The following is a 71135-nucleotide window of genomic DNA, read 5'->3' on the forward strand; positions in this document are numbered from 1 at the left end:
GGCGCGGTCTAGCAGAGGCAAGGAATACACGTTTTGACAGCTTGAGAACGGAGAGCCCACTGGCTTCATAAAGTAAAATCAGGTTTTCAGGGTAGCTATGCTGCCACCACAGTCGGGTAGCCGGTTCGGTTCCAAGAAAGAAAGAGCAGGAAGAATGACCCACGCAGGCGAGGCAAACCCGACCCCCATGGCGATGCACGGTTAAGTGACGGATGGTCGCTACAAGGACTTCCCCCGTAGTATGCTGACGACTTAGGTGTGAATGGCGGAAGGAATGAAGAGTTAATGTTAAAGATAGGCTGGTTTCACGCGGTCGGACAACAATGTCTCTTCATTGGCATGAACATTATTCTTCAAGATTTTCTCTGAACGTGAACGTGACACAACATGAATAGGGACATTGATAGCAAAGTGCCAATGGTGACTTGATAGAGTCGTGCCGCAGAAAGACGTGCATTGTTGTGTGCATTGTCGGTAAACTAAATATAGGATGCCCGCGGGCGTTACGTGGCAGTGTAGTTCGAGGCTGGTCGAGTCAGGAATGTAGTGCTGCGCGGCCGCTGATGGAGTGCCTTTCTGGGTGCCGAAAAACCGGCTTGGAATGCTGATTGCTGACCCATAGAGCATTTCGGTTGCGCTGACTACGAGGTGTTCCTTGACTGTTGTTCTCAACCCCAGTAATACTAGGGGTAGGCTTTTCACCAAGTGCTGCCTGTCGAGCGTGGTGGTCAATGACGCCTTCAGTAGTCGGTGGACCCACTCGACCATGCCGTTGCTCTGTGGGTGGTAAGCCATGATGTTATGAAGACGACTGCCGAGCAGTATCACCAGAGGAGAAAAAAGCGAGCTTTGGATTGTTCGGGCTAAGTTACTAGTAAGGGCGACCGTACCGCGACACATACGTAGCAACAAATGCTTCCGCCACTGTTTCAGCACCGCTGAACGCGTGTGCCGCGTCATTTCCACGTCTTGACAGCCTTGACAGCTTCTTGCCCAGCTTCGAACCTCATTGTTGATCCTCGCCCAGACTAAGCGTTATGTGATAGGTATCTGTGTCGCTCTGATGCCGGGATGGCTTAGACCGTGTAGTGAATCGAATATTGGCTGCCGAAACTGATGGCGTACGAACGCGCGAGGAGTTGCCTGCGATGTATCACACGCGACCGATGTTGTGTAGAGAAGCGGCTCCTCCGCAAGCTGGAACAACGAGTCTCTTTCGTGCAATTGGTACAGTTAGGGGTCGTTTTGCTAAGCGGAGCCTAGAGGTTTCAAATCCGCCGAGCGAGCAGGCACAGTGCCGAACCATTACACTGCGTCAACTGCCTAATTTTCGGTCCCCGAGATATGGCGGATGTCAGTGGGAAATTCGGAGATCAGGAAAGTTACCAATGCTCACGTTCTGAGCACAAGGAACTGTTGTTCTTGTGACTGGAGGTTAATGGCTTGTGCTCGGCCAGAATGTAAAACCTACAACCTTCGAGGAAAACACAGCAATGCTTGACAGTACAATAGATCGCCAATAGCTCCCTTCCCTCCGACTTTTCGGAGCCGTACAACCAGACTCGAAACTCCACCTCTCGTAAAGACTCCAGTCCACCGTTTCAGTCGGCGCCTATTCGGCCTCAGCCCGCAGTTCCCTCCCTTTGCGATTCGTCACCGACATGGATAAATCGTCGGCGCCTCTCCCTCCTTCACAGACGGCACCTAGCCTTTCCCACGTGACTCTTAAACACCCTCGCGTCCCCGACATCTTCCACGGTGATGCTTTTGAAGATGTTGAGGACCGGCTTGACCCGTACGAAAGCGTCGCTCTGGTCAATCACTGGAAAGACCAACAAATATTCGCCCATGAAAACAGCGCTTGAATACAGCGCTAGTACATGGTACGCGAATCAGGAAGCGAGCTTCCAAACATGGGGCAATTTTCGCCGTCAGCTCCTCGATACATACTCGAGCTCGGACCGGCGCGATTACACGCAGCAACTTATTGAGGCTCGGGCACAGAATGTCAACGAAACCGTCCCCATGTATGCGTAAGATATGCCCTGTCTGTTTCGCCGAGCTGACCCCGATATGACCGAGGCAAAGAAGGTGCGTCACCTTATGCGTGGAATTAAGCAACCGCTGTTTGCCGGTCTTATACAAAACCCGCCAACAACGGTCGACGAGTTCATCAAGGAAGCGACTGTCATCGAGCGAGCACTTCAGCAGCGTTGCCGCCACTTCGACCGCCAGCCAAACAACACACCAATCAGCTCCACAGCTCAGATTGTTGACCACACTTCCTTACGGGACATGATTCGTGACATCTTGCGTGAAGAGCTGCGAGCCCTCAGAATTAATCCTACAAAGACGCCGGTCGTTTCTGTTGACGAAGTCGTGCGCCAGAAGTTGTGGCAAGCCCTCTCCTCGCCAGCCCCATGTCCAGAAACACGTCCGCCGACCTATGCCGACATGGTCCGATGTCCTTCCCCTTTACCTCCGGTAGCACCATTTCAGCCACGGCCCGCTCCCATGCTGTGGTGGAAACGGGAGTCTGCGAGACGAGCTTCAGTTCGCCAAACCGACTTGTGGCGCGTTGCCGACCGTCGGCCATTCTGCTTCGACCGCGGCGAACCAGGCCACATTGCCCGCTACTGCCCCCATGCAGACACTGGAGTCGGCTCCTTTTCGCCTGCCGCTTCTGTGTACTTCGACGACCATCGCGATCCGTGCAGTGATCAGATGTAAACGAGCCAGGCAGCTTCACCACGTCGTCGCTGGCAGTCCCCGTCAACTGTGCGTTACACTTCCCCAAACCGTCAGAGTTTCACCACTGACGTCGGCAAGGGCGGTCGCTCCCCTAGTCCGCTCCAGGAAACGAACGGCAGCAACCTTCGGGGGAAGGTTGCCCTGTGTCGAGACAACAAAAATACCCCCACGCTCCCCACGAAGACGGCCTGACGACGACAACTAATTACGCAAACGAAGACGTATGGCGACGACGAATACTTCCGAAAACGACGTGGCCCGTGCCGATCTCAGCATTCTGGTGGAAGGACATCGCTGCACCGCACTTGTTGAAACTGGAGCAGACTTCTCGATTATGCGGCAAAACCTGGCCGACCGCATTAGGAAAGTGAAGAGGCCGTGCACAAGGTCTCACATCAGAAGTGCCGGGGGCCAGCTAATGACACAAACGGGAACATGCACCACCCAAATCCACATCGACAATTCCAGCTGCGTTATCACTTTCGTCATTCTCCCCCACTGCTGCAATGACCTGATCTTGGGAATGGATTTTCTGAGAGATCACGGCGCAGTCATTAAGCTTCTGGAACGTATGGTAACATTTTCTGCCAGCCCATACGGCTACACGATGAATAGCGGGCAACATGAACGTTTGCGAATCGGCGACGATGTGACCATTCAACCACGGTCCTCCCGTCTTGAAATCTGTATCATGCAAGAAGCCCTACAATGGGGATGTGATCACGGTGCAAATTGTTGCCCAATTGGTCACGCAAGGCGTTTCCGTTGCTAGAGGCGTACTCGACATGATTCAAGGTCATGCAGAAGTCAAAAACGGAAAGAAAAAGCCCCGAGGAGTAAACTCGAATTTCTACTTAACGTAGAAAGCACAGAACCTGGCCAAGTCATGAAGGAAATCAGAAAAGTTAAAAGCCCGTTAGAAATCATTGACACAGAGAAGTATCGCGGTGCCACGATAAAATCCCGTACAGAAAGATTGTGGCAAGGGCAAACACCGAATAAACGCGCGCTTAGTGAGGAGAAAGCTTACGCTCGCTGCAGGGATATAAAGCAGATAAGCTACAACGACGAAGTGACGACTGACCGTAGGATCATTGAACACGCCTTTTTTGAACACTATGCAGACCTGTTCAGCAAGAAGAAAACTGATAAGCCACTTCCTACACTTAATGCCAAGATTGGAAGATAACGTTTAAAAAGGCCTCGAAGCGTCTATAACTGTGCGTGAAGTTGAAGCTGCTATAGAAGAACTAGGCTCAGGAAAGGCACCTGGGCCGGATAGTTTAAGCGCAGCTTTCTACAAAACTTTTAAAGCAGAAATAGCAATAATTATGAGGAAATTTTTAGTGCAGTCCTTCAAGAACAAGCGCATACCCGCGTCTTTCCGAACAGCTCAGATGGTCCTGATACCGAAATTTGACGATCCAGTAAAGCGCTTGTCTATTGCATCGTACCGTCCCATTAGCCTTGCGAACACTGTCCATAAAATTTTTATGAATATACTGGCAAAAACGCTACAGAGCATCATTAAACTTTTAGTTGGAGCCCACCAAACATGTGGGATCAAAGGGCGCACGTTAACGACCAACGTACACGTCGCCAGGAGCATTCTGGAATGCGTCGATGCTTTCGAGGGTAAAGTTGCAATCTTGCAGCTAGACCTGGAGAAGGCATTTGACCGTGTGTCTCATGATATTCTCTTCGAGATTTTAGAATACACGAACATAGGAACAGTGATTATAGATGGTTTGAAAATGGTCTACACAAACTGCAGCACACGGTTGATTATCAACAAGAGTCTCACGAGAAGTGTCAATGTTTGCTCATCTCTGAAATAAGGGTGCCCAATTTCGTCATTGCTTTTCACATTATACCTGGAGCCCTTTTGCCTAGCCATTAGGGAGAACGAGAAAATAAGAGGATTCAAATTACAGCAGAGTGAGGGGAAAGTGCTTTCCTACGCATACGATCTAGCAGTGTTTTGTGATAACTATGACAGTGTCAGCGAAGTAGTCAATTTGGCGAAAAGCTATTGGGAAAAAACAGGTAGTGCCATAAACTGGGACAAGAGCATCGAGTTTCGGCATGGTGCGTGGCAACGCACACCGCGCTCTTTCGCAAACATACAGTGGCTAACCATGTCTGTGAAATATCTTGGCGTGCCGCTTGAGCATTACAAAGACAGTAATCAGTTCTGGGAACAGGAAACAGACGGCGAAGGAAAAAGCGCTGGCACGGCAAGGCCGCAATCTGTCAATGATCGCGCGCTCCACTGTGTGCAACATTTTTCTGGTTGCTAAAATATGGTATATACTACAAGCGCTATTCATGTCGAGAGTGAATGTACAGAAGGTGCATCGAGTGTTCGCTGTGTTCATTTGGAACTCAACTTGGGAACGCTTCAGCCGCTCTTATCTGTTCAGATCGGTTCGCAGCGGTGGTCTTGGACTGTCACACCTATTTGTACGCCAGATTGTATCGCGGTTTATTTTCTTGCGGAACCAGAGTGATCCATTTTTGCGCACCATGATACAAGTGCGATTAAGTAATCTTTTACCTGACTTCCTTGTTTCATGTACGAATGTTGAATCCCGTACCGTTAGAGGTTTCCTTCGGGAAGTCGTGTCATCTTTCCGTATGCTTAGTGTTCGTTTCTCTCTAGAATATTTAAGTTCCGTCAAAAGAAAGAAATTGTATCATGATATGATAGACTCATTAATGCCAGTTCCAATGTATAGGATGGCATACTATGGAGGCTCAGGCGATGATGTCCTCAAAAGGGTCAAAAGAATGCCAGTGAAACCATCGGTAAAATCATTCTTCTTTAAATTCCACACAAATACCTTGCCCGTAAATAATTGGCTGGCCGGCAAGGGAATATTTGTGCCATGGACCACGAATTGTATAATGTGTAAAAAACCAGAGACTGTTGATCACGTCTTCATCGATTGTTGGGATCCCTTTCTTCATTGGGACATCTTACAACGGACATTAAAGAAAGCATTACCAATAACTCCACGGGGTATCAGATACATAGATACAGGCCATAACGATGTTCCATATGACCTTATTAGGCTGCTAAGCCTCCATAGTATATCGTCAACAAGAATGTCGGTATGTCATGCTGATGTGAATGTCCGTTCTGTCCGAGAACAATTTATTGAAAGTGTCGTCTACATGCGTGAAGTCTACAAAGTGCAGAAAGAACCGCCCGAGTGGTTGCCGCTGTTCGATGACTTGGCTAAATTCAAGCGATTTTAATGTCAGCGAGTCGGCATAAGCTATGCTGACTCTCATTTAACAATGTATTGCGCATGGCATTTCAGTTACGAGGAAATAAAGAAAAATATCCCCCTTGGCGCAATTGGTTAGCTCATGGTACTTATACAACAGTTCTCGTGAGCCATGCCGGGGTGGTGAGTTCGAGCCTCACCTGCGGAATGTTCTTTTACAGTCGAGAAAAAAGTCCTCATACGCACACCAATTTATCACTCCACTGTAAACTGATATATGCTCCCTTAGGTTTCTGCTACACTCAATTCCCAGTATAGCGCAATTGGTTAGCGCACAGTAGTTTACGACAGTTCTGGTCAGCCATGCCGCGGTTGTGATTTCGAGCCTCACCTGAAGAATATTCTTTTATATTCGACATTCGAGACAAAAGTCCTCATACGCACGCCAATTTATCATTCCATTGTAACCAGATTTATGCTCCCTTAAGTTTCTGCGTCACTCAATCCCCAGTGGCGCAATTGGTTAGCGCACGGTACTTATACGACAGTTCTCGTGAGCCATGCCGGGGTTGTGAGTTCGAGCCTCACCTGGGGAATATTCTTTTATATCCGACATTCAAGAAAAAAGTCCTCATACGTACATCTATTTATCATTCCATTGTTACCCGATATATGCTCACTTAGGTTTCTGCTGCACTCAATCCCCAGTGGCGCAATTGGTAATTCTGCTTCCGGCAGCCGAGCTGATCGGATCGTTGAATCATGGCCTCAAGCGGGGCGGCGACAGCGGTCACTTTGGGCCGCGGAAACAGGTTCAGCGACGACGACGAAAGGGACTACCAGTTTATTTTGCCCCAACTGCCAAAAGGACGAATTGTTCTCAACACAGTCTTTTTACACGGTGATGTAAGAGCGAGGCCGTACAAGTTCGAGGATTTTCGGGATGCGCTTACGCCCACAAGCCTGCTGCCGGAAGTTGTGTGCCTCGATGCCTACCAGGTCAATCACGTCTGGGCCGTGACCCTCAGTGACGCAGCTGCAACAAAACGCCTGCTGGCCCTGAAAGAGCTTAAGGTGAAAGGGCGTCGATGTGTCATCGTCGACCCGCAGGACCAGCAGGTGAAACTCCGGCTTCACTGGCTGCTGTACGGTGTTTCCGACGAGGACGTCCGGGCGGCATTCACAACCTTCGGCAAGGTAGTAGAGGTGAGCAGGGAGCGTTGGCGCGTCCAAGGCATGGGAGACAAGACCTCGACCACCCGGACCGTGCTACTGAAGCTGAGAAGCGGCATTAAAGTGGAAGACCTGCCTCACCAGGTCCGAGTCGGCGAAGAGCTGGCATTGGTGGTCGTACCTGGGCGGCCCATGCAGTGCCTGCGCTGCCAAGGGACAGGACGCGTACGCCGTGATTGCAAAGTCCCCCGCTGTTCGAGATGCAGACAGTTCGGCCACGTCGACGCTGACTGCGTTAAATCTTACGCGGCCGTGACAGGACCAGCAGCGAGTGATGTTGCTGCAGAGCACGTCATGGACGCAGTCGAGACAGAAGAAGCTGCTAAGGGAGCCGGTGTGCAAGTGCCTTCATTGACAAAAAATGCCACGACGGTACCGGAGGTCGTTCAAGCCAAGGTAGTCGAGGGTGCTGAGCAGGTGACTGGGCCTGCACGTGTCGAGAGGGACGAAGACCCTGTGAAGGCAGGTGCTAATGAAGGCGAACGCGAGGAGACTGAGTCAGCGATGCAACAGGGCGAGGATGCAAAAGACGGGGACCGGGCGGCTAGTCTCGGTGCCACCTCCAAGCGCCCCCGTGACGAGGGCGGAGACAAGGACAGCGCGGCATCCAGCACAAGTGACGGGCCACCAGCGAAGACGCCTCTTGGGAGGCGGTCGGTCTTCAAGCCGAAGCCAAATGTTCCACCCGAGAGAAAGCCTGGTGACAAAGCACAGCAAAAGAATAACGCCGGGAAGACGGGTGGTCCCGGAGGCGGCTAGCCGAGGGCTGGTCGTGAAAGGTAAGCACCATGCTCCGGGTCTATCTCATACTTTAGTTCATAATGGCTCCTAATCCGTCGCTCACTATTGACACACTAAACGTGAGAGGGTTGGCGGCCAAGCGTAGGCAAAGCCAAGTCCTACGGTTGGCCGCTGACCAAGACCTAGACGTTCTAGCTGTCCAGGAGACAAAGGTTGACGGAGGGGAGGAGACCGGGAGCAAGGTGCGGTGTTTCATGACTAGATATTATGCGGTCGTGAGCCATGCGGTAGGGACGTCCGCCGGTTGTGTCCTGTTTGTTAAGAAGTTGCCTGGCCTTGTTGTTAAAAATGTATTTTCATGTCAAACCGGAAGGAACGTTTTTTGTGACTTTGTTTTTCGTGAATTGGAATTCAGAGTCATGTGCATATATGCACCGAATGCTGTGGAAGAGCGCGCTTCATTTTTTGCGAACCTTTTTCAGTATATTAGCACTGATAAGTGCATGGTTTTGTTGGGGGATTTCAATTGTGTTTTGAGGGCTCGGGATAGAGTCAATAATGCTGGTATTCGCGATAAAAGCACTAGTGTGTTGACTAAGCTAATTAGTGATAATGAACTGGACGATGTCTGTGAGTGCCTGGAGGGGGAGCGGGAAGTCATGTACACACGATTCCAAGGTAGCAGTCATGCGCGGTTAGACCGCATATACGTATCGCAAGACATAATTCCAAAGTGCCATTGTTATTCGGTAGCACCAGTATCGTTTTCAGATCACTGCATTGTGAAATGTCATATAGGCACGGAGAGGAAGAAACAAGATTTTAATTGGGAACTATGGAAAATGAATGCCTTACTACTAAAAGACGAGCCATTTGTAGAGGCAGTACGTGAGGCCGTCAGGAAAGTAAGTGAAGAAAACAGTGAAACAATATCAGAGAAATGGGAATACTTCAAACAAAACGTAAAAATGAAAGCTTTAGAAAGATCGAGCTGCTTACGATTTGCGAAGGAAATGAAAGAAAGGGGCTTACGAAAGACACTTAAGCAGCTGATAGCGCTTGAGTGCGAAGAGCCTGGGACGTATAAGCAAGATGTAGGAGCCATTAAAGAAAAAATCGAGCAGCTTGACAAGGAACGCTATCAAGGTGCGATTGTGCGGGCAAGAGCAAATGCATTAGTAGCTGGAGAGACGCCCACTAAACGGGCGCTGGGACTCGAAAAAGCGCAAAGACGACGGAATCATGTCGACAGAATTTTATGGAACGGCACAGTTGCCGACGATAGTAAGAGCATAGGCCGAGCGTTTCTAGAGTATTATCAGTCACTCTTTGCGTTTCAAGAAGTGAATATAGACGAGTTCAGAAGGGCCTTTCTATCTCGGATGCCGCGAGTGAGTGACGATACTAAACAACGATTGGAATGGAAAATAACAGAACGTGAAGTTGAAAAAGTGATTGATGATTTGAACCAAGGCAAATCACCTGGACCGGACGCTCTGGGCGCGTGTTTATATAAAGCTTTTAAGAAAGAACTGTCGCCGTTACTAACAGAGCTGTTTAATGATGCGTATGATAACAAAACTTTGCCGCCTTCTTTTGGAAAAGCTCATACCATACTCATCCCTAAGAGTGACCAAGTGGAGAAACTTAGGCTAGTAACATCTTACAGGCCAATATCTTTAACCAATGTTGATTATAAGGTTTTTATGAAAGTTTTGGCTGCCAGACTTCAAAGCGTCATAAATGACATAGTCGCAGATCACCAAACGTGTGGTATCAAAGGAAGGTCCATTTTTTCGAATATTCACACGATGCGGTGCGTGCTGGAGTGCTGTGACGCCACCTCGGGTGGAGTCGCGGTGCTCCAGCTGGACCTCGAGAAAACGTTTGATTGTGTCTCTCATGATATTTTGTTTGCCATTTTGGATTAGGTTAATGTTTGTTCCATCATCACTGAGGGAATGGCGTTGGCGTACCAGAACTGCACAACACGCTTAATTGTGAATAAATCATTGGGGGCCCCCATTAACGTCATGCGTTCTGTGCGTCAGGGCTTCCCTCTCAGTCCTCTTTTGTTTGACATTTACATAGAAACTATGTGTTTGGCAATAACTGAGAATGAGCAAATACGCGGGTATAGCTTGGCAGCCACACAAATCAAGCTCTTGGCATATGCAGATGACATCGCGGTGTGTTGTACAAACAAAGAAAGTGTGACGGAAACAATAACGGTAGTGAAAAATTTTTGTGATGTGACTGGCAGTAGAGTGAACTGGGGAAAGTCCCTCGGTTTGTGGCACGGAGAGTGGTCTTCGGCCCCGGACCATTTTGCAAATGTGAGCTGGATAAAAACCCCGACCAAGTACTTAGGTGTCCCCATGGGCAGTTACAAAAATAGCGACGAATACTGGACGAACCAAGCAAAAGAAACAAGAGAAAAAGCAGACAGGTGGAAAGGCATCAACCTGTCGATTTTCGCAAAAGCAACTATGTGTAACATGTTTTTTATTACGAAGTTGTGGTACGTCATGCAAACGTTGTACTGTTCAAGGGTAAACGTGCAAAGGTTGCACAGAGTGTTCGCGGTTTTTATCTGGGGCTCTACCTGGGAAAGGAGTAGCCGAACCAATCTGTTCCGGCACGTGAAGAAAGGGGGCCTGGGCTTGGCGCATCTTTTTGTACGCCAGCTTGTGAACAGGTTTTTGTTTTTTGTGGATGTGCGTGATCCGTTTCTGCGCTCTGTTTTTGCGCACTGTGTTTCTGCGCAACTCAGGTTGAGAGGTGCTTTGCCGGCACTTATTGTTAGTACAGATAGTATGCCCGGAACGCTTCGTGGCTATATTAAAGAAGTTGCAGATAGTGTGCGCTTTCTTTCTGTGCGTTTTTCTTTTGAGTATTTATGTAACGTTAAAAGGAAAACATTGTATAAAGATATTTGCGATATTGTATTTCCAGTGCCATGTACAGAGCGCTATACAGTGGAAGATCAGGACTGGATGTCCTTAAGCGAGTGAAAAATATGGAGGTGCCTACTGGGGTAAAGACATTCTTTTTTAAATTACACACAGGAACACTCTCAGTGAAGACATTCATGGAAGAACGTTGCTTTCTCTTACCCTGGGGCTCGCACTGCTTGATTTGCAAGCAACCAGAAACAATAGACCATGTCTTTTTGCATTGCTGGGCCGGAGTATTCTTCTGGGATGTCCTACAAAGAACAATGAAGAAGGAGTTACCGTTAAATCCGCATGGCATCAGGTACTTAGCGGTAACGAATAACGACGGGGTTCCCTTCGACCTAATAATGCTCAAGGGCTTTCATAGTTTATACCGTGCAAGGATGTCTGGGTACTACTGCGACCCGGACGCTAGGCCTGCGCGTACGTATTTCCGTGAAAGCATGTCTCGTTCCATTGAAATAAAGAAAATACAAGAATGTATACCCGAATGGCTGTCGAGGATAGAACCTCTGACAGCACTGAAAGAATTTTAATTAGACAACGCCAGTCCTTATTGGACTGATGGCATGTATGTAATTTAAAAATGTTTTGTATTTGTTAATTGTGCAATCTAATTTTGTTCTGTATTATGTGCTCTGTACAATGACGAAGACCGCCAATAAATTACAAAAAAATCCCACAGTGTGGAAATCGGTTAGCGCCCGGTACTTATACGACAGTTCTCGTGAGCCATGCCGGGGTTGTGAGTTCGAGCCTCACCAGGGGAATGTTCTTTTATATTCGACATTCCAGAAAAAAGTCCTCATACGCACGCCAATTTATCATTCCATTGTTACCCGATATATACTCACTTAGGTTTCTGCTGCACTCAATCCCCAGTGGCGCAATTGGTTAGCGCACGGAACTTATATGATAGTTCTCGTGAGCCATGCCGGGGTTGTGAGTTCGAGCCTCACCTAGGGAATGTTCTTTTATATTCTGCATTCGAGAAATAAGTCCTCGTACGCACGCCAATTTATCCTTACATTGTTACCCGATATATGCTCACTTAAGTTTCTGCTGCACTCAATCCCCAGTGGGATTCCACTTCCGGCAACCACAGCGTGCGGACGCGGAATGTCGGCTCCCGCAAGGGCGATGTTTGCGGCCCAAGAGGGCCGCGGTATCAGGTTTATGGATGCTGCTACACAGGAGTACAAGATTATTTTGCCGCAGTTGCCGAAAGGTGCGACCGTCTCTAATACCGTCTTTTTGCACGGGGATGTCAAGGCGAGGCCCCATCGCGTAGAACATTTTCTAGACGCGCTAGCTCGTCTGCAGTTGATGCCGGAAGTGTTGGCTTTAGGAGCCTATCAAATGAAGCAAGCATGGGCTATCACCTTCAAAGATCAAAAAGGAAATCAGAAGTTGCTGTCTACGGAAGCGTTAACTGTGAAGGGTGAGCGATGTTTGGTGATTGACCCACGCAACCAAGACGTACGCATGAAGCTCTACTGGCTGCTGCACACCACCCTAGATGAGGACGTGCGAGCCGCGCTGGCAACCTTCGGAACAGTGACCGAGATGTGAAAGGAAAAGTGGCGTGTAGCCGGATGCAGTGACAAAGGGCCGCACACAAGACTCGTGTCCTTATGCTTGAAACCTGGCCTCACCACAGAAGATCTTGCGCATCAGCTACGTGTCGGCCAGGACCATGCACTCTTGTTGGTGCCTGTCTGAGCACCGCTCTGCCTCCGGTGTCACGGCACCGGTCACATACGACGCGAGTGCCGCGTTTTATGTTGCGCGATCTGTCGGCGCTTCGGCCACGAAGATACCCAGTGCGAGCGAAGTTACGCGAATGTGACAGGGTTTGGCAAGAGCGACGTGATCAACGAACACCTAATGAACCAAGCTGACGCAGAGGACACAGCTGGGGAGGGCGAGGTCCAGCCTAACTCTGACGACATGACATGACAAACATGACTAACATGACAAAGAGCAGCAGGAGGAAGCCAGCAAAGAAGAAAATATGGCACAGAAGCAGGCGACAGAAAGCAGCAAAGAAGGCGAAGCTGTGCTCGGAACCGCCGAGGAGACCATGGACGACAGCCCTGGAATCGTTGGGGGCAGCGCAGAGGCGCTGAATGGCGGCCACTCTACCGCTCTCTCAAAAGAAACCCAGGACGAAAGCGTTGGAAATGCTGGAAAAGGAGAAGCCCTGAGTGCAGCTGAAGGACCGCCTGCCAGGACTACCACCTCTCGGCGGCTTTCGCTGAAGCCCAAACCGTACGTGCCACCGGACAAGAGGACAACGCCAGCAGTGCCCCTCACTTAGGGGACCCGCTGGTTGGTAGTAAAGAACGAATGAACTGAGGGTGGATGTGTAGGTTGCAGTTTCCATAATGTGTGCCGACAAGGAGGACGCGAGGGCTATGACCAGTGTGGCGGAGCCATTTAACGATGTCGTCCAGTCCAGGGCTGTAAGTCCGTTAGCACTAAAATTGTATCAGGTGCCAAGTAGTCCGTCTGTCCCTCAGCTTTCTAAACATGGCTTCAAAATAGGGACACTCAATGGGCGTGGCCTGTCGACGAGAAAGCGGCAAGCTCAGCATGAAAGGCTGTTAATGGACCATGACATTGATATTCTTGAAGTTCAGGAAACAAAAATTGAAGGTGTGGAACAGACGGATAGAATGGTTGAAGTGCTTAAATCAAATTACAATCTTTGTATTAGTCATGCTAAAGGGAAGTCTGGAGGATGTGTTATTTTTCTGCGTAACACTGTCGGTATTATTGAGGAGACTGTAGTAGCACTCGATAATGGCCGATTAGTTATGTGTGACACTGTCTTCCAATGAAGTAGACTGGAGAATTATCTGTATTTACGCCCCGAACAAAGCAAGCGAGCGAAAAGTGTTTCTTGAATATATGGCCACCTTCATAAGTTGTGATAGGAGAATTCATTTATTAGGTGATTTTAATTGTGTATATTTGCCCGAGGACACCTCTAAAGATGTGTTCATGAACTACACGAGTGCAGAAATGCTCAGGTCCACCGTTCAACAGTATGACCTTGTTGATGTGGGTGAAGTACTACGAGAAAACCAAGTAATGTTCACTCATTTTCAAGGGCGGAGTCACGCAAGGCTCGATAGGGCGTATGTGTCCGCGGAACTGGTACCCACTTGTAATCAGTACACGGTTAAACATGTTAGCTTTAGTGACCACAGTTTAGTGATGTTCACAATCAGTTCTAAAGTGAAGGAGTATCGTTTTAATTGGCAGCTGTGGAAGCTCAATGAAAAGTTGCTACAGGACGAAAGATTCGTCGACGAAGTAACGGAAAGAATTAAGGAATTGCGCGCAAGAGAACCTAAACGTTGGTTCTATGCGTGGGATCCATTTAAAAGCGAGGTTAAAAATATAGGAATTCAAAGGGCGTCTGTATTAAGCCGCCAGGCTGAACAGCGAGAAAAAGAACTAAACTGTACGCTCAACTATCTTGTAGATGTTGAAAGCGCAGTCCCTGGGCATTTTACAACTGAAATAAAAACAAAAAAAGAGCAACTGGAAGCCATTCAGACTGAACGATACGAGGCAGCGGTAGTAAGATAACGCGTCGAGCGAATTTGGTTAGATGAAGCCCCGACGAAACGGGCACTCGCAGACGAGAAGAGATATGCGACAAAGAAACAAATTAAAGAAATTTGCTATCGCGGCGTTCTTTCCTGTGATCAAGAAATCATTCGAAGCGCTTTCGACGAAAGGTATTCTAATTTGTTTAACAGTGAAGTAGAAATAATTGAGGAGTTCAAGACATCTTTTGCCACTCGTGCCAGTACTGCAGGACGAAGTAAAGACGGAACTCGAGAAACCTATAAGTATTGAAGAGTTAGAACGAGCAATCGATGAGCTTAGTTAGACAAAGGCTCCGGGGCCCGACGGTCTAGGGCCTAGCTTCTACAAGTTTTTCAAGCGTCAAATGGCGGAAATACTCTACAGCATCATAACTGAAGCGTACGAAGTTAAACGACTGCCTCCATCTTTCAGTTCCAGCCATATCGTCCTGATACCAAAGACTGATGAGCCTGCCAAGTTGCAGTCGATGGAAGCATATCGACCAATTAGTCTCACGAACGTTGATTGTAAGGTGCACATGAAGGTCCTGGCCAAAAGGCTTCAGTTATTACATCTGTTGTTGGCCCACATCAGAGATGTGGTGTTAAGGGGAGAACGATATTAACAAGCATCCACACAGCGAGAAGCGTTCTCGACTGCTTTGACGTAACCCTCGGACACGTGGCAATGGTACAGTTAGACCTCGAGAAAGCCTTCGATAAGGTTGCCCACAGCATATTGTTTCCTCTGCTCGAACACATCAACATCGGAAAAGTTCTTCAAGAAGGGGTTGCGAATGGCGTACGCAGACTGAAGTGCAAGGCTCATAATTAACAACAAGCTGAGTTCTAGTATACCGGTTCGGTCGAGTGTGCGTCAGGGATGCCCGGCCTCGCCCTTGCTTTTCGCCATTTTTCTAGAGCCATTCTGTTTAAAGGTGTTGCACAACAAGAAGGTCAATGGATTCCGACTTCATATGCACGAAGTTAAAATGCGGTCATATGCTGATGGCATAGCGATATTTTGTGGCGATCATGACAGCATTGTTGATGCAGTGAAAGACGCAAAAATGTTCTGTAAACTTACTGGTAGTGCCATAAGCTGGCAGAAAAGCATTGGTTTTTGACACGGAGAATGGGAAAGTACGCCTGCTTATGTGGAAAACATCAAATTCATTCAGAGGCCCTCTCGATATCTAGGAGTCCCATTGGAACACTACCGCGATGCAAACACGCATTGGGTAGGTGAAATAGAACGAGTCAAAGCACAGGCGGTGAAGTGGGGAGGTCACAACCTGTCTATGTTCGAACGTGCAACTGTGTGTAATTTGTTTCTGGTAGCAAAGGTGTTCTACCTACTGCAAGTTTTATGTATGTCCAGAGTATGCGTGCAGAAGTTGCACCGAATTTTTGCTGTTTATATATGGAGATCATCATGGGAGCGCACAACTCGGTTAAATTTGTTCCATCCCAAGCGCAAAGGAGGCTTGGGCCTATCTCATTTATTCCTAAAGCAGGTAGTTTCAAGTTCTTGTTTTTCACGAGACCAAAGAGATGGTTTTTTGCGGCCCGTAATTCAATGGCGATTGTGTGATGCGTTGCCCGATTACATTGTGACGTCACATGCTGGACTTAAGGAAGCGATCAAAGGCTTCTGGTTAGAGGTGGTGAATGCTTATCGCCTCCTCAGTGCCCATTTTTCCGCAGATTACTTGCATACTGCAAAACGAAAACGATTGTATAAAGACATATTAGATATTATGTGCCCCGTGCCTGTGTACCGAGCTCTGTATAACGTAGGACACGAAAAGGACGTATTGAACCAGGTGAGAAAGATGCCTATGCAGGCGACCACTAAATCATTTTTCTTTTTTTTGCACACTGTTCGCTCCCTGTCAAGCCGTGGCTCCAAGAGAAAGGATTCTTCCTTCCTTGCGGCGTTAACGGCAACATTTGCCAAAAGCCTGAAACAATAGAGCACATATTCCTAGACTGCTGGGATTCAGTATTTCTGTCGGACATTCTCAAGCGAACAATTAAGACGGATTAACCATTGACCACTTTTGGTATTAAGTTCTTGCCGTTGACTGACCTAGAGGGAGTGCCGTGTGATATGGTGATGCTCCTCTGTATGCACAGCGTGTGGAAAACTAGGATAGCTGCAAGAAACGAGGAGGTGAATACAAGACCAGCTAGGGACTATTTCATTGACAATGTTATTTATGTTCGCGAAGTCTTAAAAACCCAAACAGAGCCGCCAGACTGGCTACCTATCCTTGATCAGCTAGTGATGATCAAGCAATTTGAACTAAGCTCCACATTCGAATGCGCAGCGGTTCCTTTTTTGACATCACTGCATATGTTGAATTCAGAGATTGAATTCGTGCTTTGTATATCCGTATATGTACAGTTCTCAAAACAGGAAACCCGCCGTGGTTGCTCAGTGGCTATGGTGTTGGGCTGCTGAGCACGAGGTCGCGGGATCGAATCCCGGCCACGGCGGCCGCATTTCGATGGGGGCGAAATGCGAAAACACCCGTGTGCTTAGATTTAGGTGCACGTTAAAGAACCCCAGGTGGTCAAAATTTCCGGAGTCCTCCACTACGGCGTGCCTCATAATCAGAAAGTGGTTTTGGCACGTAAAACCTTAAATAATATTATTATGATTCAAAACAGGAAATAAAGAAAAAAAGACTCAATCCCCAGTGGCGCAATTGGTTAGCGCACGGTACTTATATTACAGTTCTTGTGACCCATGCCGGGGTTGTGAGTTCGTGCCTCACCTGGGGAATGTTCCTTTATATTCGACATTCGAGAAAAAAGTCCTCATACGCACGCCAATTTATCATTTCATTGTTACTCGATGTATGCGCACTTAGGTTCCTGCTGCACTTAATCCCCAGTGGCGCAATTGGTTAGCGCACGGTACTTATACGACAGTTCTCGTGAGCCATGCCGGGGTTGTGAGTTCGAGCCTCACCTGGGGAATGTTCTTTTATATTCGACATTCGAGAAAAAAGTCCTCATACGCACGCCAATTTATCGTTCCATTGTTACCCTATATATGCTCACTTAGGTTTCTGCTGCACTCAATCCCCAGTGGCGCAGGATTACACTTCCGGCCGCGAAAGCCTCCGGACGTGTTTTTCATGTGCTCCAACGGGGCGGTGTTAGCGGCCCAGTTTAGCCGCGGAAACAGGGACGACATGGAAGACAGCCAGGACTACCAAGTGCTCCTGCCTCATTTGCCAAAATGTCGTATTGTTTTGAATACACTTCTTTTGCACGGTGACCTACGAGCAAGGCCGTACAGAGTTGAAGACTACCGGGATGTCCTTGGACGTTTGGAACTGCTGCCTGAGGTTGACGCCTTACGAGCATTTCAGATGAATCATGTGTGGACTGTTGCGTTCAAGAGCCATGAAAGCATGAAAAAGTTGTTGACTGCGGGGAATATTACTGTGAAAGGCAGAAAATGTCTGTTAGTAGACCCGAACAACCAAGATGTTCGAGTGAAAATCCACTGGGTCCTCCCTAATGTGACGAACGACGACATACGTGTGGCCTTTGAGCCATACGGCGAGGTTGCGGAAACGAAAAAGGAGCGCTGGCGTGTCCTTGGCATTTCTGAAAAAGGTACGACAACGCGCGTGCTGAACCTCAAGCTGAAGGCCGGGGTCACGACTGAAGATATTCCATATCAAGTGCGTGTCGCTGGGTAGCCTGCTCTCGTAGCTATTCCAGGCAAGGCGCCACTTTGCTTGCGCTGCCAGGGTAAAGGGCATATCCGCCGCGACTGCCGGATTCCGCGATGCTCACGGTGCCGACGATTCGGCCATGACGAAAGCGAGTGCGTGCCCACGTACGCAAATATAACGGGCCACAGAAAGGACGCTGACATATTGGATAATATCATGGACGAGGCTGAAGCTGAAGAAGCAGCTGCCACGGTGACGAAGGAACAAAAACCTGTGGAAACGCCTCCGGCAGCTGTACAACAACGTGAGCCAGCTATTGAAACAATAACGTGTGAAAAAAATCTGGCCGGTGCAAACAGTGAAGACGTGCACAACAAAATGAATGGAAAATGTCATCAAGGGAAACCTTCTAGTGAAGCTATGGTGACGTCGCCAAATGAAACACCGACAGTGCAGTGTCAAACAATGGAAGGTGTTGTAGAGGCGTCGGCAAATGCACAGCGACAGTGTCGGCGAAACAGACCATCTGGGTGGTGCAGGTGGCGGGGCGCCGCCTTTGAAAACGGCGTTCACGAGACGAACGTCCTTAAAGCCGAAACCGAACATTCCTCCTGATAGACGCCCGGTGGATAAACCGCCGAAATAAAGGCGGGGATCCGCTTCCCCTTGGTGAGCGAGCAAGATGGCACCGAATAAGCGACGCCGCCTAGACGATGCTGTCCCGTCCAGCTACCGAACTTCGGTTGAGGATGCAGGCGACGGGTAGCAGGTTCATCCTGACCCACTACTGCCACAACAGAGTAAAGACTCCACTGCATCCTTGACTTCTGGGGTAAACACTGCCCGATCCGAGTGCTCTTCACAAATTAAGGACGAAAAACTCGCTCTTCCCTTACGTGTTGCCACTTTGAATGTACGGGGATTGGCGACTAAGAAACGGCAAAATCAACTTAATCGACTTTTTCTGGAAAATAACTTGTACATAGTAGCCGTGCAAGAGACAAAGATAGAAAGTGAGGAGCAGACGGATGGAATGGTGGGAACTTTTCGAAGGCACTTCAATGTTTGTGTTAGCCATGCTATAGGCACCTCTGGGGGTTGTGCAGTTTATATGAGGAACAACGTGGGCATTGAAGGTGAAAAAGTAGTTGCGTCAGAGGCGGGACGGTTGCTTGTTGTTGACTTTTCGTACTGCGCAAGGCAATGGCGTGTTATCTGTATATATGCGCCAAACATCGATTATGAGCGCGTTGTTTTGTTTGAAGACTTAGAAGAATTTTTTAAAAGTGATAAATACTTAATTGTGCTTGGTGATTTTAATTGTGTATGTTTGGCTGAAGATAGAGCCAAGAAAACCCCTGTACGAGATAAAAGTTCGCCAATGCTTGTTTCACTGCTCCAGGCATATTATTTAGAAGACCTCGGTTATTTATTTTTAAGAGGAAGTAGTCCTATCTATACCCATTACCAGCGCGGAAGCTGTGCTAGGCTGGACAGAATCTATGTCACAGTTGACCTTGCAAAAGATTGTGGCCACTATGAAGTGAAACATGTGTCTTTCAGCGACCATAGCCTTGTCATGACTACACTAGGAAGCAACCTCAGAAAAAGCCGTTTTGATTGGGCTTTGTGGAAGTTCAACGTGAAACTTTTGCAAGATGAAAAATTTATGGAGTGTGTAACAAAAAGACTTAAACAAATGACATCCAAAGGGCCACACGGGTGGGTAGCTGAGTGGGAAAACTTTAAGAACGACGTCAAGATTATTGCGATTGAAAGGGGAACCATTATTAGTCAAAAGCAAAAGTGTAATGAAAAAGAACTCCAGTGCCAACTCGATTTTCTTATATGTATGGAAAGCGGCAATCCCGGCATGTATATAAAAGCAATTCGCGATGTGAAAAGCAAACTAGAAGTAATTGCAACCGAAAAGCACAGAGAAGCAGTGATAAGGGCACGAGCCGAAAAGATATGGTTGGGTGAAACGCCCAACAAGCGAGCGATGTGTGACGAAAGAAAATACGCGGCTCAAAACGAAATACGACAGATCAACTACCGTAACGAACAGACATCAGACAGGAGTAAAATTGAGCAGGCATTTGTCGAACATTACAGCGAATTATTTGCGAATAAAAAAGGCGATAGAACTGGGCTGAGAACCGAGGTTATTAACCTAATGCCTAAGCTCGATGAAGAATGTAAGGCGCGATTAGAACAGCCAATAAGTATAGAGGAAGTGAAAAGCGCCATAAAAGAATTAACTCCAGGAAAAACACCTGGGCCGGACGGAATAGGAGCAGCCTTCTACAATATATTCATTGAAGAAATCAGCCCAATTTTGCATAACGTTATTAGCAAAGCCTATGAAGAAAAACGGTTACCGCCTTCCTTCCGCGCTGCCCATATTGTTTTGATACCGAAGACAGGTGATCCAACTAGACTGTTATCAGTAGGGGCCTATCGCCCAATAACTCTTACAAATGTGGACTATAAGATCTATACCAAGGTTTTAGCTAAACGTTTGCAAAGCGTTATTATGCTTCTCGTTGGACCGCACCAGACGTGTGGAATAAAAGGACGTTCGATATGTACAAATGTGCATGTAGCCCGCAGCGTTCTGGAATGTTGTGATGCCATCTCGGGACGAGTTGCTATGGTACAACTCGATCTCGCCAAGGCTTTCGACCGTGTCGCTCACGATGTTCTTTTCTCTGTGCTTGAACATGTCAATATTGGCAAAGTGTTATTAGAAGGTTTAAACAAGGCTTATAATGATTGTACTGTACGCATCATAGTTAACAAGAACCTCACCCAGAATATTGACGTCCGGTCATCTATAAAACAAGGATGTGCGTTGTCATCGCTGCTTTTCGCTCTTTATCTTGAACCCTTCTGCCTCAGTCTTATTATTAATGAAAAAGTACATGGTTTCAGGCTTCAGACGCATCATGTGAAAATGCTTGCCTACGCTGATGATGTAGGAATCTTTTGCACTGACCGAAATAGCATAGAAGAAGCCATAAGCGTCACCAAAGATTTTTGCAAACAGACAGGTTCCGCGATAAACTGGAAAAAAGTGTCGGTTTCTGGCACGGAATATGGGACATTAAACCAGAAAGATTTGCGACCATCATGTGGGCAAGAAGTCCTTCTACGTATTTAGGCGTGCCTCTCGAGCAATATAAACAAACTGCAGATTACTGGGATGACCTGACGCCAAGGGTGAAGGAAAAAATTGGAGGGTGGCAAGGCCGCGAATTATCAATGTTTGCTAGGGCCAGTGCGTGCAATGTTTTTTTTGATTGCCAAAGTGTGGTATGTGTTGCAGTTTTTGTCAATGTCACGCGTCAACGTGCAGAAACTGCACCGAATATTTGCGGTTTTTATTTGGGGCTCCAATTGGAAGAGAATCAGCCGCACTAATCTGTTTCGCCCAGTGAAAGACGGAGGCCTCGGCCTTTCTCATCTGTTCATCCGACAAATTGTGTCGCGTTTTATATTCCTGAGGGACACGAGAGACCCGTTTTTGAGAGCGATGATGCAAAGGCGCCTTAAGAATGTATTGCCCGAATTTGTTGTGTCTAGTGCGGCTGCAATCGACTGTGGCGTAAAAGGTTACTTCAGGCAATTAGTCACGTCGTTTAGGATACTTAAAACACGCTTCTCATTCGAGTACCTGAGCCTTGTACCGAGAAAGAAACTATATAAAGATTTAATCGATGTAATGATGCCAGTACCATTATACAGATCGCCAAACATTGCAGGCCCAGGGTAAGATGTATTAAAAAGAGTTCGAAAAATGACTGTTAGAGGAGCTGTTACAACATTCTTATTCAAATTACACACAAAAACACTCCCTGTAAAAACATGGCTTGATGAAAAGGGAATATTTGTACCGTGGACAACAAACTGCCTTTTGAGCAAGAAACCAGAAACAATCGAGCACACGTTCATTGATTGTTTGGATCCAATCTTTTCTTGGGATGTTTTGCAACGAACCCTGAAGAAAGAGTTACCGATAACACCACACGGAATTCGATATCTCTCAGTACAGAATGTAAACAGCTTCCCCTATGACATGATCATGATACTGGGGCTACATAGCCTTTGGATCACAAGAATGGGAGTCAGGCACGCAGACCCCAAGGCAAAGTCAGCCAGAGAAAACTTTATAGAGAGCATAACCTACAAGCGCGAGGTATATAGTACTTTAACCGAGCCACCAGATTGGATTTGGGTACTTGATGAGTTGGTACGAATGAAAAATTTTTAATTAACCACACTGGTCACGCAGACCAAGGTGGGTTTTATGTATGTACATGCCTTTTCTGAATTAAAGTTTTAAAAAAATCCCCAGTGGCGCAATTGGTTAGCGCACGGTACTTATACGACAGTTCTCGTGAGCCATGCCGGGGTTGTGAGTTCGAGCCTCACCTGGGGAATGTTCTTTTATATTCGACATTCGAGAAAAAAGTCCTCATACGCACGCCAATTTATCATTCCATTGTTACCCGATATATACTCACTTAGGTTTCTGCCGCACTCAATCCCCAGTGGCGCAATTGGTTAGCGCACGGTACTTATATGACAGTTCTCGTGAGCCATGCCGGGGTTGTGAGTTCGAGCCTCACCTGGGGAATTGTCTTTTAGATTCAACATTCGAGAAAAAAGTCCTCGTACGCACGCCAATTTATCGTTCCATTGTTACCCGATGTATGCTCACTTAGGTTTCTGCTGCACTCAATCCCCAGTGGTATTCCACTTCCGGCCACCATAGCGTGCGGACGCGGAATGTCGGCTCCCGCAAGGGCGGTGTTTGCGGCCCAAAAGGGCCGCGGTATCAGGTTTATGGATGCTGCTACACAGGATCACCAGATTATTTTGCCGCAATTGCCGAAAGGTGCGACCGTCTCTAATACCGTCTTTTTGCACGGGGATGTCAAGGCGAGGCCCTATCGCGTAGAACATTTTCGAGACGCGCTAGCTCGTCTGCAGTTGATGCCGGATGTGTTGGCTTTAGGAGCCTATCAAATGAATCAAGCATGGGCTATCACCTTCAAAGATCAAAAAGGAAAGGAGAAGTTGCTGTCTACGGAAGCGTTAACTGTGAAGGGTGAGCGATGTTTGGTGATTGACCCACGCAACCAAGACGTACGCATGAAGCTCTACTGGCTGCTGCACACCACACCAGATGAGGACGTGCGAGCGGCGCTGGCACCCTTCGGAACAGTGACCGAGATGTCAAAGGAAAAGTGGCGTGTAGCCGGATGCAGTGACAAAGGGTCGCACACAAGACTCGTGTCCTTATGCTTGAAACCTGGCCTCACCACAGAAGATCTTGCGCATCAACTACTTGTCGGCGAGGACCATGCACTCGTGTTGGCGCCTGGCAGAGCACCGCTCTGCCTCCGGTGTCACGGCACCGGTCACATACGACGCGAGTGCCGCGTTTTACGTTGCGGGATCTGTCGTCGCTTCGGCCACGAAGATACCCAGTGCGTGCGAAGTTAGGCGAATGTGACAGGGTTTGGCAAGAGCGACGTGATAAACGAACACCTAATGTACCAAGCTGACGCAGAGGATACAGCTGGGGAGGGCGAGGTCCAGCCTAACTCTGACGAGACGCCAGCCGCTACGAGTCATGACAAAGAGCAGCAGGAGGAAGCCAGCAAAGAAGACAATATGGCACAGAAGCAGGCGACAGAAAGCAGCAAAGAAGGCGAAGCTGTGCTCGGAACCGCCGAGGAGACCATGGACGACAGCCCTGAAATCGTTGGGGGCAGCGCAGAGGCGCTGAATAGCGGCCACTCTACCGCTGTCTCAAAAGAAACCCCGAGAAGAAAGCTTTGGAAATGCTGCAAAAGGAGAAGACCTGAGTGCAGCTGAAGAACCGCCTGCCAAGACTACCACCTCTCGGCGGCTCTCGCTGAAGAACAAACCGAACGTGCCACCGGACAAGAGGACACTGCCAGCAGTGCCCCTCCCTTAGGGGGCCCGCTGGTTGGTAGTAAAGAACGAATGAACTGAGGGTGGACGTGTAGGTTGCAGTTTCCATGATGTGTGCCGACAAGAAGGAGGGGAGGTCTTCGACCAGTGTGGCGGAGCCATTTAACGATGTTGTCCAGTCCAGCGCTGTAAGTCCGTTAGCACGAAAATTGCATCAGGTGCCGAGTAGTCCGTCTGTCCCTCGGCTTTCTAAACATGGCTTCAAAATAGGGACATTCAATGTGCGTGGCCTGTCGACGAGAAAGCGGCAAGCTCAGCTTAAAAGGCTGATAATTGACCATGACATTGATATTCTTGCAGTTCAGGAAACAAAAATTGAAGGTGTGGAACAGACGGATAGAATGGTTGAAGTGCTTAAATCAAATTACAATCTTTGTATTAGTCATGCTAAAGGGAAGTCTGGAGGATGTGTTATTTTTCTGCGTAACACTGTCGGTATTATTGAGGAGACTGTAGTAGCACTCGATAATGGCCGTTTAGTTATGTGTGACACTGTCTTGCAATGAAGTAGACTGGAGAATTATCTGTATTTATGCCCCGAACAAAGCAAGCGAGCGAAAAGTGTTTTTTGAATATGTGGCCACCTTCATAAGTTGTGATAGGAGAATTCTTTTATTAGGTGATTTTAATTGTGTATATTTGCCCGAGGACACCTCTAAGGATGTGTTCATGAACGACAAGAGTGCAGAAATGCTCAGATCCACCGTTCAAGAGTGTGACCTTGTTGATGTAGGTGATGTACTACGTGAAAACCAAGTAATGTTCACTCATTTTCAAGGGCGGAGTCACGCAAGGCTCGATAGGGCGTATGCGTCCGCGGAACTGGTACGCACTTGTAATCAGTACACGGTTAAACATGTTAGCTTTAGTGACCACAGTTTAGTGATGTTCACAATTGGTTCTAAAGTGAAGGAGTGTCGTTTTAATTGGCAGCTGTGGAAGCTCAATGAAAATTTGCTACAGGACGAAAGATTCGTCGACGAAGTAACGGAAAGAATTAAAGAATTGTGCGCAAGAGAACCTAAACGTTGGTTCTGTGCGTGGGATCAATTTAAAAGCGAGGTTAAAAATATAGCAAATTCAAAGGGCGTGTGTATTAAGCCGCCAGGTTAAACAGCGAGAAAAAGAACTAAACAGTACGCTGAAGTATCTTGTAGAAGTTGAAAGCGCAGTCCCTGGGCATTTTACAACTGAAATAAAAACTAAAACAAAAGAGCCGCTGGAAGCCATTCAGACTGAACGATACGAGGCAGCGGTAGTAAGATAACGCGCCGAGCGAATTTGGTTAGATGAAGCCCCGACGAAACGGGCACTCGCAGACGAGAAGAGATATGCGACAAAAAAACAAATTAAAGAAATTTGCTATCGCGACGTTCTTTCACGTGGTCAAGAAACCATTCGAAGCGCTTTCGACGAAAGGTATTCTAATTTCTTTAACAGTAAAGTAGAAATAATTGATGAGTTCAAGACATCTTTTGCCACTCGTGCCAGTACTGCAGGACGAAGTAAAGACGGGTAAAGACGGAACTCGAGAAACCTATAAGTATTGAAGAGTTAGAACGAGCAATCGATGAGCTTAGTTAGACAAAGGCTCCGGGGCCCGACGGTCTAGGGCCTAGCTTCTACAACTTTTTCAAGCGTCAAATGGCGGAAATACTCTACACCATCATAACTGAAGCGTACGAAGGTAAACGACTGCCTCCATCTTTCAGTTCCAGCCATATCATCCTGATACCAAAGACTGATGAGCCTGCCAAGTTGCAGTCGATGGAAGCATATCGACAAATTAGTCTCACGAACGTTGATTGTAAGGTGCACATGAAGGTAATGGTGAAAAGGCTTCAGTCATTACATCTGTTGTTGGCCCACATCAGACATGTGGTGTTAAGGGGAGAACGATATTAACGAACATACACACAGCGAGAAGCGTTCTCGAGTGCTGTGACGTAACCCTCGGACACGTGGCAATGGTACAGTTAGACCTCGAGAAAGCCTTCGATAAGGTTGCCCACAGTATATTGTTTCCTCTGCTCGAACACATCAACATCGGAAAAGGTCTTCAAGAAGGGGTTGCGAATGGCATACGCAGACTGCAGTGCAAGGCTCATAATTAACAACAAGCTGAGTTCTAGTATACCGGTTCGGTCGAGTGTGCGTCAGGGATGCCCGGCCTCGCCCTTGCTTTTCGCCATATTTCTAGAGCCATTCTGTTTAAAGGTGTTGCACAACAAGAAGGTCAATGGATTCCGACTTCATATGCACGAAGTTAAAATCCGGTCATATGCTGATGGCATAGCGATTCTTAGTGGCGATCATGACAGCATTGTTGATGCAGTGAAAGACGCAAAAATGTTCTGTAAACTTACTGGCAGTGCCATAAGCTGGCAGAAGAGCATTGGTTTTTGGCACGGAGAATGGGAAAGTACGCCTGCTTATGTGGAAAACATCAAATTCATTCAGAGGCCCTCTCGATATCTAGGAGTCCCATTGGAACACTACCGCGATGCAAAAACGCATTGGGTAGGTGAAATAGAACGAGTCAAAGCACAGACGGTGAAGTGGGGAGGTCACAACCTGTCTATTTTCGAACGTGCAACTGTGTGTAATTTGTTTCTGGTAACAAAGGTGTTCTACCTACTGCATGTTTTATGTATGTCCAGAGTATGCGTACAGAAGTTGCACCGAATTTTTGCTGTTTATATATGGGGATCATCATGGGAGCGCACAACTCGTTTAAATTTATTTCATCCCATGCGCAAAGGAGGCTTGGGCCTATCTCATTTATTCCTAAAGCAGGTAGTTTCAAGTTTTTGTTTTTTACGAGACCAAAGAGATGGTTTTTTGCGGTGTCAATCCGCAGTGGCGCAATCCCCAGTGGCGCAATTGGTTAGCGCACGGTACTTCTACTACAGTTCTCGTGAGCCATGCCGGGGTTGTGAGTTCGAGCCTCACCTGTGGAATGTTCTTTTATATTCGAGAAAAAAGTGCTCATACGTACGCCAATTTATCGTTCCATTGTTACCCTATATATGCTCATTTAGGTTTCTGCTGCACTCAATCCCCAGTGGCGCAATTGGTTAGCGCACGGTACTTATACGACAGTTCTCGTGAGCCACGCCGGGGTTGTGAGTTCGAGTCTCACCTGCGGAATGGTCTCTTATATTCGAGAAAAAAGTCGTCATACGCACGCCAATTTATCATTCCATGGTTACCCGATATATGCTCACTTAGGTTTCTGCTGCACGCAATCACCAGTGGCGCAATTCGTCATTCTGCTTCCGGCTCCCGAGCTAAACGGATCGCGGAATCATGGGCTCCAATGGAGCGGCATATGCGGCTGTTAGCCGCGGCAACAGGCTTCTGACGGAGGAAGATAAGGATTTCCAGATTGTTTTGCCTCGGCTACCTACAGGACGCATTGTGTTAAACACAGTTTTTTGCACGGTGAAACTCGTGTTCGCCCGTTTCCCGTAGAGGATTGTCGGGACGCGTTTCAAGCTCTTGGTATGCTCTCTGGCGTCGTCGCCCTTGGAGCGTGCCAAATCAATCACGTATGCACGGTAACGATGAAAACAGCCGAGGCGGCCCAAAAGCTGGCAGCACTGAAGGAGCTTCAGGTGAAGGGGCATCGCTGCCTGGTCATCGACCCTAAAGAACAGCAGGTGGAACTTCGTCTCCACTGGTTTCCTCATGGTGTGGATGATGAAGACGTAAAGACTGCGCTGGCTTCCTTTGGCAAAGTGACGGAAGTAACCCGGGAGCGCTGGCGAGTAGACGGCGTTTCTGATAAGGGCTCGACGACCCGAGCAGTGCTGCTGCAGCTGAAGGCTAGAATGAAAGTTGACGACCTGCCCCACCAGATCCGCGTCACCGGCGAGCTTTCGCTGGTCGTAGCCCCAGGTCGTCCCATGCAGTGCCTGCGCTGCCGGGGCCCTGGTCACGTTCGTAGAGAATGCAACGTTCCCCGTTGGCACCCGGTGCAGGCTTTTCGGACACAACGACGCGGACTGTGTACGTTCATACGCAGTAGCCGCGGGGTTGGCGGAGAGCGAACCGTTGACATCAGACCACATGATAGAAGTGACCGAGGCCGAGGAAGCGGCCAAGAGAGCTGGAAACAGCAACGTGGCGGCAGCGATGAGCGGCACGACTGAAGCAGGACCGAATAATGTCCCTCCTCCCGACGAGCCAGAAACCACACTAACCACCGTCAGAGCGGCCCAGAAAGAGCGTGAGAGCAGCCAGCAGGCTATTGATACTACGGAGGCAGCGTAAAACGACAACGCGACCCCTGCTAGTGCCCGCGTGGAAAGCGTCTCGGCACCGGTAAGAGGTCCCTGCAGCCGGAGGACAAAGTCGACGGAAAGGCCGGCGGGGACTCCGAGGCACCGCCCACTAAGACGCTACCCGGAAGGCGCTCCACCCTCAAGCCGAAGCCGAACCTGGAGGCTGACCGTAGGCTCACCCCAAAGCCGACCAATGACGAACTGGGACAATGGCTACCGGGTGGCCACGGAGGCGTCTAGCAGTCAGCTAGACGTTAAGGTGAGCACCATGCTCCGGGTCTTCTCCCCTCCGCTTTAAATCAGTAATGGCTACCAACTCGTCGCTTAGCCTCGGCACGCCAAACGTTCGAGGTGTGGCCGCGAAAAAGAAACAGAGTCAGGTTTAGAGTCTACTAGTGGGCCACGACCTCGTCGTTTTAGCCGTGCAAGAAACCAAGGTAGACGGCGAGGAGGAGACCGGCAGCATGGTGCAAAGGTTCACGTATAACTACTATACGGTAGTGAGCCACGCCTTAGGGGCTTCGGCAGGGTGTGTGCTGTTCGTGAGGAAGCTCCCTGGTCTTGTCATAGATGGTTACTTCTCGTGCACTTCTGGTCGACTTGTGTTTTGTGACTTCAGCTATTGTAATGTCCAATGGCGCGTGTCTTGCATTTATGCGCCTAATACTGTGCAAGAGAGGCCAAATTTCTTTTTGAGTTTCAAGCATCATTTCCATGTGCAAGAAATGATAGCCTGTGTAGACGACTTCAACTGCGTATTGAACGCTGAGGATAGGTCTACGCGTCGCGTGGTTTGTGAAAAAAGTAGTGATATCCTGGCGCAGATTACACATGACTTCAAATTAGAAGATATCGCTGAGTGTTTTCGCGCTCACGGAGACGTAAGGTACACTCAATTTCGGGGCACAAGTCACGCATGCTTAGACCGTATCTATCTTTCATATGATTTAGTTGAAAAATGCCAGTTCCATACAGTTACGGCCATATCATATTCTGACCACTGCCTGGTAAAATGCAGGGTGGGCAGCAAGAAAGAACGAAACAAGTTCGTCTGGGAACTATGTAAATTGAATGCAGAGCTCTTACAGGATGAAACTTTTAACGAAAATGTAGTGGCTGCTCTGAATTCTTTTGGAACAGACAGTTCTATGAAATTTAGTGAAGAATGGGAGTTGCTGAAGCAAAGCATTAAATTGAAGGCAATCGAAAGAAGTAGCGTACTGCGATATGAAGAAAAGGCCAGAGAAAAGGTTTAACAACATTGCTGGAAAAATTTGCGAAGCTTGAATGCATGCAACCTGGCGCCTATCAACAAGATATGCGCAATGTTAAGAAGAAGCTCGAGGTGTTCGACGAAGAGCGCTTCCGAGGTGCGCTAGTGCGCGCGAGAGCTGAAAGGCTATCATGCGGGGAAACGCCAACGAAAAGAGCACTGGGGCTAGAAAAAAAGCACTCGAGACGTAAGCAGATTGAGGCTATCGAATATGAAGGGGGGTATTAACGGATAACAATAATATAGGGCGTGCTTTCTTTGAGCATTACAAAAAACTTTTTTCATTCAGGCCTGTCAACATGCACGATTTCAAGAAATTATTTTTGCAACGAATCCCACAGCTGTCGAGTGAGGTGAAAGAAACCTTAGAACGACCATTAACGGAACATGAAGCGATGAAAGTCATCGAAGACCTGAATCCTGGCAAGTCGCCAGGTCCAGACGGTCTTTGTGCTGCTTGGTACAAATCGTTTAAAGGCCACCTAGCTCCTATCTTAACCGCCGTTTTCAATGAAGCACACGAACTGAAAATACTTCCACCATCCTTTGGCCAGTCCTATACAGTACTAATACCGTAAACAGAAGAGACCGAAAAACTCAAGTAACTTTCCTCCTACAGACCCATAGCGCTTATTAACTGCGACTACAAAATATTGATGAAGGTGTTGGCACGACGGGTCCAGTCAGTTATTCAGGAAGTAGTCGGCCCATATCAGACGTGTGGCATTCGTGGAAGAACCATTTTCACTAACATTCATAAGATGAAGTGTGTGCTGGAGTGTTGTGACGCCATGTGCGGTGCAGTAGCCATCCTCCAGCTTGACTTGGAGAAGGCGTTTGATTGTGTTTCTCACGACATATTGCTCACCATCCTTGAACACGTTAATTTTGGCCGCATAATCACTAAAGGGGTGACCATGGCGTACCGGAGCTGCTATACCAGACTTATAATTAATCAGACTTTGGGGGCCCCCATGAACGTGTAATGCTCCGTTCGCCAGGGTTGTCCACTCTGTCCACTCGTGTTTTGTGTCTACATAGCAACGCTATGTCAGGCCATCATCGAAAATGAATGTATTAAGGGGTTTTGCCTTCAATCAGCAGAAGTTAAACTACTGGCATATGCTGACGATGTGGCTGTGTGCTGTAAAGACAAAGTATATTGAATACTGTTAATATCGTCAACAAATTTGGTGATGTCACTAACAGCTACTTTAACTGGCAGAAATGTTTGGGGTTTTGACATGGAAGATGGGCGTCTACACCAGACCACTTTTCTAACGTAAACTGGGTCACGACGCCAGTTAACTACCTTGGCGCACCCCTTGATGCCTACAAGGACAGTAGCGAGTACTGGAAGGAGCGGACAAAAGAACTAAAGGAAAAAGCCCACCGATGGAACGCCTGTCACTTGTCAATATTCGCGGGAGATACAGCGTGCAACATGTTTCTCGTGACAAAGATCTGGTACGTAATGCAGGTCCTACAGTGCTCCCGGATTAATGTGCAGAAACTGCAGCGCGTGTTCGCCGTTTTCCTGTGGGCATCGAGCTGGGATCGATGCAGCCGCGATAATCTCTTCCGACGTGTAAAGGATGGCGGTTTGGGGTAGGGGCACCTCTTCTTGCGTCAACTGGTGAACAGGTTCTTCTTTTTTAGGGACACAAATGACCAATTTCTACGCTCCATGATTCAAATGAGGCTGTCAAGAGCACTTCGCGAATTTGTAGTAGGTACTGAAATAATGCCAGGATCTGTCCGTGGTTTCTTTCGGGAAATAGTTGATAGTGTTTCTTCTTTTGCGTGTTCATTTTTCAAGTGAATATTTGTGGAGTGCAAAACGGAAAAAGTTATACCGTGATTTCTGTGATAGTGTTTTGCTTGTACCCATGTATAGAGCAGTGTACAGTGGAGGCCCAGGCCTAGACGTATTGAAAAGGGTGAAGATGATGCCAGTTCAACCAGCCACGAAATCTTTCTTCTTTAAATTACATACCGGAACCTTACCTGTTAAAATCTTCCTGGAACAACGTGGGTTCTAGGTGCCAAGGGGAACCCACTGCCTTATTGGTAAAAAACCGGAAAGCATAGATCATGTCTTCATCCACTGTTGGGAGGTTTTTTTTTCTGGGACGTGTTGCAAAGGACTTTAAGAAAGGAGTTACCGATATATCCACACGGAATCAGGTTTCTGGAAGTAAATCATGACGAAGGATTCCCGTACGACCTTATCATGCTTACGGGCCTCCACTGTTTATGGCGTGCTAGAATGCAGGGCTACCATTGTCAACCGGATGCCCGACCGGCGCGTGTATACTTCCGAGGATGTATGCAGCGATATGTAGCAGTGCAGAAGTTGCAACAGCCTGTTCCTGAGTGGCTGTCGAGGGTTGAACCCCTGACAACGCTCAAGGAATTTTAATACGACAATATCATGCCACAGTAGCGGACGGCAACGAATATGTTCATTACTGTTTCACGTTCGGTTTTTGTATTCATTATTTTTTTCGTTTTTGTGTATATCATTTAAGGAATGTCTGTTGTGGTGACATGTCGACGACTAGCAATAAAGAAAAAGTGGCGCACTTGGTTAGCGCACGGTACTTATACGACCATAGAATAATAAACCATAGAACAAATCTTTTTGGATTGTCACGATGCTGTTTTAGTGTGGGACATCCTTAAGCGGACACTTCAAAAAGATTTGCCAGTAACACCCTTTGGTATCCGATTCTTGCCATGTGAAGACCCAGATGAAATCTCATGCGACATGTTCACGTTACTGCGTTTGCATAGTGTGTGGAAAACGAGGATGGCGGTCAGAAATGCGGATGTCAACGCAAGATCGGCCATGCAAAACTTCAGTGAAAACTGTGTGTACATACGAGATGTTCTCAAAATCCAGAGGGACCCACCGGATTGGATACCTGTTCTTGATAAGCTGGCTTCTCTGAAGCCATTTTAGCCTCACCCTGCAGCCATGAAAAGGCTCACGCGTCTTCTATTGTACTTCTACAAGTGCATGTATGTGTTCTGTGTTTGGATGTGCCAAACCGGTAATAAAGAAAAAAAAATCCCCAGTGTCGCAATCGGTTAGCGCACGGTACTTATACGACAGTTCTCGTGAGCCGTGCCGGGGTTGTGAGTTCGAGCCTCACCTGGGGAACGTTCTTTTATATTCGACGTTCAAGAAAAAAGTCCTCATACGCAAGCCAATTTATTATTCCATTGTTACCCGATATATGCTCACTTAGTTTTTTGCTGCACTCAATCCCCAGTGGCGCAATTGGTTAGTGCACGGTACTTATACGACAGTTCTCGTGAGCCATGCCGGGGTTGTGAGTTCGAGCCTCACCTGGGGAATGTTCTTTTGTATTCGACGTTCGAGAAAAAAGTCCTCGTACGCACGCAAATTTATCATTCCATTGTTACCCGTAATATCCTTACTTTGGTTTCTGCTGCACTCAATCCCCAGTGTCGCAATCCGTCTCATTCCACTTCCGGCCACCGTTGTGTTCGGACGTGGGTAACATGGACTCCCAAGGAGCGGATTCAGCGGCCCTTTCAAGCCGCGGAAACAGGCCTTTTGCTTCACTCGACCAGGACTACCTTGTATTGCCTCAACTGCCAACAGGTCAGGTTGTTACGGATACCATTTTTCTTCATGCGGATTTACGTGCGCGCCCATACCGAGTGGAAGATTTTCGCAATGCCTTGGAAAATCTTGGAGCACTTCCCGAGGTTATCGCTTTGGGGGCGTACAGGATGAATCACGTTTGGGCCGTGGCATTCAAGAGCGCTGAAGCAACGAAGAAAATGTTGTCGAAAGGGGAATTCCGAGTGAAGAGTCGCCTGCGCCTGGTAGTTAACCCCAACGACCAAGGCTTACGAATGAAACTGCACTGGCTTCTTTACGAGGTCAGCGATGATGATGTGCGTGCGGCCTTGGCTCCGTATGGAAAGGTTACGGAAGCAACGAAGGCAAAATGGCGCGTACGTGGTATCACGGAAAGAGCATCGACAACCCGCCTAGTGGCCATGAAACTGGGAGCCGGAGTCATCGACGACCTACCCCACCTGTTGCGTGTAGAAAGCGAACTCGCCCTAGTTGTTGTGCCGAACCGAGCACCATTATGCCTCCGTTGCAACACCACTGGCCACATTCGACGTGACTGCCGTGTGCCTCACTGTTCCCAGTGTAGGCGCTTCGGCCACACCGACCTAGACTGCGTGACCGCATATGCGAGCATCACCGGAAAAGCAACGAAGGACGCAGATACAGAGCTCATAATGGATGAAGCAGATGTCGAAGAAGCCGCTGGTCGGCGAAAGCAGGCCGACACAAAAGACGCAAATCAAAAAGTTGTCCCAACCGACGTGTTTTTGCGGATAACACACTACCCTAGTCAAACGGAGTCCCTGTGACGGGGGAAACACAACAGGCGGACAAAGTCAAACCCGTAGAAGCAGCGTTGGGTGAGGAAGCAGAAGCCGACGCGCAGCCCATAGAACTTGAGCCTGGTGCTTCTACCAAGAGACTGAGTGATGATGCAGGCAGCGAAATGGGCAAGCCCAGTACAAGTAGCGGAGAAGAACCGCCCACCAAGACAGTCGTGAAGACCGGCCTTCAATTCGGCAGACGACCCAGCTTCAAACCGAAACCCAGCCTCCCTCCTGACCGAATTACTGAGGGAAATAAGCCCTCGTAACAATGAGGGTCAACGCATAGAGCAGCGATTCCACCACTCACGAACACCGAGCACCTACCATGGCGTCAAGTCCCCTAGCAACAGAGCCACAGCGGCATCGACCCGAGAACTGCTGGCTGGACGCGACGTTGCCCGTCGCCGGAAAGAATTGACCGCGTGGCAACATAAAAGATCGAGGTAAACTCCATGCGGTCCACCAGTTTCGGATTAACCATGACACTTAAGCTTAAGAAGCCCCTTCGTCTAGGCACTTTAAACGTTCGCGGTTTGGCGAGCAGGAGACGCCAGTACCAATTAAGCCGGCTTTTTCAAGAAAATGATTTAGATATTGTCGCCGCGCAAGAGACAAAGGTGGAAGGCCAGGAAAAGACGGACCGCATGGTGCAACCATTTAGAGCAATGTATAACGTCTGCGTGTGTCATGCGGTTGGAACTTCTGGAGGCTGCGCACTCTTTATTCGTAACAGTGCTGGTATTGTAGAGAAACAAGGTATATGTGGAACTTTCCGATTTGTCATACTTGATTGTTCTTTTTCTGGATTTAAGTGGCGCATTTTGTGCGTGTATGCTCCAAATGATGAATGTGCACGTAGAATATTTTTTCAACAGCTAGAAGAATACCTGAAGTGCGAGCGATACATTATATTGATGGGGGATTTCAACTGTGTGTGCAGAGCCCAAGACCGAGCTAAACAAATGAAACGAAGGGATACGAGCGCACAGTTTTCAAGCATACTTGTGAATGATTATGAATTGGAAGATGTCGGTATTCTGTTATCGACTGGCAAAGCTTCCGTTTATACGCACTATCAAGGTGAAAGTCATGCGCGATTAGACCGAGCTTATATTGCAATGCAGCTCGTGCCATTGTGTCAAACTTACGAGATTAAACATGTATCACTTTCTGATCATAGTCTAGTGACGTTTGATTTAGGGCAAAAACGAAAAGAAAAGAAATTTAATTGGGATCTATGGAAGTTTAATACCAAACTGCTCGATGATGAAAGCTTTATCAGAGATATAAGTGAAATGATTAATTCTTCTATGACAGCGCAAACTAATCACTGTATTGAAACATGGGAAACTCTCAAAACTGATGTTAAGGTAAAAGCTATAGGAAAAGCAACTGCGCTGCGCCGCAAGGAAAAACAAGAAGAAAAATAGTTAACTAGCCAACTAGAATTTCTCATTTCTACAGAATGTCAGAACGCTGGATCTTGCATGAAGCAGATAAAGGAAACAAAAAGTAAGCATCGAACCTATGGACCAAGAACGATACAAGGGAGCCATGGTACGAGCGTGAGCGGAACGATTGTGGAATGGGGAAACGCCTACTAAACGGGCGCGAAGTGACGAAAAGAGATACGCGACAAAAAATGAAATACAAGCACTAATATATCAAAACGAGGAAACTTCTGAACCCAGAATGATAGAGCGAGCATTCGTAGATTACTATCGTGAACTGCTTGGGAGGAAGAAAAAAATAATAGAAGGGTTCGAGCGAGATTTTCTTCATCTTTGGCCACGTCTAGAAGATGACATTAAAGCAAGCCTGGAATTTCCAATCACATTGCGAGAAATTGAAGACGCTATAGATGGACTAGGTGCAGGAAAGGCTCCCGGGCCTGATGGTTTAGGTGCGCCCTTTTACAATGCTTTCAAATGTCAGCTCAGCGAATTATTGCATAATGTCTTCAAGGAAATGTTTGCAACACAGCCAATGCCGCCATCTTTCCGAACCGCACATACAGTGCTGATCCCTAAGTGCGAGGATCCGGTTAAACTGTTGTCAGTAAAGTTTTATCGACCAATAACTCTCCCGAACTCTGATCACAAAATATTCACGAAAGTGTTAGCAAAGAGACTTCAAAGAGTTGTAACGCGACTAGTGGGACCGCATCAAACATGTGGAATCAAGGGCAGAAGAATTTCCACCAATACACATGTAGCTCGCTGTGTTCTTGAGTGCTGTGATGCTCTCTCATGTCGGGTTGCAGTGTTGCAACTAGATTTGGAGAAAGCGTTTGACAATGGGTCACATGAAGTACTATTTTCAATATTAGAAGATGTTAATGTCGGCGGACTGATATTAAAAGCAGTAAAAATGGCCTACTCAGAGTGCAGCACACGCATCATTGTAAACGAGAAGTTAAGTGAACCAATACAGCTTCTCTCCAGTGTGAGGCAGAGATGTGCAATTTCATCATTACTTTTTGATATTTACTTAGAACCTTTCTGCTTGAGTTTAATTAACTGTCAAAGTGTACGTGGTTTTATGCTTGAAACGACGGAAGTCAAGGTCCTCGCATACGCTGATGACATTGCTGCCTTTTGCAAAGATGCCGAAAGCATCAAAGAGGTGGTTAGGTTGACTGGCGAGTTTTGCCAGGAATCTGGCTGCAAGATCAAATGGGAGAAGACCGTAGGTTTCTGGCATGGACAGTGGAGCGAGAAGCCTGAATTATTTGCTGGCATCCAATGGACAGCAATGTCAACAACGTACTTAGGTGTCCCATTACAATGTTACGAAGACACCGAACTGTATTGCAACGAGGAAACAGAACGCTTGAAAGAGAAGACGCAGGGATGGCAAGGTCGAAATTTGTCAATGTTTGCCCGTGCAACTACTTGCAATCTATTCTTAGTTGCCAAGTTATGGTATGTTATGCAAGTATTGTTTATGTCGTGTACTAACCTACAAAAAATAATAGAATCTTTGCAGTGTTTATTTGGGGAGGAAGTTGGGGAACGAACGAGTCGAACTAATCTGTTTTTGTCCGTCAGAAAAGGTGGTCTTGGTCTGTCGCACCTGTTTATCAGACAGATTGTGTCGCGTTTTATATTTTTAAGAGATCAGTGGTGACCCATTTCTGCGTACAGTTATGCAAGTTTGTTTACACAATGCACTACCTGAATTCATCGTCTCTACAAATAAGACTGCAATGCACCGTATAAAAGGTCATTGGCGCGAGGTTGTTGTAGCCTTTCGCATGCTTAAAGTAAGGTTTTCCATAGAATACTTGAGCACAGTAAAAAAGAAAAAGCTCTACAAGGATTTACTGGATGTTATGTTACCTCTGCCAGTGTACAGAAGCATATACACTGGAGGCTGTGGACAAGACGTCTTAAAACGGGTTAAAGGAATGCCGATACGGCCGCATGTAAAATCCTTTTTCTGCAAGCTCCATACAAACACTCTACCCGTAAAAACGTGGCTACAAGATAAAGGTATGATTGTACCGTGGACAGTCAACTACATACTATTCCAAAAACCAGAGACCATAGAACATGTATTTATTGAATGCTGGGATCCCATATTTCACTGGGACATCCTTCAGCGAACTATCAAAAAGGACTTACCTATTACACCACATGGAATCCGATATTTACCAGTTGAGAATCACGGCGACATTCCCTACGACATGATAATGATACTCAGCCTCCATAGTATATGGAAAACCCGAATGTCGGTAGGACATGCCGACACTAACGCTCGGCCTGTAAGGGAAAATTTTATTGAACATGTAGCGTATACGCGAGAGCTTTACGGAGCCCAGCCAGAAACACCTGATTGGGTTACACTGTTTGATGTGTTGATCAAATTTAAAAGTTTTTGAGATCCTTGTGTTGTTTTCTGTATTATGTAAACAGGCAATAAAGAAAGAAAAATGTCGCAATCGATTAGCGCACGGTACTTATACGACAGTTCTCTTGAGCCATGCAGGCCGTATCGGGTCGAGCACTTTCGAGATGCGCTCGCGCGTCTTGCACTGCTGCCGGAAGTGGTGGCCCTTGGCGCCTTCCGAATGAACCATGTATGGGCGGTGACCTTCCGTGATGAAGCTTCGAAGAAAAAGATGCTTGCGGCAGAAACTTTCAACGTGAAAGACCAGCCCTGCGTTGTTTATGATCCCTGCAACCAAGGGATCAGACTGAAGCTTTATTGGCTGTTGCATTTCGTTCACGACGACGAAGTCCGAGCAGCGTTAACCCCTTAAGGAAAGGTTACAGATATCACCCGAGAGAAGTGGCGAGTACAGGGATGTAATGACAAAGGGTCCACCACCCGTTTGGTGACACTCTTCCCAAAGCCTGGAATTACAGTTGAAGACTTGCCTCATCAGGTGCGCGTCGCGGAAAACTTAGCGCTCGTGCATGTACCAGGAAGGCCCCCGTTATGCCTCCGGTGCAATGGAACTGGACATATCAGGCGCGACTGTCGCATACCACGCTGTGCACTCTACCCACGATTCGGCCACAAAGAACAAGACGGCGTGTGCAATCCTACGCTGCGATAACAAGCCCAGTTAAAGGCGACGAGATGGCTCAACACATAATGGACCGTGCTGATGTCGATGCAGCATCCCGAGCAACGACCGAAGAACCGGCGGCCGACAGCACACCCTCTGAGGCGTCTTCACTTCCGGAAAACTCCACTGGGCCCGGCGGCAGCCAATCTGGCGATGCAAAGAGCGTACTGGTTATGAAGCCGACTAACCACCAAAACGTCAATGAGAGAAAGGACGCGATTTTAGTAAGCGCATTAGTGACGACCGCGAAAGACTAGACCGAAGGCATTGAGGATTTTGAAATCACAGCAGCCGCTAAAGCAGCTGCAAAGAGGCCTCGTGAGGCCACCGACGAATCTCAAGGTTGACCCGAACCATCGAGCAGCAGCGAGCCGTCGCCGAAGACGGCTATAACGAGGCGACTGGGCCTCAAACCGAAGCCGAAGATACCGCCTGATAGGCGGACGACTTCAACATCGTCCCCCCCTTAGCGGGTCGAGAAGTGTGTTCAGCCAGCCTGTACTCAGTATGAGACGTTACCTAGCTGACAAGTAGAATGTGACCTGTGCTGGTTTTTGCTTTTACTGCCTGTCCAGATGTGAGTATCATTCCGGCTGTTTGCTAATCCGAAAATGGCTGTTAATCTGACAGTTACCCTTTCTGTAGCGACCTTGAATGTGAGAGGTTTGGCATCCCGCAGGAGGCAGTGCCAGTTAAGCCGTCTCTTGTTGGAAAATGACATTGACATAATGGCAGTGCAGGAAACCAAAGTAGAAAGCGAAGAGCAAACGGGCAGAATGGTCGAACCTTTCAGGGATAGGTATAATGTATGTGTGTCTCATGCTAGAGGCACTTCAGCGGGTTGCATGATACTTGTTCGAAAATGCACCGATATTGTAGCGCAATCTGTAAAGTCCAGTGTTGATGGCAGGCTACACCCGCCGTGGTTGCTCAGTGGCTATGGTGTTAGGCTGCTGAGCACGAGGTCGCGCGATCGAATCCCGGCCACGGCGGCCGCATTTCGATGGGGGCGAAATGCGACAACACCCGTGTACTTACATATAGGTGCACGTTAAAGAACCCCAGGTGGTCGAAATTTTCGGAGTCCTCCACTACGACGTGCCTCATAATCAGAAAGTGGTTTTGGCACGTAAAACCCCATAATTAAATTAATTATGGCAGGCTACTATTCATCGACTTTGGCTTTTGTGGCCTCCTTTGGCGTGCAATATCTGTGTATGCTCCGAATAACATTAACGAACGTGTAGAATACATAGAGAACATGCATGACGTACGAAAGAAACATAATTTTATTTGGAGACCTTGTGTGTGCAGGCCGCAAGACAGAGTCAACAGATTGGCTTACCGCGATAGAAGTGCGACGCTGTTAAACACGCTTGTAAACGAACTTGAACTAGACGACGTTGGTTGCATTTTTGACGGCGATGAGCACGTACAGTATACGCACTACCAAGGTGTAAGTCATGCTAGACTAGATCGCGCATATGTTCCGGCAGTTGTGACACTACACATTACTACATACAAAGTAAAGAACGTCACAATTAGTGATCACTGCTTGGTGATAGCGACACTAGGAACCAAGACAGAAGTGTCCAAGTTCAGTTGGAACTTGTGGAAATTAAACGATACACTTTTGTATGATGAAATTTTTGTTAAGAAGGCAAAGGAAAAGATAGATGAAATATGTTTGGTTGAATCTTCGAATTTTACAGCGCTTTGGGAGCAATTTAAGAATGAAGGAATGATTGCGGCTATTGAATGAGTTTGCATGCGGCGCAGAATTGAAAAAACAGCAAGAGAAAGAACTTAGGAGCACGTTAGATTATATGATTGCGGTTGAGAGTGCTAACCCTGGACACTTTAGCAAGGAACTACGTCACCTTAAAAGTAAGCTTGAAGTGATAGATGAAAAGAAATATCGTGGAGCGATCGTCAGAGCACGGGCTGAAAGACTATGGCTAGGGGAAACGCCTACTAAGCGGGCACTCGGTGAAGGAAAAAGGCAAGCAGTAAAAAAACATATTAAAAAATAAGATATAGAAACTAAGTGACACGTGACAAGGAATCGATAGAGAAAGCGTTTGTTGAATGCTATCAGAAACTGCTACGCCCAAAAATAAAAGATACAGAAGCCTTTCGAAACGAATTTCTGTCGCTTATACCAACGCCCAGGCGATGAAATAAGACAAACGCATGAACTGCCAGTTAGTGTACATGAAATAAAACAGGCCATTGATGAACTAAGCACCGGCAAAGCACCTGGGCCTGATGGACTAGGGGCTGCCATTTACAAATGCTTCAAGGAATAACTGGCACAAGCGTTACATCGCGTGATAAATGAGTGCTACGATCAAGAAAAGAGCACCTCCATCGTTTAGAAAATGCCATGTAGTACTTATTCCAAAATCTGATGATCCCAGTAAATTGTTGGCTGTTGAGGCCTATCGACCTATAGGACTCACGAACGTAGTCTATAAAATATTTATGAAGGTGCTAGATAAGAGATTGCAGACCGTTATCACACACCTCGTATCACCTCACCAGACATGTGGTATCAAAGGAAGGACAATTTACACAAACATACACAGCGCTAGAACTATTCTGGAATGCTGTGACATGACTCACGACAACATAGCTAAGATAGAACTGGATCTTCAGAAAGCATTTTATAGAGTTAATCATGACACATTACAGTTATTATTAGAACATTATAATGTAGGTAGTGTTATCACTGAAGGCATCAAGATGGTGTATGAAGGGTGTGCAGTAAACCTTATAATCAACAACACCTTAAGTGAAAACATTCCAGTACTGTCCGGTATAAAACAAGGGTGTGCGTGTTCGTCTCTTCTTTTTGCATTTTATTTGGAACCCTTATGTTTAAAAATTCGCATAAATACAAGCGTGCATGGTTATTCCTTTTATGCTACTGAAGTAAAGATACTCGCATATGCGGATGACATAGCCATATTCTGCAAAGACAAGGACAGTACTAAAGAAGCTGTGAAGGAAGCTACATCATTCTGCAGTGCTACCGGAAGTGCCATTAGCTGGGATAAATCTCTGGTCATTTGGCATGGAAATTGGGGGCAAGCGCCGGAAGCGTATGCAAACATGCGATGGACAAGTATTCCTGCTAGATACTTAGGGGTTCCTCTTCAGCATTATCGAAGTACTGCAGAATACTGAGCTGGAGGGACAGAAACACTCAAGGATCAGTCTGAAAAATGGGGAGGGCATAAGTTTTCTATGTTTTCCCGCGCCACAGTCTGTAAGGTGTTTTTTGTTGCAAAAGTGTTTTATGTACTTCAAGTGTTCAGTATGAGCAGAACTTCTGTCCAAAAATTACACAGAGTGTTTGCCACCTATATATGGAATTCTACCTGGGAACGCACCAGTCGGTGAAACTTGTTCCTTTCGGTGCAAAACGGAGGGCTTGGTCTGTGTCATTTTTTTGAAACAAACAGTTTCAAGGTTTTTCTTTCTGAGAGACCAAAGTGATGTTGTCTTGCGTACTGTTATACACATGAGGCTGTGTAATCATATCCCGGATTATATTGTGTCATCAAACGCAGATACGCGTGGAACACTGAGCAGTTTTTGGCGCGAAATAGTGTCCGCATATCAAGAACTGAAGCCACGGTTTTCCTTAGAATACTTGAGCGCAGTGGCGCGTAAACGTTTGTACAAAGATCTAATTGATGTTTTTTTACCAATACCGTTGTACCACTACAACTATCAACTAAGACCAGAACGAGACGTATTAAAACGAGTTCGAGAAATGCCAGTAAGACCGTCAGCTAAATCATTCTTTTTCCAACTGCACACGGGTACTCTGGCTGGAAAACCGTGGCTTCAAAGCAAAGGTATCTTTGTCCCATGGGGATTACACTGCCTGATATGTCGGAAGGAGGAAACCATAGAACACATCTTTTTGGATTGTCACGATGCTGTTTTCCTGTGGGACATCCTTAAGCGGACATTTCAAAAAGATTTGCCAGTAACACCCTTTGGTATCCGATTCTTGCCATGTGAAGATCCAGATGAAATCCCATGCGACATGTTCATGTTACTGTGTTTGCATAGTGTGTGGAAAACGAGGATGGCGGTCAGAAATGCGGATGTCAACGCAAGATCGGCCATGCAAAACTTCAGTGAAAACTATGTGTACATACGAGATGTTCTCAAAATCCAGAGGGACCCACCGGGTTGGATACCTGCTCTTGATAAGCTGGCTTCTCTGAAGCCATTTTAGCCTCATCCTCCAGCTATGAAAAGGCTGACGCGTCTTTTATTGTACTTGTAAAAGTGCATTTATGTGTTCTGTGTTTGGAAGTGCCAAACCCATAATAAAGAAAAAAAATCCACAGTGTCGCAATCGGTTAGCGCACGGTACTTATACGACAGTTCTCGTGAGCCATGCCGGGGTTGTGAGTTCGGGCCTCACCTGAGGAATGTTCTTTTATATTCGACATTCGAGAAAAAGGTGCTTGTACGCACGCCAATTTATCATTCCATTGTTACCCGATATATGCTCCCCCACTTAGGTTTCTGCAGCACTCAATCCCCAGTGGCGCATTCCACTTCCGGCCACCACAGCGAACGGACGTGCAATCATGGACTCCTAGGAGCGGCTCAGGCGGGCGTGTCCCGCGGTACAGGCTCAACGAGAACGACGATAGCGACTATCAGACTGTTTTGCCGCAGCTGCCTACGGGTCGTGTCGCGTTGAACACCGTGTTTTTACACGGTGACATCCGGGTTGAAGGTTGAAGATTTTCGTGATGCCCTGCCTCCTACCGGATTGCTGCCTGAAGTCGTTGCGCTGGGAGCGTACCAGATAAACCATGTCTGGGCGGTCACCATGTGTGGCGCTGCTGACGCAACAAAGCGTCTGCAGACCGTCAAGGAGCTTCAGGTGAAGGGGCGGCGCTGCCTCATCATCGATCCGCAGGACCGGACGGTGAAGTTGCGGCTGCACTGGCTACTCCACGGTGTCGACGACGAGGATGTGAAGACGGCATTTGCGGCCTTCGGCAAGGTGCTGGAGGTCAGCCGGGAGCGCTGGCGCGTTGAAGGCGTCAGTGACAAAGGCTCGACGACGAGGACCGTGCTGTTGAACTTCAAGAGCGGTGTCACCGTGGATGACCTGCCCCATCAGATCCGGATCGCCCTCGTCATTGCCCCTGGAAGGCCGATGCAGTGTTTGCGCTGCAAAGGAAACGGGCGCGTACGCCGCCACTGTAAAGTACACCGATGTTCTCTGTGCCGACATTTCGGGCATGTTGACGCCAAATGTCGCGTTTTTACGCCGCAGCGGTGACAAGGTGACAAGACAGCAGAAGAAGCCATGGACGTGGCTGAAGCTGAGGAAGCTGCCAGAGGTACAGGAGACGTGACCAAACTGCAGGAGACCACCACTACAGTGGCACCTGCTGCAGAGGAGGCACACCGGCCCCCTAAACTCGCGAATAAATCTCCGAGGAGACCGACAACGGCAGAGAAAGACGTTGAGAAAGGGGAGTATCTTCCGCAAGTTGTGGTCGGCGCGCTGACCGACTGCAAGGACCAGGCAGCTGACGGGACCACCAATACATCGGTTGCTGGCGCGGCCGTCAAGCGACAGCTGGAAAAAGAAGACCTCAAAGGTAGCCAGCCATGAGGCAAACAAGACGGATGGACCGCCTGCAAAGGCGCCTCTGGGGAGACGCTCCGGCTACAAGCCAGTGCCGAACGTCGAGGCAGGGAGGCGTGTCGGGGACAATCCGGCGCCGCAACAAAGCGACACCGGCAACCGGACAAGCACGGTGGCGTCTAGCGTTGTGCTAGACGTTAAAGATAAGCACCATGCTTCGGGTTACCCTTTAAGAACATTAGTGAATGATGGCTTCCAACCTGTCTTTTAGTTTCGCCACACTTAATGTGCGAGGACTGGCTGCTAAGAAAAAGCAGAGTCAGGTCTATCGACTCTTGGTGGACCAGGACATTGACGTGTTGGCAGTACAAGAAACAAAAGTTGAAGGGGAGGAAGAAACCGGAGGCATGGTGCTTCGTTTCACGTCTAAGTATTTTGTGTTTGTTAGCCATGCCGTGGGAACGTCTGCTGGCTGCATCATTTTTGTTAAAAAATTGCAAAGCCTTGTGATACAAAATTATTTTTCATGTGTGTCGGGTAGGATTGTGTGGTGCGATTTTTCGTTTGGCGAGCGTGACTGGCGGGTCATTTGTATTTATGCACCAAACGCGGATAAAGACCGAACCATTTTCTTTTCGGAGATTAAGAAGCATCTCAATGTCACGAAACAACTGGTTTTGCTAGGGGACTTCAATTGCGTATTGAGTGGGAGGGATAGAGCGACAAGAAAGAGACCGAACGACAAGAGCACCGTATTGTTAAAAGAACGGATAGACGAGCATGATATTGCCGACGTTGCCGAATGTCTAGAAGGGGAACGCGAGGTGCAGTACACGCATTTTCAGGGCTCTAGCCATGCTCGGCTAGACAGGATTTACGTGTCCCTTCAAATCATACCTGCATGTAACACTTACATTGTACTACCCGTCTCTTTCTCAGACCATTGCTTAGTGAAATGCAATGTGGGTGAAAAAAAAAGATGTAATCGTTTTAACTGGGATCTGTGGAAATTTAACGCAACGCTACTACGTGACGAGCACTTTATCTTTTTTGTGTCAGAAGAAATAAACGAGGTTAAACTGGACGGTAATAAGCAGATAGGTGTTGATTGGGAATTACTAAAACAAAGTTTTAAAATAAAGGCAATCGCAAGAAGCAGCGTCTTGAAATACTGTGAAAAAATGAGAGAGAACGGGCTGAAGGAAACATTGCGGAAACAAATTGCGCTGGAAAGCAAAGCGCCAGGTCTTTTTAAAGAAGACCTACTTAGGATAAAACAACAGCTGGAACAATTCGAGGAAAACCGCTGTCGCGGGGCGCTCGTTCGAGCCAGAGCACAATCATGGGCCGTGGGTGAAGCGCCCACGAAACGGGCGCTAGGTATCGAGAAGACGCATGCGCGGCGAAACGAAATAGAAGTGATTGAAGAGAATGGCCAAGAACTGAATGACCGGGAGAGCATCGCAGGTGCTTTTCACCGGCATTACGAGCGGCTCTTTGCATACCAGCCAGTCGATATCGAGGCATACAGAGCAAACTATCTTTCTCGTATGCCTCAACTATCAGCGGAAACGAAGTTACTTCTAGAAGCACCCATTACGCATGCTGAAATAGAAAGTGCTATAGATAACCTGAGCCCTAATAAGTCGCCAGGCCGGGATGGTCTTGGCGCGGCCTTTTATAAAGCGTTCAAGAACGAGTTGGTGCCTTTGTTGAAAGCGTTGTTTGACGAAGTTTTTGCTACGAACACATTACCACCGTCTTTCTCTGAAGCCCATACCGTCCTTATTCCTAAGACGAACCAAAAAGCAATGCTGAGCCGAGTCACAGCATACAGACCCATTTCATTGACCAACACGGATTACAAAATTTTAATGAAAGTTCTTGCAAGCCGATTCAAGTCAATAATTAAGGATCTTGTAGGACCACACCAAACTTGTGGTATAAAGGGACGCACTATCGCGACAAATGTACACACGATGAGAGGCGTCTTGGAATGCTGTGACCATTTTCAATATGCCGTTGCCATCCTGCAGATAGATTTAGAAAAAGCCTTTGATTTTGTCTCACATGAAATTTTGTTATTAGTTGTTGAGCACGTGAATGTAGGATCAATCATTGCTGATGAGGTAGCTCTGGCGTACCGGAACTGCTCAACATGGCTGATTATTAATAAGACACTGGGGGCCCCCATTAAAATAGAGCGTTCCGTGCGCCAGGGGTGTCCTCCAAGCCCGCTTTTGTTTGCCATCTATCTAGAAAGCTTTTGTTTGGCAATTATTGAAAACAGTAGCATAAAGGGCTTCAAACTCATGGAAGCCGAAGTGAAACTCCTGGCATATGCAGACAATGTAGCGGTGTGCTGTACAACTTAAGAAAGCATTACAGAGGTAACATTCATTGTTAAACATTTCGGAAACACAACAGGGAGCTTTGCAAATTGGAATAAGTGTCTCGGTTCTTGGCATGGTGAATGGCAGTCAACACCGGAAATGTTCGCCAACATTAGATGGATTAAAGCACCAGCTAAATACTTGGGCGTTCCGCTCGAACATTACCGGCGGAATGAGGGCTATTGGCTAGAGGAGGCCAAACGACTCAAGGAAAAAACAACAAATTGGAAAGGTGCTCATCTCTCGATGTATGCGAGAGCTACTGTATGTAACTTGTTTTTAATAAGCAAAATATGGTACGTTATGCTAGTTTTCTGTTGCTCTCGTATAAATGTGCAAAGGTTCCATAGAGTTTTTGCTGTGTTCCTTTGGGCATCAGAATGGCAGCGGTGCAGCCGCACAAACTTATTTAGGAGAGTCAAGGACGGGGGCTTAGGCCTGTCGCATCTTTTTGTTAAGCAGCTAGTAAACCGGTTTTCTTTTTTTCGAGACGTGCATGACCCCTTTCTGCGCACGATGTGCCAGTTACGAGTGAGCAAGCATCTGCCGATGTACGTGGTCTGCACTTTAAGTATGCCTGGTGCTCTTCGAGGGTACCTAAGGGAAGTCGTTGACAGTGTCCGTTTTCTGTCCGTACGTTTTTCTAATGATGGTCTCTTTTCGGTGTCGCGGAAGAAATTGTACAGGGATGTAGTTGCTATGATTATGCCTGTTTCGATGTACAGAGCCATAAACAGTGGAGGACGGGGAAATGACGTGTTAAAGCGTGTTAAGAAAATGCAGGTGCAGCCAAACACTAAATACTTGTTCTTTAAGTTGCATACCGGAACTTTGCCGGTACGGGCCTTTTTACAAGAGATGCGTTTTTATTTACCATGGGGAGCAAACTGTCTTATATTAAACAATTCGAAACAATTACCCATGTTTTTTGCATTGTTGGACAGGGGTTTTCTTTTGGGACGTTCCTCAAAGAACACTACAGAAAGAATTGCCTTTAAGTCCATTAGGTATTAGATTTATGATGGCTGAAAATGAGGACGGCATGCCTTTGGACTTAATTATGCTAATGGGTCTCCACTGTTTATGGCGGGCTCGAATGGCCGGTTTCTTTCGTGAGCCTGACAGCCGGCCTGCGCGGCTGCTCTTCCGGGAAGCTATTCCCATGTTCATTGATGTAATTAAAGAACAAGAATGTCCTCCGGATTGGCTGGCGAGGTTTGAGCCCGTCGCCACATTAAAGGAATTTTAAACTTGACATGGCCAGCCACAATGTGACTGACCGCACAATATGCATGCGCACAAAGTTGAATGTGTGTTTGTGTATATTTATGTATCGCTTACCTTACTTCAAGAAATGATGCCCTTTGTGTTAGCTTGGTGAAACTTCCGGCAATAAAAGAAAATCCCCAGTGGCGCAATTGGTTAGCACACGGTACTTATACGACAGTCAGGCACTCGTGTTGGTGCCTGGCTGAGCAACGCTCTGCCTCCGGTGTCACGGCGCCGGTCACATACGACGCGAGTGCCGCGTTTTACGTTGCGGGATCTGTCGTCGCTTCGGCCACGAAGATACCCAGTGCGTGCGAAGTTACGCGAATGTGACAGGGTTTGGCAAGAGCGACGTGATCAACGAACACCTAATGGACCAAGCTGACGCAGAGCACACAGCTGGGGAGGGCGAGGTCCAGCCTAACTCTGACGAGACGCCAGCCGCTACGAGCCATGACAAAGAGCCGCAGGAGGAAGCCAGCAAAGAAGAAAATATGGCACAGAAGCAGGCGACAGAAAGCAGCAAAGAAGGTGAAGCTGTGCTCGGAACCGCCGAGGAGACCATGGACGACAGCCCTGGAATCGTTGGGGGCAGCGCTGAGGCGCTGAATAGCGGCCACTCTACCGCTCTCTCAAAAAAACCCCGAGACGAAAGCGTTGGAAATGCTGGAAAAGGAGAAGACCTGAGTTCAGCTGAAGGACCGCCGGCCAAGACTACCACCTCTCGGCGGCTTTCGCTGAAGCCCAAACCGAACGTGCCACCGCACAAGAGCGTGCCTCCACGTGCCTCCACACCGCCAGCAGTGCCCCTCCCTTAGGTGGCCCGCTGGTTGGTAGTAAAGAACGAATGAACTGAGGGTGGATGTGTAGGTTGCAGTTTCCATGATGTGTGCCGACAAGGAGGACGCGAGGGCTTCGACCAGTGTGGCGGAGCCATTTAACGATGTCGTCCAGTCCAGGGCTGTAAGTCCGTTAGCAGTAAAATTGCATCAGGTGCCAAGTAGTCCATCTGTCCCTCAGCTTTCTAAACATGGCTTCAAAATAGGGACACTCAATGTGCGTGGCCTGTCGACGAGAAAGCGGCAAGCTCAGCTTAAAAGGCTATTAATGGACCATGACATGGATATTCTTGCAGTTCAGGAAACAAAAATTGAAGGCGAGGAACAGACGGATAGAATGGTTGAAGTGTTTAAATCAAATTACAATGTTTGTGTTAGTCATGCTAATGGGAAGTCTGGAGGATGTGTTATTTTTCTGCGTAACACTGTCGGTATTATTGAGGAGACTGTAGTAGCACTCGATAATGGCCGATTAGTTATGTGTGACCTGTCTTGCAATGAAGTAGACTGGAGAATTATCTGTATTAACGCTCCGAACAAAGCAAGCGAGCGAAAAGTGTTTTTGAATATATGGCCACCTTCATAAGTTGTGATAGGAGAATTCTTTTATTAGGTGATTTTGATTTTGCATATTTGCCCGAGGACACCTCTAAAGATGTGTTCATGAACGAAAAGAGTGCAGAAATGCTCAGATCCACCGTTCAAGAGTATGACCTTGTTGATGTGGGTGATGCACTACGTGAAAACCAAGTAATGTTCACTCATTTTCAAGGGCGGAGTCACGCAAGGCTCGATAGGGCGTATGTGTCCGCGGAACTGGTACCCAATTGTAATCAGTACACGGTTAAACATGTTAGCTTTAGTGACCACAGTTTAGTGATGTTCACAATCGGTTCTAAAGTGAAGGAGTGTCGTTTTAATTGGCAGCTGTGGAAGCTCAATGAAAAGTTACTACAGGACGAAAGATTCGTCGACGAAGTAACTGAAAGAATTAAAGAATTGCATGCAAGAGAACCTAAACGTTGGTTCTATGCGTGGGATCAATTTAAAAGCGAGGTTAAAAATATAGCAATTCAAAGGGCGTGTGTATTAAGCCGTCAGGCAAAACAGCGAGAAAAAGAACTAAACAGTACGCTGAAGTATCTTGTAGATGTTGAAAGCGCAGTCCCTGGGCATTTTACAACTTAAATAAAAACAAAAACAAAAGAGCAGCTGGAAGCCATTCAGACTGAAAGATACGAGGCAGCGGTAGCAAGATAACGCGCCGAGCGAATTTGGTTAGATGAAGCCCCGACGAAACGGGCACTCGCAGACGAGAAGAGATATGTGACAAAGAAACAAATTAGGGAAATTTGCTATCGCGGCGTTCTTTCACGTGATCAAGAAACCATTCCAAGCGCTTTCGACGAAATGTATTCTAATTTGTTTATCAGTAAAGTAGAAATAATTGAGAAGTTCAAGACACATCTTTTGCCACTCGTGCCAGTACTGCAGGACGAAGTAAAGACGGAACTCGAGAAACCTATAAGTATTGAAGAGTTAGAACGAGCAATCCATGAGCTTAGTTAGACAAAGGCCCCGGGGCCCGACGGCCTAGGGCCTAGCTTCTACAAGTGTTTCAAGCGTCAAATGGTGGAAATACTCTACACCATCATAACTGAAGCGTACGAAGTTAAACGACTGCCTCCATCTTTCAGTTCCAGCCATATCGTCATGATACCAAAGACTGATGAGCCTGCCAAGTTGCAGTCGATGGAAGCATATCGACCAATTAGTCTCACGAACGTTGATTGTCACATGCACATGAAGGTCCTGGCCAAAAGGCTTCAGTCAGTTATTACATCTGTTTTGGCCCACATTAGACATTTGGTGTTAAGGGGAGAAAGATATTAACAAACATCCACACAGCGAGAACTGTTCTCGAGTGCTGTGACGTAACTCTCGGACACGAGGCAATGGTACAGTTAGACCTCGAGAAAGCCTTCAATGAGGTTGCCCACAGTATATTGTTTCCTCTGCTCGAACACATCAACATCGGAAAAGTTCTTCAAGAAGGGGTGCGAATGGCATACGCAGACTGCAGTGCAAGGCTCATAATTAACAACAAGCTGAGCTCTAGTATACCGGTTCGGTCGAGTGTGCGTCAGGGATGCCCGGCCTCGCCCTTGCTTTTCGCCATATTTCTAGAGCCATTCTGTTTAAAGGTGTTGCACAACAAGAAGGTCAATGGATTCCGACTTCATATGCACGAAGTTAAAATCCGGTCATATGCTGATGGCATAGCGATTTTTTGTGGCGAGCATGACAGCATTGTTGAGGCAGTGAAAGACGCAAAAATGTTCTGTAAACTTACTGGTAGTGCCATAAGCTGGTAGAAAAGCATTGGTTTTTGGCACGGAGAATGGGAAAGTAGGCCTGCTTATGTGGAAAACATCAAATTCATTCAGAGGCCCTCTCGATATCTAAGAGTCCCATTGGAACACTACCGCGATGGAAAAACGCATTGGGTAGGTGAAATAGAACGAGTCAAACCACAGACGGTGAAGTGGGGAGGTCACAACCTGTCTATGTTCGGACGAGCAACTGTGTGTAATTTGTTTCTGGTAGCAAAGGTGTTCTACCTACTGCAAGTTTTATGTATGTCCAGAGTATGCGTGCAGAAGTAGCACCGAATTTTCGCTTTTTATATATGGGGATCATCATGGAAGCGCACAACTCGTTTAAATTTGTTCCTTCCCATGCGCAAAGGAGGCTTGGGCCTATCTCATTTATTCCTAAAATAGGTAGTTTCAAGTTTTTGTTTTTTACGAGACCAAAGAGATGGTTTTTTGCGGTCCGTAATTCAATGGCGATTGTTTGATGCGTTGCCCGATATCATTGTGACGTCACATGCTGGACCTAAGGAAGCGATCAAAGGCTTCTGGTCAGAGGTGGTGAATGCTTATCGCCTCCTCAGTGCCCATTTTTACGCAGATTACTTGCATACTGCAAAACGAAAACGATTGTATAAAGACTTATTAGACATTATGTGCCCAGTGCCTGTGTACCGAGCTCTGTATAACTTAGGACACGAAAAGGACGTATTGAACCGGGTGAGAAAGATGCCTGTGCAGGCGACCACTAAATCATTTTTCTTTTGTTTGCACACTGGTCGCTCCCTGTCAAGCCGTGGCTCCAAGAGAAAGGATTCTTCCTTCCTTGCAGCGTTAACTGCAACATTTGCCAAAAGCCTGAAACAATAGAGCACATATTCCTAAACTGCTGGGATTCAGTATTTCTGTGGGACATTCTCCAGCGAACAATTAAGAAGGATTTACCGTTGACGACATTTGGTATTAAGTTTTTTCCGTTGACTGACTTAGAGTGAGTGCCGTGTGATATGGTGATGCTCCTTTGCATGCACAGCGTGTGGAAAACTAGGATGGCTGCAAGAAATGAGGAGGTGAATCCAAGACCAGCCAGGGACTATTTCATTGACAATATTATTTATGTGCGCGAAGTCTTAAAAACCCAAACAGAGCCGCCAGACTGGCTACCTATCCTTGATCAGCTAGTGATGATCAAGCAATTTTAACTAAGCTCCACATTCGAATGCGCAGCGGTTCCTTTTTTGACATCACTGCATATGTGGAATTCAGAGATTGAATTCGTGCTTTATATATCCGTAAATGTACAGTTCTCAAAACAGGAAACAAACAAAAAAAGACTCAATCCCTAGTGGCGCCATTGGTTAGCCCACGGTCTTATACTACAGTCCTCGTGAGCCATACCGCGGTTGTGAGTTCGAGCCTCACCTGCGGAATGTTCCTTTATGTTCGGCATTCGCGAAAAAAGTCCTCATACGCACGCCAATTTATCATTCCATTGTTACCGGATATATGCGCACTTAGGTTCCGGCTGCACTCAATCCCCAGTGGCGCAATTGGTTAGCGCACGGTACTTATACGACAGTTCTCGTGAGCCATGCCGGGGTTGTGAGTTCGAGCCTCACCTGGGGAATGTTCTTTTGTATTCGACATTCCGCAACTGATGAACAGGTTCTTCTTTTTTCGAGACACAAATGGCCCATTTCTGCGCACCGTGATTCAAATGAGGCTGTCAAGAGCACTTCCCGAATTTTTAGTAGGCACTGGAATAATGCCAGGATCTGTCCGCGGTTTCTTTCGGGAAATAGTTGACAGTGTTTCTTTTTTTGCAGGTTCGTTTTTCAAGTGAATATTTGTGGACTGCAAAACGGAAAAAGTTATACCGTGATTTGTGTGATAGTGTTTTGCTTGTACCCATGTACAGAGCAGTGTACATTGGAGGCCCAGGCCTAGACGTACTGAAAAGGGTGAAGACGATGCCAGTTCAACCAGCCACGAAATCTTTCTTCTTCAAATTACATACCGGTACCTTATCTGTTAAAATCTTCCTGGAAAAACGTGGGTTCTACGTGCCATGGGGAACCCACTGCGTTATTTGTAAAAAACCAGAAAGCATAGATTATGTCTTCATCCACTGTTGAGAAGGGGTTTTTTCTGGGACATGTTGCAAAGGACATTAAAAAAGGAGTTACCGATAGATCCACACGCAATCAGATTTCTGGCAGTAAATGATGACGAAGGATTCCCGTACGACCTTATCATGCTTACGGGCCTCCACTGTTTATGGCGTGCAAGAATGGCGGACTACCATTGTGACCCGGATGCCCGACCGGCGCGTGTATACTTCCGAGAATGCATGAAGCGATATGTAGAAGTGCAGAAGTTGCAACAGCCTGTTCCTGAGTGGCTGTCGAGGGTTGAACCCCTGACAGCGCTCAAGGAATTTTGATACGACAATATCACGTCACAGTAGCGGACGGCAACGAATGTGTTCATTACTGTTTCTCGTTCGGTATTTGGATTCATTATTCATTCTTTCGTTTTTGTGTATATCATTTAAGGAATGTGTGTTGTGGTGATATGTCGAGGACTGGCAATAAAGAAAAAGTGGCGCAATTTGTTAGCGCACGGTACTTATACGACAGTTCTCGAGGGCCATGCCGGGGTTGTGAGTTCGAGCCTCACCTGGGGAATGTTCTTTTATATTCGACGTTCGAGAAAAAAGTCCTCATACGCACACCAATATATTATTCAATTCTTACCCGATATATGCTCACTTAGGTTTCTGCTGCACTCAATCCCCAGTGGCGCAATTGGTTAGCGCACGGTACTTATACGACAATTCTCGTGAGCCATGCCGGGGTTGTGAGTTCGAGCCTCACCTCGGGAATGTTCTTTTATATTAGACATTCGAGAAAAAGTTCTCATACGCACGCCAATTTATCATTCCATTGTTACCCGATATATACTCACTTAGGTTTCTGCAGCACTCAATCCCCAGTGGCGCAATTGGTTAGCGCACGGTACTTATACGACAGTTGTCGTGAGCCATGCACGGGTTGTGAGTTCGAGCTTCACCTGGGGAATGTTCTCTTATATTCGACATTCGAGCAAAAAGTCCGCATACGTACGCCAATTTATCATTCCATTGTTACCCGATATATACTTACTTAGATTTCTGCTGCACTCAATCCCCAGTGGCGCAATTGGTTAGCGCACGGTACTTATATGACAGTTCTCGTGAGCCATGCCGGGGTTGTGAGTTCGAGCCTCACCTGGGGAATGTTCTTTTATATTCGACATTCGAGAAAAACGTCCTCATACGCACGCCAATTTATCATTCCATTGTTACCCGATATATGCTCACTTTGGTTTCTGCTGCACTCAATCCCCAGTGCCACCATTCTGCTTCCGGCTCCCGAGCTCAACGGATCGCGGGATCATGAGCTCCAGTGGAGCGGCTTATGCGGCTGTTAGCCGCGGCAACAGGCTTTCGACATCGGACGATAAGGATTACCAGATTATTTTGCCTCAGCTACCTACAGGACGCATCATGTTAAACACAGTTTTTTTGCACGGCGACACTCGTGTTCGCCCGTTTCGCGTAGAGGATTTTCGGGACGCGCTTCAAGCTCTTGGTATGCTATCTGGCGTCGTCGCCCTTGGAGCGTACGAAATCGACCACGTATGGGCGGTGACGACGAAGACAGCCGAGGCGGCCCAATAGCTGGCTGCACTGAAGGAGCTTCAGGTCAAGGGGCGTCGCTGCCTGGTCATCGACCCTAAAGAACAGCAGGTGAAGCTTCGTCTTCACTGGCTTCTTCATGGTGTGGATGATGAAGACGTAAAGACTGCGCTGGCTTCCTTTGGCAAAGTCACAGAAGTAACCCGGAAGCGCTGGCGAGTGGATGGCGTTTCCAACAAGGGCTCGACAACCCGAACTGTGCTGCTGCAGCTGAAGGCTGGACTGAAAGTCGACGACCTGCCCCACCAGATCCGCGTCGCCGGCGAGCTCGCGCTGGTCGTAGCCCCAGGTCGCCCCATGCAGTGCCTGCGCTGCCGGGGCTCTGGTCACGTTCGTCGAGAATGTAAGGTTCCCCGTTGCTCCCGGTGCAGGCTTTTCGGACACAGCGACACGGACTGTGTACGTTGATACGCAGTAGCCGCGGGGTCGGCGGAGAGCGAGCAAAGTAAAGAACGTCACAGTTAGTGATCACTGCTTGGTGATAGCGACACTAGGAACCAAGACAAAAGTGTCCAAGTTCAGTTGGAACTTGTGGAAATGAAACGATACACTGTTGGATGATGAAATTTTTGTTAAAAAGGTAAAGGAAAAGAGAGATGAAATATGTTTCGTTGAATCTTCCAATTTCACATCGCTTTGGGAGCAATTTAAGAATGAAGGAAAGATTGCAGCGATTGAACGAGCTTGCGTGCGGCGCAGATTTGAAAAACAGCAAGAGAAAGAACTTAGGAGCACTTTAGATTATATGATTGCAGTTGAGAGTGCTAACCCTGGACACTTTAGCAAGGAACTACGTGACCTTAAAAGTAAGCTTGAAGTGATAGATGAAAGGAAATATCGTGGAGCGGTCGTCAGAGCACGGGCTGAAAGACTATGGCTAGGGGAAACGCCTACTAAGCGGGCACTCGGTAAAAAAAAGGCAAGCAGTAAAAAAAGATATTAAAAAATAAGATATTAAAACTAAGTGACACGTGACAAGGAATCGATAGAGAAAGCGTTTGTTGAATGCTATCAAAAACTGCTAAGCCCAAAAATAAAAGATACAGAAGCCTTTCGAAACAAATTTCTGTCGCACATGCCAAGGCTAGGCGATGAAGTAAGACAAACGCTTGAACTGCCAATTAGTGTACATGAAATAAAACAGGCCATTGATGAACTAAGCACCGACAAAGCACCTAGGCCTGATGGACTAGGGGCTGCCATTTACAAATGCTTCAAGGAAGAACTGGCACAAGCGTTACATCGCGTGATAAATGAATGCTACGATCAAAAAAAGAGCACCTTCATCGTTTAGAAAATGCCATGTAGTACTTATTCCAAAATCGGATGATCCCAGGAAATTGTTGGCTGTTGAGGCCTATCGACCTATAAGTCCCAGGAATGTAGTCTATAAGATATTTACGAAGGTGCTAGCCAAGAGATTGCAGAGCGTTATCACACACCTCGTATTACCTCACCAGACATGCGGTATCAAAGGAAGGACAATTTACACAAACATACACACCGTAGAACTATTCTGGAATGATGTGACACGACTCACGACAACATAGCTATGATACAACTGGATATTCAGAAAGCATTTGATAGAGTTAATCATGACATATTACAGTTATTATTAGAACATTGTAATGTAGGCAGTGTTATCACTGAAGGCATCAAGATGGTGTATGAAGGGTGTGCAGTAAACCTTAAAGTCAACAACACCTTAAGTGAAAACATTCCAGTACTGTCCGGTATAAAACAAGGGTGTGCGTGTTCGTCTCTTCTTTTTGCACTTTATTTGGAACCCTTATGTTTAAAAATTCGCATAAATACAAGCGTGCATGGCTATTCCTTTTATGCTACTGAAGTAAAGATACTGGCAAATGCGGATGACATAGCCATATTCTGCAAAGACAAGGGCAGTATTAAAGAAGTTGTTAAGGAAGCTACATCATTCTGCAGTGCTACCGGAAGTACCATTAGCTGGGACAAATCTCTGGGCATTTGGCATGGAAATTGGGGGCAAGCGCCGGAAGCGTATGCAAACATGCGATGGACAAGTATTCGTGCTAGATACTTGGGGGTTCCTCTTCAGCATTATCGAAGTACTGCAGAATACTGGGCAGGAGAGACAGAAAGGCTCAAGGATCAGTCTCAAAAATGGGGAGGGCCTAACTTTTCTATGTTTTCCCGCGCTACAGTCTGCAAGGTGTTTTTGTTGCAAAAGTGTTTTATGTACTTCAAGTGTTCAGTATGAGCAGAACTTGTGTCCAAAAATTACACAGAGTGTTTGCCACCTCTATATGGAATTCTACCTGGGAACGCACCAGTCTGTGAAACTTGTTCCTTTCGGTGCAAAACGGAGGGCTTCGTCTGTGTCATTTATTTTTGAAACAAATAGTTTCAAGATTTTTCTTTCTGAGAGACCAAAGTGATGTTTTCTTGTGTACTGTTATACACATGAGGCTGTGTAATCATATCCCGGATTATATTGGTGTCATCAAACGCACATACGCGTGGAACACTGAGCAGTTTTTGGCGCGAAATAGTGTCCGCATATCAAGTACTGAAGCCACGGTTTTCCTTAGAATGCTTGAGCGCAGTGGAGCGTAAACGTTTGTACAAACATCTAATTGATGTTTTTTTACCAATACCGTTGTACCACTCCAACTGTCAACTAGGACAAGAACGAGACGTTTTAAAACGAGTTCGAAAAATGCCAGTAAGAGCGTCAGCTAAATCATTCTTTTTCCAACTGCACACGGGTACGCTCGCTGTAAAACCGTGGCTTCAAAGCAAAGGTATCTTTGTCCGATGGGGATTACCCTGCCTGATATGTCGGAAGGAGCAAACCACAGAACATATCTTTTTGGATTGTCACGATGCTGTTTTCCTGTGGGACATACTTAAGCGGACACTTCAGAAAGATTTGCCAGTAACACCCTTCGGTATCCGATTCTTGCCATGTGAAAACCCAGATGAAATCCCATGCGACATGTGCATGTTACTGTGTTTGCATAGTGTGTGGAAAACGAGGATGGCGGTCAGAAATGCGGATGTCAACGCAAGATTGGCCATGCAAAACTTCAGTGAAAACTGTGTGTACATACGGGATGTTCTCAAAATCCAGAGGGACCCACCGGATTCGATACCTGTTCTTGATAAGCTGGCTTCTCTGAAGCCATTTTAGGCTCACCCTCCAGCCATGAAAAGGCTCACGCGTCTTTTATTGTACTTGTAAAAGTGTATTTATGTGTTCTGTGTTTGGAAGTGCCAAACCAGTAATAAAGAAAAAAAATCCCCAGTGTCGCAATCGGTTAGCGCACGGTACTTATACGACAGCTCTCGTGAGCCATGCCGGGGTTGTGAGTTCGAGCCTCACCTGGGGAATGTTCTTTTATATTCGACATTCGAGAAAAAAGGCCTCGTACGCACGCCAATTTATCATTCCATTGTTACCCGATATATGCTCACTTTGGTTTCTCCTGCACTCAATCCCCAGTGGCGCAATTGGTTAGCGCACGGTACTTACACGACAGTTCTCGTGAGCCATGCCGGGGTTGTGAGTTCGAGCCTCACCTCGGGAATGTTCACTTATATTCGACATTCGAGAAAAAAGTCGTCATACGCACGCGAATTTATCATTCCATTGCTACCCGATCTATGCTCACTTAGGTTTCTGTTGCACTCAATCCCCAGTGGCGCAATTGGTCATTCTGCGTCCGGCTCCCGAGCTAAACGGATCGCGGAATCATGGGCTCCAATGGAGCGGCATGTGCGGCTGTTAGCCGCGGCAACAGGCTTCTGACGGAGGAAGATAAGGATTTCCAGATTATTTTGCCTCGGCTACCTACAGGACGCATTGTGTGAAACACAGTTTTTTGCGGGGTGACACTCGTGTTCGCCCGTTTCGCGTAGAGGATTTTCGGGACGCGCTTCAAGCTCTTGGTATGCTCTCTGGCGTCGTCGCCCTTGGAGCGTACCAAATCAATCACGTATGGGCGGTAACGATAAAGGCAGCCGAGGCGGCCCAAAAACTGGCTGCACTGAAGGAGCTTCAGGTCAAGGGGCGATGCTGCCTTGTCATCGACCCTAAAGAACAGCAGGTGAAGCTTCGTCTCCATTGGTTTCTTCATGGTGTGGATGATGAAGACGTTAAGACTGCGCTGGCTTCCTTTGGCAAAGTGACAGAAGTAACCCGGGAGCGCTGGCGAGTAGACGGCGTTTCCGACAAGGGCTCGACGACGCGCGCAGTGCTGCTGCAGCTGAAGGCTGGAATGAAAGTTGACGACCTGCCCCACTAGATCCGCGTCGCCGGCGAGCTTGCGCTGGTCGTAGCCCCAGGTCACCCCATGCAGTGCCTGCGCTGCCGGGGATCTGGTCACGTTCGTAGAGAATTTGTAGAGTATTCGTAGAGAAAAGCCTGCACCGTTGCACCCGGTGCAGGCTTTTCGGACACAACGACGCGGACTGTGCACGTACATGGGCATCAACCGCGCGGTCAGGGGAGAGCGAACCGTTGACATCAGACCACATGATGGAAGTGACCGAGGCCGAGGAAGCGGCCAAGGGAGCTGGAAACAGCAACGTGGCGGCAGAAATGAGCGTGACGACCATGCTGACTGAAGCAGGACCGAATAACGTGCCTCCTTCCGACGAGCCAGAAACCACACTAACCACCGTCAGGGCGGACCAGAAAGAGCATGAGAGCCGCCAGCCGGCTATTGAGACTACGGAGGCAGCGGAAAACGAAAACGCGACCCCTGCTAGTGCCCGCGTCGAAAGCGTCTCGGCACCGGTGAAGACGTCCCTGCAGCAAGAGGAAAAAGTCGACGGAAAGGTCGGCGGTGACACCGAGGCACCGCCCGCTAAGACGCTACCCGGAAGGCGCTCCACCCTCAAGCCTAAGCCCAGCCTGGAGGCTGACCGTAGGCTCACCCCGAAGCCGACCGAAGACGAACTCGGACGACGGCCACTGTATGGCCACTGTATGGCCACTTAGGTTTCTGCTGCACTCAATCCCCAGTGGCGCAATTGGTTAGCGCACGGTACTTATACGACAGTTCTCGTGAGCCATGCCGGGGTTGTGAGTTCGAGCCTCACCTGGGGAATGTTCTTTTATATTCGAGATTCGAGAAAAAGTCCTCATACGCAACCCAATTTATCATTCCATTGTTACCCGATATATGCTCCCCCACTTAGGTTTCTGCAGCACTCAATCCCCAGTGTCGCAATCCATCTCATTCCACTTCCGGCCACCGTTGTGTTCGGACGTGGGTAACATGGGCTCCCAAAGAGCGGACTCAGCGGCCCTTTCAAGCCGCGGAAACAGGTCTTTTGCTTCAGTCGACCAGGACTACCTAGTTGTATTGCCTCAATTGCCAACAGGTCGGGTTGTTACGGATACCATTTTTCTTCATGCGGATTTACTTGCCCGCCCATACCGAGTGGAAGGTATTCGCAATGCCTTGGAAAATCTTGGAGCACTTCCCGACGTTATCGCTTTGGGGGCGAACAGGATGAATCACGTTTGGGCCGTGACATTCAAGAGCACTGAAGCAACGAAGAAAATGTTGTCAAAAGGGAAATTCCGAGTGAAGAGTCGCCGGTGCCTGGTAGTTAACCCCAACGACCAAGGCGTACGAATGAAACTGCACTGGCTTCTTTACGGAGTCAGGGATGATGATGTGCGTGCGGCCTTGGCTCCGTATGGGAAGGTTACGGAAGTAACGAAGGAAAAATGGCGCGTACATGGTATTGCGGAAAGAGCATCGACAAGCCGCCTAGTGGCCATGAAACTGGGAGCCGGAGTCACTATCGACGACCCACCCCACCAGTTGCGTGTAGAAAGCGAACTCGCCCTAATTGTTGTGCCGAACCGAGCACCATTATGCCTCCGTTGCAACACCACCGGCCACATTCGATGTGACTGCCGTGTGCCTCGCCGTTCCCAGTGTAGGCGCTTCGGCCACACCGACCTAGACTGCGTGACCACATATGCCAGCATCACCGGAAAAGCAACGAAGGACGCAGATACAGAGCTCATAATGGATGAAGCAGATGACGAAAAAGCCGCTGGTGCTCGAAAGCAGGCCGACACAAAGAACGCAAATCAAAAAGTTGCCCGTACCGAAGCGTGAAAAGGCGTTTTTGCGGATAACCCCCCACCCCAGACAAACGGAGTCCCTGTGGCGGGGGAAACACAAGAGGCGGGCAAAGTCAAACCCGTAGAAGCAGCGTTGGGTGAGGAAGCAGAAGCCGACGCGCAGCCCATAGAACTTGAGCCTGGTGCTTCTACCAAGAGACCGAGCGACGATGCAGGCAGCGAAATGGGCAAGCCCAGTACAAGTAGCGGAAAAGAACCGCCCACCAAGACAGTCGTGAAGACCGACCTTCAATTCGGCAGACGACCCAGCTTCACACCGAGACCCAGCCTCCCTCTGACCGGAACACTGAGGGAAATAAGCCCTCGTAACAACGAGGGTCAACGCATAGAGCAGCGATTCCACCACTCACGAACACCGAGCACCTACCGTGGCGTCAAGTCCCCTAGCAACAGAGCCACAGCGGCATCGACCCGAGAACTGCTGGCTGGACGCGACGTTGCCCGTCGCCGGAAAGAATCGACCGTGTGGCAACATAAAAGATAGAGGTAAACTCCATGCGGTCCACCAGTTTCGGATTAAACATGACACTTAACCTTAAGAAGCCCCTTCGTCTAGGCACTTTAAACGTTCGCGGTTTGGCGAGCAGGAGACGCCTGTACCAATTAAGCCGGCTTTTTCAAGAAAATGATTTAGATATTGTCGCCGTACAAGAGACAAAGGTGGAAGGCCAGGAACAGACGGACCGCATGGTGCAACCATTTAGAGCAATGTATAACGTCTCCGTGTGTCATGCAGTTAGAACTTCTGGAAGCTGCGCGCTCATTATTCGTAAAAATGCTGGTATTGTAGAGGAACAAGTTATTATATGTGGAACTGGCCGATTTGTCATACTTGATTGTTCTTTTTCTGGCTTTAGGTGCCGCATTTTCTGCGTGTAGGCTCCAAATGATGAATGTGCACGTAGAAATTTTTTCAACAGCTAGAAGAATACCTGAAGTGCGAGCGATACCTTATATTAATGGGGGATTTCAACTGTTTGTGCAGAGCACAAGACCGAGCTGAACAAATGAAACGAAGGGATACGAGCGCACAGTTTTTAAACATACTTGTGAATGATTATGACTTGGAAGATGTCAGTATTCTATTATCGACTGGCAAAGCTTCCGTTTATACGCACTATCAAGGTGAAAGTCATGCGCGATTAGACCGAGCTTATATTGCAATGCAGCTCGTGCCATTCTGTAAAACTTACGAGATTAAACATGTATCCTTTTCTGATCATAGTCTAGTGACGTTTAATTTATGGCAAAAACGAAATGAAATTTAATTGGGATCTTTGGAAGCTTATTACCAAGCTGCTCGATGATGAAAGCTTTATCAGAGATATAAGTGAAACGATTAATTCCTCTATTACAGCGCAAACTAATCACTGTATTGAAACATGGGAAACTCTCAAAACTGATGTTAAGGTAAAAGCTATAGGAAAAGCAACTGCGCTGCGCCGCAAGGAAAAACAAGAAGAAAAAGAATTAACTAGCGAACTAGAATTTCTCATGTCTACAGAATGTCAGAACGCTGGATCTTGCATGAAGCAGATAAAGGAAACAAAAAGTAAGCTCGAACTTATCGACCAAGAACGATACAAGGGAGCCATGGTACGAGCGCGAGCGGAACGATTGTGGAATGGGGAAACGCCTACTAAACGGGCGCTAAGTGACGAAAAGAGATACGCGACAAAAAATGAAATCCAAACAATAATATATCAAAACGAGGAAACGTCCGAACCCACAATGATAGAGCGAGCATTCGTAGCCTATTATCGTGAACTGCTTGGGAGCAAGAAAAATATAATAGAAGGGTTTGAGCGAGATTTTCTTCATCTTATGCCACGTCTAGAAGATGACATTAAAGCAAGCCTGGAATTTCCAATCACATTGCGAGAAACTGAAGATGCTATAGATGGACTAGGTGCAGGAAAGGCTCCCCGGCCTGATGGTTTAGGTGCGCCCTTTTACAAGGCTTTCAAATGTCAGCTCAGCCAATTATTGGATAATGTCTTCAAGGAAATGTTTGCAACACAGCCAATGCCGCCATCGTTCCGAACTGCTCATACAGTGCTAATCCCTAAGTGCGAGGATCCGGTTAAACTGTTGTCATGAAAGTCTTATCGACCAATAAGTCTCCCGAAATGCAATTACAAAATATTCACGAAAGTGTTAGCAAAGAGACTCCAAAGAGTTGTAACGCGACTAGTGGCACCGCATCAAACATGTGGAATCACGGGCAGAACAATTTCCACCAATACACATGTACCACGCTGTGTTCTTGAGTGCTGTGATGCTCTCTCATGTCGGGTTGCAGTGTTGCAACTAGATTTGGAGAAAGCGTTTGACAATGTGTCACATGAAGTACTATTTTCAATATTAGAATACGTTAATGTCGGCGGACTGATATTAGAAGGAGTAAAAATGGCTCACTCGGAGTGCAGCACACGCATCATTATAAACAAGAAGTTAAGTGAACCAATCCAGCTTCTCTGCAGTGTGAGGCAGGGATGTGCAATTTCATCATTACTTTTTGATATTTACTTAGAACCTTTCTGCTTGAGTTTAATTAATAGTCAAAGTGTACTTGGTTTTATGCTTGAAACGACGGAAATCAAGGTCCTTGCATACGCTGATGACATTGCTGTCTTTTGCAAAGATGCGGAAAGCATTAAAGAGGTGGTTAGGTTGACTGGCGAGTTTTGCAAGGAATCTGGCTGCAAGATCAATTGGGAGAAGACCGTAGGTTTCCGGCATGGAGAGTGGAGCGAGAAGCCTGAATTATTTGCTGGCATTCAATGGACAGCAATGTCAACAACGTACTTAGGTGTCCCATTACTATGTTACGAAGACACCGAACTGTATTGGAACGAGGAAACAGAACGCTTGAAATAGAAGACGCAGGGATGGCAAGGTCGAAATTTGTCAATGTTTGCCCGTGCAACTACTTGCAATGTATTCTTAGTTGCCAAGTTATGGTATGTTATTCAAGTATTGTTTATGTCGCGTACTAATCTAGAAAATATTATTAGAGTCTTTGCAGTGTTTATTTGGGGAGGAAGTTGGGAACGAAAGAGTCGAACTAATCTGTTTTTGTCCGTCAGAAAAGGTGGTCTTGGTCTGTCGCACCTGTTTATCAGACAGATTGTGTCGCGTTTTATATTTTTAAGAGATCAGTGTGACCCATTTCTGCGTACAGTTATGCAAGTTTGTTTACACAATGCACTACCTGAATTCATCGTCTCTACAAATAAGACTGCGATGCACCGTATAAAAGGTCACTGGCGCGAGGTTGTTGTAGCCTTTCGCATGTTTAAAGTAAGGTTTTCCATAGAATACTTGAGCACGGTAAAAACGAAAAATCTCTACAAGGATTTACTGGATGTTGTGTTACCTCTGCCAGTGTACAGAAGCATATACACTGGAGGCTGTGGACAAGACGTCTTAAAACGGGTTAAAGGAAGGTCGATACGGCCCCATGTAAAATCCTTTTTCTTCAAGCTCCATACAAACACTATACCTCTAAAAACGTGGCTACAAGATAAAGGAATGATTGTACCGTGGACAGTCAACTGCATACTATGCCAAAAACCAGAGACAATAGAATATGTATTTATTGAATGCTGGGATGCCATACTTCACTGGGACATCCTTCAGCGAACTATCAAAAAGGACTTACCTATTACACCACATGGAATCCGATATTTACCAGTTGAGAATCACGGCGACATTCCCTACGACATGATAATGATACTCAGCCTCCATAGTATATGGAAAACCCGAATGTCGGTAAGACATGCAGACACTAACGCTCGGCCTGTAAGGGAAAGTTTTATTGAACATGTAGCGTATACGCGAGAGCTCTACCGAGCCCAGCCAGAAACACCTGATCGGGTTACACTGTTTGATGATTTGATCAAATTCAAAAGTTTTTGAGATCCTTGTGTTGTTTTCTGTATTATGTAAACAGGCAATAAAGAAAAAAAAAGTGTCACAATGGGTTAGCGCACGGTACTTATACGACAGTTCTCTTGAGCCATGCCGGGGTTGTGAGTTCGAGCCTCAACTGGGGAATGTTCTTTTATTTTCGACATTCGAGAAAAAAGTCCTCATACGCACGCCAATTTATCATTCCATTGTTACCCGATATATGCTCACTTAGGTTTCTGCTGCACTCAATCCCCAGTGGCGCAATTGGTTAGCGCACGGTACTTATACGACAGTTCTCGTGAGCCATGCCGAGGTTGTGAGTTCGAGCCTCACTTGGGGAATGTTCTTTTATTTTCGACATTCGCGAAAAAAGTCCTCATACGCACGCCAATTTATCATTCCGTTGTTACCCGATATATGCTTACTTGGGTTTCTGCTGCACTCAATCCCCAGTGGCGCAATTCATTCCACTTCCGGCCACCACAGCGGACGGTCACGGAATGTTGTGCTCCGTAGGGGCGGTTCATGCGGCCCAGCCGGGCCGCGGTGTCAGGCTTACGGAAACGTCTTCACAGGATTACCAGCTTGTTTTGCCGCATCTGCCATCAGGTATGACCGTGTGTAATACCGTGTTTTTGCACGGTGATTTGAAGGCCAGGCCCTATCGAGTCGAACATTTTCGCGATGCGCTTGACCGTCATAAGCTGCTGCCGGAGGTGGTGGCCCTCGGCGCCTACCAGATGAACCATGTCTGGGCTATAACATTCAAGGACGAAGTCGGAAAAAAGAAGCTGCTGTCAGCGAAGGCCTTTAGTGTCAAAGAACACCGCTGCGTCGCCATTGACCCTTGCAACCAGGATATTAGATAAAAGCTGTTCTGGCTGCTTCACACGACTCCCGACGAGGACGTCAGAGCAGCCTTGGCGCCGTTCGGAACGGTGACCGAAATTTCCAGGGAGCGGTGGCGAGTACCAGGGTGCGGCGACAAAGGTTCTCACACGCGTCTGGTATCGTTACGGCTGAAGGCTGGTATGACCATGGAAGACATCCCGCATCAGCTACGAGTATCAGAGGACCATGCGCTCGTGATCGTTCCAGGCAGAGCTCCGCTCTGCCTCCGATGCCGCGGCACCGGCCATATACGGCGCGAGTGCCGTGTGCCACGCTGTGGACTCTGTCGTCGTTTCGGCCACGACGAGACCCAGTGCGTGAGAAGCTACGCTAACGTGACCGGCTCTGGCCGGAGCGACGCGTTAGACGAGCACTTGATGGATCAAGCGGACGCGGAAGAGACTGCTGGAGCGGGCGGAGACCCACGAGGCACGGAAGAGAAGCCAGTGGTCATGCCAAGCGTCAAGTGCCAACCCAGAAAGGGCAGTAGCGAGGCAGTGGCCAAGAATGAAGTGCAAAGTGAACCGTCTGCAGAAAATTCTACGGTGCGTGAAAGTGAGGGGGACGCAGAGGCTGCCGAGGGCGTTCTGCGACAGGGCAACTCTGGCGCTGCCTTCATCGAAGAATCCGGCGAGAAAATGGACCAGGCCAGCGCCGTTTCAAAGAGACCTCGCGAAATACCCGATCAAGATGTCAGGCTTGAGCAAGACGACGGTGTCAGCAGCGAAGGGCCACCCACGAAGGCTTCCTCTTTCCGGCGGTCTACACTCAAGCCCAAGCCGAACGTTCCGCTCGAGAGGAAACCGACGCGAGAACATCCACCTGAGGGGCGCCAGACGCCGACCAATCCGCCAGGTGGTCGGCAGACGCCGACCGTCCCACCAGACGGGCGACAGACGCCGACTGTCCCACCAGATAAGCGGACAACGCTGACAGTTCCCCCGCGGTAGCGGGGTGCTGTTCGGTAGAAGGCTCAGTAAGGACTAGGTGCTGCGGAACCTTTAAGTGAATGATGAGTAGCGCATTTGGTAACGTCATGCCTTCGCCGTATGAGACGGAGCTTATGATGGTGCAGGGTTTTTGTTTTTTGTAAGTTTGGGGGTCTTTGATTTCCGAAATGTATTGTAGTTTGTGCTTGCTCTTCTCTTTCAATGACAAATAATCATGGAATAGCAATACGTATTGGCACGCTTAACGTACGAGGGTTAACGGCTAGACTGCGACAAGCACAATTAAGTCGCCTGATACTGGAAAACGACATAGATATTCTTGCTGTTCAAGAAACTAAAATTGAAAGCGAAGAGCAAACGGACAAAATGGTTCAGGTTTTTAAATCCCGTTACAACACTTGTGTTTGTCATGGAGTAGGTAAGGCCGGTGGCTGTCTTTTATTTTTGCGTAATTCAATAGGTATTGTTGCGCAGAGTGTAATGTCGGCCCAAGATGGGCGATTGGTCCTATGTGATTTCTCTTTCAATAATATTGATTGGCGAATTGTCTGTGTGTACGCTGCAAACAAAATTAGTGATAGGAAATTTTTCTTTAACTTTGTTGAGTCACACCTGACGTGTGAAAGAAATGTTGTTCTTCTTGGTGACTTCAATTGTGTTTGCATGTCCGAAGATAGGGTGCCCAGTAATATAATACGGGATACAAGTGCGCATCAACTCTGCGCAATCGTGGCAGACTATGACTTAGTAGACGTTGGAAGCATATTAAGCGGTAACAGTGTTGTTTTTACTCATTTCCAAGGGCAGAGTCACGCTCGACTAGATCGTTTGTACGTATCAGCAAACCTTGCGCGAACGGTCACTAGCTACGCAGTAAAGCACGTGAGCTTCAGTGATCACAGCCTAGTAACGTGTACATTGGGCACGAAACATAGAGGGTCTCACTTTAACTGGGAACTGTGGAAAATGAGCGAAACGATCTTAAGTGATGAATGGTTTGTCAAAACGGTAAAAGGAAAAATTGACGTAATGCAAATAGATGCTACAACAAATTGGGCTGAGCTGTGGGAGCAGTTTAAAATTGAAGTGAAAATGAGTGCGATCGAGAGGGCTTGTGTGATGCGTCATAAAGCTAAACAAAGAGAGAAAGAACTGCAAAGCATGCTCGATTATTTTCTAAACGCGGAGTGCACAATACCGGGATTGTTTTCGAAACAGATTAGAGAAATTAAACGCGAACTTGAAAGGGTGGACGCTCAAATTTACCAAGGAGCCGCGATAAGAGCACGATCCGAGAGGCTGTGGCTGGGAGACGCGCCAACTAAGCGCGCGCTCAGTGACGAAAAGGGTTACGCATCCAAAAACATAATAAAAGAAATTTGTTTTAACAACACAATGTCAAAAGACCCAGAAGTAATTGAAAAAGCTTTCGTTGAACACTACCGAGCGTTGCTCGGCAGGCAGGTGCCCGTAACAGAAGAGTTTGTGAACACCTTTCTAACACTTCTGCCAAAATTACAAGACGAAATAAAAGAGGGACTCGAGAGACCGATCTCTGCGAAAGAAATTACAGAAGCCATAGAAGACTTGGGTAAAGGAAAGGCGCCTGGACCAGACGGCCTAGGAGCAGCTTTCTATAAAACTTTCAAGGCCGAAATAAGCGAGATACTGCACTGTGTAATATCAGAAGCTCATGAAACTAAGCACTTGCCGCCATCATTCAGAAAAAGTCATGTTGTGCTTATACCGAAAACCACCGATACGGTAAAGCTGAAATCTGTCGCTGGATACAGGCCCATAAGTCTTACGAATTCGGATTATAAAATCTACATGAAGGTGCTCGGAAAAAGGATGCAGTCAGTTATTAAATCCATAGTAGGCCCACACCAAACATGCGGTATCAGGAATAGAACAATATTGTCGAATATTCACATCGCTAGGAGTATATTGGAATGCTGTGATGCGAACCTCGAATGTGTAGCAATGGTTCAGTTAGACCTAGAAAAAGCTTTTGACAGGGTTGCTCACAGCATACTTCTTGCCCTGCTGAAACACATTAATGTAGGCGAAGTGATTCAGGACGGAGTAGCCATGGCTTATGAGAACTGTTCCGCTCACCTAATAATCAATAAAAGACTCAGCGAAAATATACCAGTATTATCCAGTGTGCGCCAGGGGTGCCCTTTGTCGCCCTTACTTTTTGCGATTTTTCTTGAACCTTTCTGTTTGAAGGTACGAGAAAACGAAAACATTCGCGGCTACCGTCTTTTAACTCAGGAAGTAAAAATACTAGCTTACGCAGATGACATCGCACTTTTTTGCATTGACCAAGAGAGCATTCGGGAGGCAGTCAAGGATGCAAGAAAGTTTTGCAGTCTAACGGGGAGTGCCATAAGCTGGCCAAAAAGCTTAGGCTTCTGGCACGGTGAATGGGACAGCCGGCCTGCAGTGTTAGAAACAGTACCGTTCACAGATACGCCAACCAGTTATCTTGGTGTTCCTTTGGAATACTATCGCGATACCACGACGCAATGGACTGAACAAACGGAGCGGGCTAAAGCACAGACAACGAAGTGGGGAGGCAAGAATCTGTCAATATTCACGAGAGCCACTGTCTGCAATTTATTTCTTGTCGCTAAAGTGTTTTATATGTTGCAAGTTTTATGTATATCCCGAGTGTGTGTACAAAGGTTGCACAGGGTTTTTGCTATGTTCGTGTGGGGATCAGGATGGGAGCGCACGAGTCGTCTGAATCTGTTTCACGCTGTGCAGAAAGGAAGGTTGGGTTTGTCGCATTTATTTTTGAAACAAGTAGTGTCGCGTTTCATGTTCTTGCGCGACGAAAGCGATTGTTTTTTGCGGTGCGTTATCCAGACGCGATTAGGTGACGCACTGCCAGAATATGTTGTGACGTCGTATGGCATAGGTCAAGTGGTTGTCCGAAGTTTTTTGTTTGAAGTGATAAGCTCTTTCCGTTTTCTAAAAGTACACTTTTCTTTGGAATACCTGAACACAGTCGCAAGAAAGCGATTATACCGAGATTTAGTTAATATCATGTGTCCAGTACCAATATACCGTGCAGTATATGCACTGGGGCGTGAGCAGAATGTCTTAAAAAGAGTTAAGAAAATGCCTGTAAGAGCAACAACAAAAACATTTTTTTTCATGCTACACACTGGCACGCTTCCTGTCAAGCCATGGCTGCAGGAGAAGGGGATCTTTGTACCCTGGAGTGTGAATTGCCAGATATGTCGGAAACCGGAGACAATGGAGCATATTTTTCTGGAGTGCAGGGACTCAGTCTTCCTTTGGGACATTCTACAAAGGACACTAAAAAAAGAATTTCCTTTAACACCTTTTGGAATCCGTTTTTTACCGTTTGAAGAGACAGAAGGCGTGCCATGTGATATGGTGATGTTACTCTGCATGCACAGCGTGTGGAAAACACGAATGGCGGTTCGTAATGAGGATGTTGACGCAAAACCGGCCAAAGAATATTTTGCTGAAAATGTATTGTACATTCGCGAAGCATTTAAAGCGCTCAGCGAACCACCTGAGTGGTTAACAGCATTTGAACAGCTTGCAAACATTCAGCCTTTTTAAACCAAAATTAAACGACAAGGTACACCCGCACATTGAACTGTCTTTTTTGTTTTGTAATCGCAGCGGAGAATAGCTGTGAATCGTGTATTTGTTATAAAACAGGCATTAAAGAAAAAAAAATCCCCAGTGGCGCAATTGGTTACCGGACGTTCTTTTATGTTTTTTTATATTCGACATTCGAGAAAAGAGTCCTCATACGCACGCCAATTTATCATTCCATTGTTACCCAATATATGCTCACTTAGATTTCTGCTGCACTCAATCCCCAGTGGCACCGCAGTTGACGAGAGGACTGTCTTTTTTTAATTTATTAAGCAACACCTGAACTCGGAAAGGCAGCTCACTCTGTTGGGTGACTTCAATTTTGTTCTGAGCGCCGATGACAAAAATAGTGCGCGTACTTTCAGGGATAGTAGTAATGTCGTTCTTATTAGATTAATTGATGAATTTGCTTTAGAGGACGTGGGAGAATGCCTGTTGAGCAGGTGCCCAGTTAAGTACACTCATTTCCAAGGTACCAGCCACGCCCGACTCGACAGGATTTACGTGTTTCCATGTTTGGTGCCAAAGTGTCATGGCTAT

General features: G+C 47.2%; 14 non-coding genes across 14 annotated transcripts; all 14 read left to right on the top strand.

The window, feature by feature from the left end:
* The first annotated feature begins 6488 nt into the window (after positions 1-6488).
* TRNAI-UAU (transfer RNA isoleucine (anticodon UAU)) lies at positions 6489-6580 on the top strand. The gene is given in 2 exon segments: positions 6489-6526; positions 6545-6580. It is a non-coding gene; the product is annotated as a tRNA-Ile (tRNA).
* A 10636-nt stretch (positions 6581-17216) lies between these two features.
* On the top strand, positions 17217-17308 carry TRNAI-UAU (transfer RNA isoleucine (anticodon UAU)). Its single transcript is given in 2 exon segments — positions 17217-17254; positions 17273-17308. It is a non-coding gene; the product is annotated as a tRNA-Ile (tRNA).
* Positions 17309-17413: 105 nt separating this feature from the next.
* On the top strand, positions 17414-17505 carry TRNAI-UAU (transfer RNA isoleucine (anticodon UAU)). The gene is given in 2 exon segments: positions 17414-17451; positions 17470-17505. It is a non-coding gene; the product is annotated as a tRNA-Ile (tRNA).
* Positions 17506-22565: 5060 nt separating this feature from the next.
* On the top strand, positions 22566-22657 carry TRNAI-UAU (transfer RNA isoleucine (anticodon UAU)). Its single transcript is given in 2 exon segments — positions 22566-22603; positions 22622-22657. It is a non-coding gene; the product is annotated as a tRNA-Ile (tRNA).
* Positions 22658-22762: 105 nt separating this feature from the next.
* On the top strand, positions 22763-22854 carry TRNAI-UAU (transfer RNA isoleucine (anticodon UAU)). Its single transcript is given in 2 exon segments — positions 22763-22800; positions 22819-22854. It is a non-coding gene; the product is annotated as a tRNA-Ile (tRNA).
* Positions 22855-27089: 4235 nt separating this feature from the next.
* Positions 27090-27181, top strand: TRNAR-UCU (transfer RNA arginine (anticodon UCU)). Its single transcript is given in 2 exon segments — positions 27090-27127; positions 27146-27181. It is a non-coding gene; the product is annotated as a tRNA-Arg (tRNA).
* Positions 27182-33051: 5870 nt separating this feature from the next.
* TRNAI-UAU (transfer RNA isoleucine (anticodon UAU)) lies at positions 33052-33143 on the top strand. The gene is given in 2 exon segments: positions 33052-33089; positions 33108-33143. It is a non-coding gene; the product is annotated as a tRNA-Ile (tRNA).
* A 19699-nt stretch (positions 33144-52842) lies between these two features.
* On the top strand, positions 52843-52934 carry TRNAI-UAU (transfer RNA isoleucine (anticodon UAU)). The gene is given in 2 exon segments: positions 52843-52880; positions 52899-52934. It is a non-coding gene; the product is annotated as a tRNA-Ile (tRNA).
* Positions 52935-54099: 1165 nt separating this feature from the next.
* On the top strand, positions 54100-54191 carry TRNAI-UAU (transfer RNA isoleucine (anticodon UAU)). Its single transcript is given in 2 exon segments — positions 54100-54137; positions 54156-54191. It is a non-coding gene; the product is annotated as a tRNA-Ile (tRNA).
* A 301-nt stretch (positions 54192-54492) lies between these two features.
* Positions 54493-54584, top strand: TRNAI-UAU (transfer RNA isoleucine (anticodon UAU)). The gene is given in 2 exon segments: positions 54493-54530; positions 54549-54584. It is a non-coding gene; the product is annotated as a tRNA-Ile (tRNA).
* A 3742-nt stretch (positions 54585-58326) lies between these two features.
* On the top strand, positions 58327-58418 carry TRNAI-UAU (transfer RNA isoleucine (anticodon UAU)). The gene is given in 2 exon segments: positions 58327-58364; positions 58383-58418. It is a non-coding gene; the product is annotated as a tRNA-Ile (tRNA).
* Positions 58419-58523: 105 nt separating this feature from the next.
* Positions 58524-58615, top strand: TRNAV-UAC (transfer RNA valine (anticodon UAC)). The gene is given in 2 exon segments: positions 58524-58561; positions 58580-58615. It is a non-coding gene; the product is annotated as a tRNA-Val (tRNA).
* Positions 58616-60047: 1432 nt separating this feature from the next.
* Positions 60048-60139, top strand: TRNAI-UAU (transfer RNA isoleucine (anticodon UAU)). Its single transcript is given in 2 exon segments — positions 60048-60085; positions 60104-60139. It is a non-coding gene; the product is annotated as a tRNA-Ile (tRNA).
* A 5219-nt stretch (positions 60140-65358) lies between these two features.
* On the top strand, positions 65359-65450 carry TRNAI-UAU (transfer RNA isoleucine (anticodon UAU)). The gene is given in 2 exon segments: positions 65359-65396; positions 65415-65450. It is a non-coding gene; the product is annotated as a tRNA-Ile (tRNA).
* Positions 65451-71135: the final 5685 nt, after the last annotated feature.

Source organism: Dermacentor variabilis, unplaced genomic scaffold (genome assembly GCF_050947875.1).
Source record: "Dermacentor variabilis isolate Ectoservices unplaced genomic scaffold, ASM5094787v1 scaffold_17, whole genome shotgun sequence".
Classification (NCBI taxonomy): Eukaryota; Metazoa; Arthropoda; class Arachnida; order Ixodida; family Ixodidae; genus Dermacentor; species Dermacentor variabilis.